A 72,089-nucleotide genomic window follows, 5' to 3' on the forward strand; every position below is an offset into this window, starting at 1 on the left:
AGGCTAAAGCAGGTGGATCATGAGGTCATGAGTTCGAGACCAGCCAGGCCAACATGGTGAAACCCTGTCTCTACTAAAAATACAAAAATTAGCCAGGTGTGGTGGCACATGCCTGTAATCCCAGCTACTCGGGAGGCTGAGGCAGGAAAATTGCTTGAACCCAGAAGGCAGAGGTTGCAGTGAGCCGAGATCACACCACTACACTCCAGCTGCGGTAACAGAGTCAGACTCCATCTCAAATAATAAAAAAAAAAAAATATGGGGAAGGGGGCTGTGGTTTCCAATGTGCCTTCAAATAAAGAACAGTGATGTGAAGAACCAAACACTTGACCAGTGGGACCTCCCAGCCCATTCTAAGAAATGGCATAGGAAAATCAATCTAAGGAATAATGTTCTGGGAAGTCTGGACATGCCACTGCATGTGCGAGAGCCCAGAGATCATGTGGGCACTTGGAAATGCTGACCTGGACAGTTAGCATCACAAGCATTTTTGTGGTCATTAAATACACATGGCATATTGAAGAGGACATATTGAAGAAAATTACTGTAATGAATGATGAGCTTGGAGTTTAAACAGCAGATCATCCCTGGATCTCCAGGGAATGAAGCTGGTGAGCTGAGGCCCTGTGGTTTTTAATAGCAGATCATCTCTGGATCATCTGTTTCCAGGGAATGAAGCTGGTGAGCTGAGGCCTTGTGTTTAAATAGCAGATCATCCCTGGATCTTCTGTTTCCAGGGAATGAAGCTGGTGAGCTGAGGCCCTGTGGTGGAACATAGACACTACACTCTGAACCCCAGAAGCAGGACCCTTTCTTTTGAGAACTGTTATTCAAAGCTACTTGAAAGTTAATCTCTAAAACCAAAAACCACAAAACTACTCTTTCCATGGAGCAACTCAGGTGAGAACTTAAAAACAAATATTTTAGGCACAGACATTTCCTTAAAGTTCATGTATTTCCTTAAGTCTATTCTATTCTACTTTGTCTTCCCAATCCATCATTTGTGTTTGTTTGTTTCCGTAGATTTAATTAAACAAACAACATATGGCTAAAAATTAATTTTGGCATGTCTCAACGTGGACACCTGGAATCAGCTAGCTGACTCATTACTAAAAGAAAAGATAACAATTTCAAAAAGCTAAAAATAATAATTGAAAGACCCACCTATCTCAAAGTGAATGCTAAGAAAATACATGTTTTAAGAAAGGAAGTGATGAATATACCTATAGCCAATATTATGGGTGAACCTGACAAATAGAATACTGAGTAAAAGAAAATATAAAAAGTACATCCTTTAGAGTTTTATTTCTATAAAGTTCAGAAACAAGTTAAAAGTATTTGTGGCATTAGAAGTTAGGCTCCTCTTGGTGGCAGCAATTACTAGAAATGAGCGTAAGTTAGGCTTCTAAAGTCCTCAAAACATTCTCTACTTTCTTTTTAAGGCAGTTGCTGAATAGCAGAAATATCTGCTCTTTTGAGGATCTATTAAGCTTTACACTTACAATTTGTCATTTTGTTTAGGATTATTAAAGTTTATAGGAGGCCATTGTTTTGGACCAGCCTCCTGCACTGGGCTCCAGCAGACCAGACCCAACCAGAATGAAGTCGTTTGTGCTAATGCCATGTAATCAAACTTAACTTTGAAATGAGCCAGTTTTCAAAAAACCAGGAGATTCCAGTCAACCCTAGTCAGCATAATAAGGATATTTCCTCTGTTTTAATCCTATAAGGAAAGTAACTTTGAAACCACCAATCTGCTTTTTGTTCTGTTTCTACTTTCTTCAGCCCTTTTCTGTCTATAAGGTCAACCTTCTCTGCTGAGCTCATTGGAACACTCGTTCTATTTTATAGAATGTGATATTGACAAATTCTAGAATTGTAAATAAAGGCCAATTATATTTTAAACTAAATTGTTGTAATTTTGTCTTTTAATAGGTTTCTCATGAAATGTTCAAAAACTGATGGTATCCAGCTTACCCTTAAGAGAAGCCTTATTCTTCCAACTGCATTGAACTCGTCTTGGTGTTTATTGAAAATACAGATTCCTGGGTCTAATTTGTTGAATCAGATTCTCCGGGTTGGAGTCTATCAACTCCAATAATTAAGCATTTCCTTGGGCAATTCGGGGACATATTCAAGTTTGAGAATTCAGTGGTGCCTATTTGGTCAAACTGTTCCTCAACACATGTTTGGTTACCTTCAGCAAATACTTAAAGCATGGCCCGTGTCATAGCTTCCTGGGCCACACAGTCCCTCATCTTGCCTGAATTCCTCCCCCTGCACCTTTTGAGAACTGCCACCTATGATGTTAGCAGTTGTCAGACACTACACTCTCATTCACTGCACCAGCCCCTTCACCCAGTGAGTCTGAGATGTTGACAAACCATCATTTACAAGTATTTTTAATAGCATTTATAAGGTAACTGCCTCCCTCCCTAATAAAAGTGGTAAATTAAATGAAAATTTGATCCCCATAATATCTTGCCTTATTCTTTTAAGTAGAAACTCAAAGGGGGATGGAGGGTAAACCACTGGCTTTAATGAGACAGTTGGGTGAAAAAGAAAAAAAAAAAATAAGTAGGAAATGGTACCCAGGGCTTCTGGTATTTTTATCTTAGCAGAAAGGGGAAGTTTTGATAAGAAGAGGCCATTTCTTTGTTGTACCAGGATCCAAGCATTGCATCACCATCTCCAGAAGCTGCTGCCTTGTCTGTGTCTGTGCCAGATGATAATTTGGGCATAGGCACACATCAATACCAGGAATGGGTGTGCTGGGAGCATGCACTGTAAGTACTGCGAGTATAAATAGAGCTGGAAGAATAACCTTTTTGTGAACTACTGTGTGGTAATCCTCGGGAAGCCAGGAAGCTGGTATGGCTTCAATGGGCCTTTTATAACATTACATGCTACCCCCCAACTGCCCTCCTACACACACAGGGACTGCTTACTAAAGTTACCATTTTTAATGCAAATCATCATAATGGCTTGATAATTATTTCAATTGGCATTTGTGGAGCCATTCAGTAAAAGAACAGCCAGGGCAAAACCCTCACTAATCTTCCCATCTTTCATATCCTCTGGGTTTGAGGTGGAATAACACAAGAAAGCCCCAAAGCCAGAGGGTTTTTGAAGTTTCTTCTTAATGGACCCAACTCTCCCTGCCCGTTACTCTATGAAGTGTATTCGGCCCAAGTTAAACAAAATAGCAAGAGCATAATATTTGTGGTGGCTTGAAAGGAGAGGAGGCAATGACAAGCGTCCCCTTCCTCCTCAGCTTAGCTTTCAGATTGGTTGGAAAGCATTTTAACACATTGTTGTTATTATTGAGGAAAATAATAATAAATGTTTATTGAATGCTGTCATATGGTGAGTAACTGTTCTAAAAATGTTTTGTCGGAGAGGAGCTTATTAAAAAATAACTATTTAGGTTTTTTACTTTTCCATAGAGGGTGACTTTTTAACTATTTCACTGGCTCTTAGGGGTGCACAGTGTATTCGTATTCTGCAAAATATAAAGTACTGGTCTCCTACAAGGCCTGTCCCTGACTCTTCCTCTTACCTGCAGTCTGTCATGATTAGAGTCTGGCAGCAACTCATAAATGAGAAATTTAAGACACTGTCACTTTGTGGAGGGTAAACAAAGCTGGAAAGAATGACTAACTAAAATTTCTGTTTGAAATTGCTTTTCTCCCAAATCAGGCAAAGAGAACTAATACATGTCAACATTACTACAAAATATTTTTACAAAGGAAAAGCTGGCTGAAGGTTGTCTTTTTTGTTTTTTGAGACAGAGTCTCACTCCGTCTTCCAAGCTAGAGTGCAATGGCACAATCTTGGCTCACTGCAACCTCCACCTCCCAGGCTCAAGGGATTCTCCTGCCTCAGCCTCCCCAGTAGCTGGGATTCCAGGCACGTGCGACCATGCCTGGCTAATTTTTTGTTATTTTTAGTAGACAGGGTTTTACCATGTTGCCCAAGCTGGTTTCGAAATCATGAGCTCAGGAGTTTGCCCACCTTGGCCTCCGAAAGTGCTAGGATTACAATACACGAAGCTTGCTTGCTAGACTGATGGAACTATGTGTTGTGTTTAGTTCTGTGTTCACTCCTTAAACCTACTAGTGAGCCCTATTTAGAAAGCTGGCTTCTAACTCCTTACATGAGAACAAGCCACTAGCCAGCCAGTTCAGTGGGTGGAAGATCCATCAGCTAATTTGGAAACAATAAGTTTAAGTAGTAGTTTTTTGTCTTCACCTAATAGAAGATGGGATGCTTGCTATTATTATTAAAAACCTATATTAATATATGTTTTAGTCTCTGAATGGCTCAGTAGATTGAGGTGTTTTCCAAACTCACTCCACACCAGTCTTCTCTTTCCACTAAAGTGACTTGGTTCAGCAGAAGTGTTTGATTTTTATGGCAGTAATCTAGTTTTGAATAGATCTTCCCTGAACCTAAGGTTCATAAACCTCCAAAGGGTCTGTGAATAGAATTCAAGGGTTCTATGCACTTGAATGGAAAAAAAAATCTTTATTTTTACCATACTCTACATGAAATTTAACATTTCCTTCAATTGTTAATATAGGCAGCAAACCACACATTAAAAAGACTCCTGATTTTGTCATCTCATAGAATGGTTGTTGTAAGTATCTCAGAATATCATTAAGTACATCCAGACTTTGAAATTGTGATAATTATTATAATACTTTAAAAATATTTATATTTAATATAGTAATGAATCAGCATATAACATATAAAATACATTTGAATATATCATGTTTTAATATCTTGATGACTATATTTCAATGTAATTGCTTGTTTGTAATCCTATGTACTTTATTTTATGCATTTAGAAACATGATTTTGAGATAGATCCATGGGCTTTACCTGACAACATGGGTCCATAGCACCACATATGTTTAAGAACTCTTGGTAGTCTTTAATGTGGCTACTGATACAGAAACTAAATTTATTTCATGGGGCAGCCATACAACTCTGGCCCACAGTAAAGTCAAAACAAAAAGACCCCAGGCCATGGAGAATCCTAACAAATAACCACAATGGTCAGGAGAAATCTGCATGGACCAATTTACGTAGTGGTTCTTTTGCTTCCTCAACTTGCATCGTGCAACTTCAGGACTGGCCTGAATGTCAAGATGACAGGAATACCCAGATACAATGAAAAGACGGAGCCAGATGATTCTGGAAAGCAAATAATAGCCAAATGTCTATTGTCACATTGATGCTTAATTGGGCAACATTTATTTCGGAACAGAAAACAATATTTGGTAATACTATTTACATGGTAAAACTAGCCTACTTCTCACATAAATTCATCTGCCTTTGGATCATTCATTAATTTCAAATGGAACTCCATGCTCAGATGACTTCAGTGGTATATTGGAAGAACCAAATCTTAGTAAAAAATAAATTGTAAAAAAGCAACAACAGTTTGGGCAACTATGCCTTTTCCTAATTAGGTCATCTAGATTGTTGGCCAGCACTGCAATAATTTACTTTGGTCTTAATGGAACCTTAAATAATTCTGTACTGGAACCATTTGTGGGTTCCCTGAGAGTATGATTTTGTCCATAACATAAGCCCATCATTATAATACATCATATATCACAATAGTCTGAATTATTGTTGACAACATCAAATGTCAGGAGAGATGTGGCAGAAAATAGAACTGAATATGAGCAGAGTAAGACTGTTAGTATAGAAGGATTAAAGCTATACTAAGATATATAGCTTGTTAGTAGTTCTAGATGAGAATGTGTGCCTCATCTAAAGAGCACAGCATTACCTGCACTCTCCATGGGGTTGCTATGTTAGGAATGCAAACCTGCTGTTGCTAAATCTGCCAGCATATCTGGAAAAGCTAAAAATGAGATGAGGTTTTAGTGTGAAGCCACCTAGTGTTTAGAGGAATTGACTAGTGCAATTATTTTCAAACATTCTTTGAGATGAGCAAGGGTTTCCAAAGATTGAATCTTACTCCTAGGTCATGAACTCTTCTATGCAGATACTACCCACTCATACAGTGAACCATCAATGAAAATGAGAAATGGGATTTGTTTTCAACACCTACTAATCTGTAGAGGTAGAGGGAAAGCGTCCTCACTGCTTACGGATGGTTCACTGAAAATGAGCTGATAAAAGGTGGATTAATAGGAGAAAAATGATTACAAAATTTATTAATATGCATGAGGAAAAAGTCACATGATTGTGATTACCCAATAACCCAATGAGGTGCTTATAAATCCTACTTAATAAGGGAAGAGGAGATGGAGGGTGAAATGATTTTAAGGGTAGATTAATGAGCCTAAAATAAATGGGCTGGAATGAAGTTCTTCAGTGCTCTGGGAGAGGTGATGGGAAGATGAAGGGCAGAACTTCATTGTGAACAAAAGTTGTCTTATTATACAGATAATGCCTCACAGCTAATCTCTGGAACTGTCCTCAGAAGAATAGATGAAAACTCTGTCTGGGTTTCAGATACCATGAAACTGAGTCAAAGGTTGAATTCATCTTTATAATCCCTGGATTTTTACTAGAGGATCTCTCTCTCTCTCTCTCTCTCTCTCTCTCTCTCTCCCCCCCCATCCCCCTTCTTAAATGAAATCTCTTGTCTTATTATATTCTCATGGAAATATAATTGGGCTGTATTAAAGAGAGATAGGAGAAAAGAGAGAATGCAGGCATTATAGAATTTTTACTTGCCCTCATCTTATCTTTGTCAAGTTAATTTACTCAGAACTCATTATTTTAAAAGCTAGCATGCCCCATTATGGTGAATAATAACTAAAATAAAACATGTATGTGTATTTATTATCAACAAGGTCTTAACTCCAGCTGTCATTCCATCATGATCATGTCAGCCTTCCATCTGCCTTTCCCAAGTCATACAACCAAACTCTTCCTCAATTCCTTGCCCCTCCTCATTCAACAGTTTTCTTTCTTTCATCTGTTTTTCTTGACTCATATCCTTATTTTCATCATAATCATACACCTGCTCAAATTCAGAAGGCTCTTCTCTTTCACAACCAGCTGTGTTCTCTGACTAATATATGAAAAAACCCTTGCGTAGGAAATGGTTCATACCTGACTCAATTTCATTTTTAATTATATTTTCAGATTGCCTTTCATGGAGATACATTTCTTTCCAATACAGATGTGTCCAAGTGGTTTATCTATATATGAAAGTGATTGACATGTAGGCTGCGTAATCTCTCTTTGTCCTCCCGGATTCACCCCTACCTTGTATACCCTACTCTGTGCCACAGGAGGCTGACCTGAATAGGCAGCATAAACCAGGCTCCTTTGCCCTGTGTCCTCAGTTGTAATCGAGCAATGGAAGCCACAGGTAAGAAACCCTCAATTGTTGGGGAGAGAGAACACAGGTTGATGGTGGTCATTTCCTTATCAAGGGCCTCAATTGTGTGCCTTCATGTCTAAGGTTCTGAAGGCTTCCCTGCTATTTCAGCCTGTGGGGTGTTTCATCTTCCCTGTGATTTCCCTTATCCACATTTTTATATCTTTGCATTGTTCATTTATTAAATCCCATTTACTTCGCCCTATTTGAGTTTCTGCCAGGACCCTGGTGACACAGTAAGGAAACATTCTTAGTGCATGGTAGATATATCATGTAAATAAGAGATCTAGACCTAGATTTAAGCCCTAATTCCATTTTTTTCTTGTTAAGCAAGATTTTTTGTTATTAAGTGGGGATAAAAATCCTGATCTCAAAGAATCATGAGAATTAGAGAGAGAAAACGATGATGGTGGTGGCAAGTACATTGTTTACTCTATAAAACTCTATGTTTGTTATTTTTCTTCAACCAGAATCTTAGTACTTCACAATTCTATGGATATTATTTACTCCAAAACCTGAGCCTAAAAGTGCTTAAATAATTTTTCTACTATAGCAAAATACATATTTTCTTAATTCTATAGTATGCTGTATACAAAAGTTTGTAATATAAAATAATAAAAAGTCTAACTAATGTTTGTGTGTGAATGTATACAAAATGATTCTTTGCCTTAAATGGGTTCATATAATGTGTAAATGGAAAAAAAGCTAAAAATACACAAATAGCATCAATATTTCCTTAATATTAGGTAAATGTAAGATTCTATTTATATATATGTGGGGGGAGTGTTTTCATATGAGCTCACTTTTTATAATTGTTTAAATAGATCATGTGATGTTCATAGTTTTAAAGAAATCTCTGTTAATCATAATCAGTATGTAGGGCTATGACTGATTGCTAGTTTCAAATTTTCATCAATCAGTGGGTAAAAAAGCATCTCCCCACCCTTAGTCAAAAATTAGTGATGCTGTTTCTTTACAGGAGTGGTTACTGGGAAAATTGAGAGTAGAGTGTAAATGTTTTTATTTCAACTATTACTCAAGAATTACTGCAACTATAAGTCAGAATAGGTAGGTGATGTTTAACTCTTCAAATTCTATTTATTATTCACACCAAGAATGCAACAACTCAATCAGTATTTGCCTTCCAGTGCTGCCCTCTTAGCACGTAGTTCCTATGTGAATCACAGCCTCATGGAAGAAACATGTGAAGAAATTATACCTCATCCTGTATATTTTGACCTGGAAGTGAGACATGGCAAGTGAGACAGATAACTGTGTCTGTGTGAATCACCACATTCTATTTTAAAACCAAATGTTATGTAACAACTTCAGCATATTAGAAGGTGTCTGAGAAACGATTCGGGGGCACACTATGCTTCTTTCTCAGTGCAGACATTTTTACCCTTCGCTAGCTGGGATCTCCATTTTATATCATTATTTCTTAATAGGATACCTCTTTAGACATGGCAATTTAAACCATGGCAAGGTTCCTTGGTGATTGCATTTGTTCTTATCATAGGATAACATACAGAATATAGGAATTTATTAATAATAAGGGAACTTGGAAAATCTTGCCCATTTTCTTAAATCAAGATAAGGCAAATTTAAATGATGTCAGATAGAAAAAATATTTCAATAGAGATTTTCAGAGAGGAGATTATATACTTTCCCATAGTAATTACCCTGAAAGTGAACAAGTTGAAGATCAGACAGTTTCTCAGAGCGCTTTATAAAGTTTTCCTTTGGTTTTGATCTCAGGATAAGTGAACCACAGTCGCTCTCTAATCTTGCCTAAGATATTTTTTCCTTTTGGTTTTATTTCGTTTATTCTTAGGTAGTATGCTTCTCGGTTGCCTTCAGTTTTTTCTTCTCCGTGATGAATAGTCCTGGTTCTTTGAATGTTTCCTTGTAGATTTAAATCACCAGGTCTTACTCATCTCTGTGACTATTTTCTCTAAACTTCCCAACTCTTCTGTTTTGCTATTTCATGGTATAACCTAGATGTTAGGATAATGCAGCAAGAATAAATGAGGTATTATTTTCCACTACAAGTACATTAAAGTGGCCATGCTTATAGCATCTTTTACAGATATTGCCACAGCACAATGTATAAAGGTCTGCAATATTCACTTGGGAAGTTAATTCTCTACAACTAGATTTTACATTGAATGTATTGCTATTTACTTTTTGGCTTGTTGTTGCTTTCCAGCCCTCTTGAGAGCTGTCAGCTGTCTGACCTTGAGAAAGTGTGTGGACTATTTCTGGCTGAGAGTGGAGAGAGAAATTGCATGGGAAAGGAAATCCTCATACGCGTGTCAGCTGAATTTGGGATGGTGATGAAATTCAGATGATTTAGATAAGCTCTGGATGAACAGATAACATTTTGGAGGATCATTTGAACTAATTATGAATTCCCAAGAGTGCATGGTTCATCTATCATTGGGTATCCAGGGGGCTAACTCATCTATCCACCGTAATTTCCTAAGGTTTCTTATTGCATCACACACAAACAGTTGCAGATTTGAATGTGGACTTCAAAGTCCTTTCAAGCAATACAGTATGGTTGGAGCAAAACACACTGTGGAAAGCTGCTCAGTGGATTGTATCTGATTTCAAAGTCATCTTTTCAACTGTTGTATTGCCTATATCAGAGTTTGTTATTTTTCTGGTCCCTAGCTGAGAGTTGAGCTCATTCTGTGGGAAGTATCTCTAAACCTCTAACTGACTTTGAAGCCAGTACAACTAAGGGAGATTAGAAACTTGGCATAGCCTTCTTCTCAAAGCATTTAGAGCATCTTCCTCAAGTTTGTTTGTTTGTTTGTTTTTGAGACAGTGTCTTGCTCTGTCACCCAGGCCAGGGTGCAGGGAGCGATCTCGGCTCACTGCAACCTCCACCTCCTGGGCTCAGGTGATTCTCCCACCTTAGCCTCCCGAGTAGCTGAAACTACAGGCACTCACCCAGCTAATTTCTTTATTTTTGTAGAGATGGGGTTTCTCCATGTTGTCCAGGCTGGTCTTGACCTCCTGGACTCAAGTGATCTGCCCGCCTCTGCCTTCCAAAGTGCTGGGCTTACAGGTGTGAGCCACTGTGCCAGGCCTGAGTTTTTTGATATGTATAATTTAGTATAATTAATAAGCAAAGATGGGATTTCAGAGATTTGTAACTAGGCAGAACTCATACCAGCTTGGCATCTGGAAGTGTCAGAGATGTTCAAGTGGACATATGAGAGAACACAGAAAAGAATCCAGGCCCTTGGCTTATCTGGTTTTATTTAAGTGACTTTAAACAAGGTTTTGCCTTCTTTTTCTGTTTCTCCATTTGTAAATGCGTTATAAGGATATCTTTCTTATTTCTATTACATCATATTTTGAGGCACACATGATATCAGAAGTTATTCCGTAGTTTTCTTTTAATGAATCCCATGGGCAGCCTGTACAGAGTCTATGAAATATTTCTCAGAGTAGGATTTTTTAAATATCAATACACATACACATATATATGCATACATAGATAGCTTTAAAAAAAAAGCTTTTACAAAGATAGTTATCTAAATGTAAAAAGATAAATTTGTAATAAATACATGTGTTACTATATCAGTGCATTGTATAATAAGGATCTAGTGATGCATCTACTATCATTTTATTTTTTAATTTTAATTTTAGATCGAGGGAGTACATATGCAGGTTTGTTACAGTTTGTTACAAGAGTGTACTGGGTCATACTAAGATTGGGCTTCTATTGATCATGTCACCTAGATAGTGAACATAGTACCCAATAGGAAGCTTTTCATCCTTTTATCACCTCCCTTCCTTCCCTCTCTTCTAGTTCCCAGTGTCTATTGTTCCCAATTTTATGCTCATGTTACCCAAGATTTAGCCACTACTTACAAGTGAGAACATGTGATATTTGGTTTTCTGTTTTATGTTAAATTCACTTAGGATAATGGCTTCTAGCTGCATGCATGTTGCTGCAAAGGACATGATTTTGTTATATTTTATGGCTGTATAGTATTCCATGGTATATGTATACCACATTTTCTTTATCCAGTCCAGTGAGTTGATGGGTACCTAGACTGATTCTATGTCTTTGCTATTGTAGTTAGTGCTGTGATAAACATACAGGCACAGATGTCTTTTTGGTGGAATAATTTATTTTCCTTTGGGTATATATCCAGTAATGGGGTTGATGGGACTGAATGATAGTTCTATTTTTAGTTCTTTGAGAAATTTTCATACTACTTTCTACAGTGGCTGAACCAATTTATATTCCCATGAACAGTGTATAAATGTTCCCTTTTCACCATAGTCTTCCCAACATATTATTTTTTGACATTTTAATAATCCATTCTGACTGGTGTGAGATGGTATCTCCTTGTGGTTTTGAATTACGTTTCTCTGATGATTAGTTATGTGGAACATGTTTAAACATGTTTCTTGGCTGTTTTATGTCTTCTTTTGAGGTGTGTGTGTTTATGACCTTTGACCATTTTTTAATTGTTTTCCTTGTTGATTTGTTTATGTTTCTTATAAGTTCTGAATATTAATACTTTGTCAGATGCATAGTTTGCAGATATTTTCTCCCATTCTGTACATTGTATGTTTACTCTGTTGATAGTTTCTTTTGCCGTGTAGAAGCTCGTTAGTTTAATTAGGTCCGATTTATCAATTTTTGTTTTGTTGCAATTGCTTTCAGAGACTTAGTTACAAATTCTTCACCTAGGTCACTGTCCAGAAGGGTATTTCCTAGGCTTTCTTCTAGGATTTTGATAGTTTGAGGTTTTACATTTAAGTATTTGATCCCTCTTGAGTTAAGTTTTTATACAGTGATAAGCAGGGGTCCAGTTTCATTCTTCTGTGTGTACTTAGCCAGGTTTTCTAGCACCAACTATTGAATAAGCAGTCCTTTCTCTATTGCTTATTTTTGTCAACTTTGTCAAAGATCAGTAGGTTGTAGGTGTCTGGCTTTATTTCTAGGTTCTCTATTCTGTTTATTAATCTATGTCTGTATTTTTTTAACCAGTACCATGCTGTTTTGGTTACTGTAGCTTTATAGTATAGTTTGAAGTCAATGTGGTGCCCGCCTTCAGCTTTGTTCTTTTTGCTTAGGATTGATTTAGCTATCTGTGCTCTTTTTGGTTCCCTATGTATTTTAGAATATCTTTTTTTTCTAATTCTGTCAAAAATGACATTGGTAATTTGATAAGAATAGTGTTTAATCTGTAGATTGCCTTGGGCAATGTGAACATTTTAACAATATTGATTTTTCCAATCCATGAGCATGGAATGTATTACCATTTGTTTATGTTGTCTATGATTTGTTCCAGAAGTATTTTGTAGTTCTCCTTGTAGAGATCTTTCACCTCCTTGGTTAGATATACTCCTATGTGTCTTATTTTTTTGTGTGGCTATTCTAAATGGGATTGCATTTTTATTGCTCTCAGCTTAAGTGTTATTGATGCATAGAAATGCTACTGATTTTTATAAGCTGATTTGGTATCTTGAAACTTTACTGAAGTCATTTATCAGGTCTGGGAGCCTTTTGGCAGAGTCTTTAGTGACTTCTACCTATAGAATTATATCATCAGAGAAGAGATATAATTTGACTTCGTCTTTTCCTATTTATATGCCTTTTATTTCTTTCTTTTGCCTGGTTGCTCTGGCTAGAACTTTGTTTTCTGTTTTTGTTTTGCTTTGTTTTGTTTTGTTTTGTTTTGTTTGAGACAGGGTCTGGCTCTGTTACTCAGGCTGAAGATCAAGATCTCAGCTCACTGCAACCTCTCCTTCCTGGGGTCAAGTGATCCTCCTGCCTCAACTGATTCCCCCCCACCCCAAGTAGCTGGAACTGTAGGTGTGTGCCACCATGCCTGGCTAATTGTTATGTATTTTTTGTAAAGAAATACATAAAACATAGTGGGGTTTCACCATGTTTCTCAAGCTGGTCTTGAACTCCTGGACTCAAGCTGTCTGCCTGCCTCAGCCTACCAGAGTGCTGGGATCACAGGCACAAGCCACCGCACCCAGCTGGACCTCTAGTACTATGTTGAATAGGAGTGGTGAGAGTGGGCATCCTTGCCTTGTTTTAGTTCTTAGGAGAACGCTTCCAGCTTTTTCATGTTCAGTATGATGTTGGCTGTGAGTCTGTCATAGATGGCTTTTATTATTTTGTGATATGTTCCTTTGATGCCTAGTTTGTTGAGGGGTTTTATCATGAAGGGATGTTGGGATTTATTGAAAACTTACTCTGCACCTATTGAGATGATCACATAATTTTTGTTTTTAATTCTTTTTATGTGGTGAAATACATTTATTGATCAGCAAGGTACTACAATAATTTTAAAACAGTGATGAGTACAAAGGAAATTAAGAGAATCTGCAATAATTATAATGTAATAGGAACCTATCTGTGATTTCTATTGGTAACTACAAAACAGTTTCTGCCTTTACTACTGTGGGCTATCACTTACTTTCATAATTGAAGGACATGTTATATTTCAATTAGAGTTGAGTAAAAAATAAGATTTGTTTTTTGACTTCAGACCACTTTCTGTGGACTCCCAATTAAAAATAAAAAAAATCTATTTACTATTGGAGACTTTAAATCATAAATTTGATCTCTTTCATTTTTTTTAGATGATGAAATAAAGACCCACAGTATGTCTGCAGAGCCACACAGCTAGGTAGAGACAGAAGTCCTGAGTAGGACCATTTTACCTGCATCTCATCACTGCATTGACATGGATAATTTTCTTTACCTCCTGCCTCCCCCGGGGTTCTTTCTGTGTTTGCTTGCCTAGCTGGATGCCTAATCTCTTCTTCATGCCCTTGGGCCTCTGCAGAGTTCTCTTTAAGTTTTTTTTTCCATGTATTTATTTCATTAACAAACTCTTCGTAACACAACTTTGTTGGCATATTAACATTTCTACTGAATAATTTAGAGCAGATTCTCCCATTTTGCCATCCACCAAAATTACCTAGTGGGCTTGTTAAAATACTGAAGGTCCAATTTTCACGTCTCTTAGGTTTTCTACTACTGCTATAAGAAATTGCCACAACATATTGTCTTAAAACAACACAAATGTATAATGTTACTGTTATAGAGGGAAGACGTCCAAGGTAGGTCAGCTGGGCCTCATTCCTTCTGGAGACTCCAGTGGAGAATCTGTTTCCTTGCCTTTTCTACCTTCCAGAAGTCACCTGCCTTTCCTGCATCACTCTGAGCTCTACTTCTATCACCATGTCTCCTTTCCCACTGTGGTCCTCCTGCTTTTCTCTTATTAGGACCCTTGCAATTACACTGGGTCAAATAACCCAGGATAATCTTTCCATCTCAAGATTCTTAACATACCTGCAAAGTCCCTTTGCCATGCAGAGTAACTATTCCCAGGTTCAGGGAATTAAGATGTGGATGTCTTTGCCAGGCTCTTACTCTGTCTAACCTAGCGTATTAATCTGTTTTCACACTGCTATGAAGAACTGCCTGGCCGGGCATGGTGGCTCACACCTGTAATCCCATCACTTTGGGAGGCCCAGGCAGGTGGATCACCTCAGATCAGGAGTTCAAGACCAGCCTGGCCAACATGGTGAAACCCCGTTTTGCCATGTTGTACTTGTACATGTTGTATTTGTACCAAAAATACAAAAATTAGCTGGGTGTGGTGGCACGCGTCTGTAATCCCAGCTATTCCAGAGACTGAGGCAGGAGAATTGCTTGAACCCGGGAGGCAGAGGTTGCAGTGAGCCGAGATCACACCACTGCACTCCAGCCTGGGCAACAGAGCAAGACTCTGTCAAAAAAAAAAAAAAAAAAAAAACTGCCTGAGACCAGGTAATTTATAAAGGAAAGAAGAGATTTAATTGACTCACAGTTCAGCATGGCTGGGAAGGCCTCGGGAAACTTACAGTCATGGTGGAAGGCGAAGGGGAATCAAGGCACCTTCTTCACAAGGCGACAGGAAAAAGAAGTGCAGAATGATGAGGGAAGAGCTCCTTCTATAATCATCAGATCTTGTGGGAACTTACGATTACAAGAACAGCATGGGGGAAACCGCCCCCATGATTCAATTAGCTCCACCTGGTCTTCCCCTTGACATGTGGGGATTATGGGGATTACAGTTAAAGACGAGATTTGGGTGGGGACACAAAGCCTAACCATATCACATAGGTCGGGACACAGCAAGCTTCTAGGTGATGCTGATGCTACTGATCTGGGTATCACACATTGAGAACTATTGGTTGAGTGGAATGAGCATTTAGGTAAGTAGACAGTCATGTTTTCTAAATCAGACCAACTGAAAACTGATGAAGCAACCTTGAAGATGTCAGGAAATCTCTCTGACTTAGTTTTCACATTTATAAAAAGAGTACTCAATTGTCTTAACTGCTCACTAGTTCATTACAATAAAGAATGTTTGGATTATTATGCTATTACAAGCAAATATCTATTACCAGTAATAGTAATAAAGACAGTCCCTTTATACTCTATGGGAGATGAGGAAGAAAATTGGCAGAGAATAGAATTGATCTGGCCTAAAATAAAAGGTAAATACTTGCTTCCTTTCCTGTTACCAGCAATTTCAAGTTAAAAAAAAAAAAAAGGATACAGTCAAGTCCCAAAGCTGAATTAATGACCTCAGTCTTAGTAAAAATCAACCTTTGACAGAACAATAAACTTACAAAGAAATTGTGCATGCATAACGATCTTTCTCCTACATTTAAGGAAATGTTAGTCCTAGGCAGTTGGCTGAGGCATTGGGCATCATTAGGTCTTACTTAGTTACTGTTAGGTCTAAATCCACGTGGACCATATGTCAAGGCATCAAAGAGACCTGTCTCTGTGCATAGCTACTAGAAGGTTATCACCAGACATTAAGACAATCAAGTCTCCTCTAAAAGTTAAGTATGTAAATTGTACTATCTTCCTCTTTTTTCCCTTACCATGTTTTCCTTTTATTTTCCTTAAACAAAATCCCCAAAACCTATTTTTAGAAAGTACACTGCAATAGGCCGGGCGCGGTGGCTCACGCCTGTAATCCCAGCACTTTGGGAGGCAGAGGCGGGCGGATCACGAGGTCAGGAGATGGAGACCATCCTGGCTAACATGGTGAAACCCCGTCTCTACTAAAAATACAAAAAATTAGCCGGGCGTGGTGGCGGGCGCCTGTAGTCCCAGCTACTCGGAGAGGCTGAGGCAGGAGAATGGCGTGAACCCGGGAGGCGGAGCTTGCAGTGAGCCGAGATCGCGCCGCTGCACCCCAGCCTGGGCAACAGGGCAAGACTCCGTCTCAAAAAAAAAAAAAAAAAAGAAAGTAAAGAAAGTACACTGCAATAATTAATTACAACATGTCATTCCCGTGAAGCACAAAAATACTGAATAGTTTCAGAGCACTTTATTTATTTTAACCAGAAAATCTTTCAATGACATTTAAATAATTGCTTGTTACACTTTGGAAAGAATGGGAAGTTATAAACTATATGCTATGTACTAAATCTTTTTATGGAAAATCATTCAATCCTGTGCTTGACAAATTTGGTAAAATGGTGGCTAACAGTTATCCATCAAAATTATTCAAATTATCCTTAATCTAAAGGTTAATTTTTTTTTTATCAATCACAGGTCATGATGTAATTCATTTGACAACATTGTGAAAAGTACAGAGAGATCAAGCTTTATTATCTCCATTTTCTAGAAGGAAAAATGAAGCTATAAAATATAAATGTCACAGATAGTGGTGGAGATGGAAATAGGTTCTGGTTTAATTCACATTTTACCATGTGACATATATAATATATATCGGCTGGATTTGATTTCTTTTATCTTTCTTGAGATGATTATTTTTTAGTGGCACCCAAATAAAAGCACTTAAAAATAAACAATTTTTTTATAAAAGATAGTCATTAAGCTCTTTGAATGTCAGTTTTCCTTCTGCAAAATGAGAATGATGTAGAATATAGTGACTAAGTTTGAATATATTTTAAAATCCATGAGGAATTAAGTCCTCTTGGTCAATTCTAGATTTTAAGCACCTAGAATATTTTTCTGGCATGTAGATTGTACACAATAATTATTTGTTTAATTAAACTGAACTGAAGTGAATGGTTCTTTCCAACTCCATGTTTCATTGTTCCTGATAATTTTAAAACAACGGCACTCTTTGACTGATGGTACATACATAATCAATCCCTGAAGCAACAGAAAAGAGAATAACCCCAAAGATGAAGCGATGCCTCCCTTTGACATGCAGTTGTGTAGCTAAAATGATGGAGAAATTTGTGAATCTGAGTCCCATGATAGTACCTGAGATTTACTGACTTTTCCAAAGAATAAAACCAGCTTAAACAATCTAGAATAGATGGGGTCAACTATATTATATGTCTCTCACTATTATAATTTTACAAAGGTAGTCTCATGACTTTCTCCAGGCCTCTCAGAAAGAAATTTAAAACAAAGAATGATGGTCAAAGTTCAGACCTTAGTTTCCCCTTATTTGAGGTCTATATGCCAATGGATCCATTTGGTACGGATCTGGGCTTTGGAGAAACAACTTAGACACTTACGTTTTTGTCTTTAGTTTCTATAGGGAACAAAATGTCTCATGAGTCCAACTTCATTGGCTATTATTTTAAGCTACTATTACATTCTGGCTTACCAAGTCTTTTATTTACTTCTCAAGGCTAGCTAGGTGCCTGAAATTTCCCTTGAAGGAACTCAAGATTTCTCTTTATTTCCATACTTGGTGGGGAGGTGCACCTGACTCTAAGCGGGGGGTCCCGGCTCTGTCTCACTGGTGAAACTCTAATAAATAGTCTAAACATCCATTTATGTTCAGCGTAAAATCAGAAATGTTAGTACCCATTAAAATGTCCAAAAAGATAATTAATATTATAATTTTAGAGAGCTATTAGATTTCATGATTACTGCTGAGTTTAACTACGGTGGCTTGTCATATATAAATATTACCACTGACTTAAGAGCAGCAGGATATGCATTTTCCAGGTTTTATTGTAATGTCTTTTATCCTTAGATAAGGAGCTTAGTGCCACAAATCCACTGATATTTACTTGTAGCCACATTCTCTGGCCTAATTTCTAGCACCTATGGTGAGCCTTTCTGATGTATGGATAAAGACTCATCTATGGAGATGTGGCATGTGTGCCATTTTGTCAAATATTCAGCTCAGATTTTTTATTTGGTCCTGATATGGTTTGTCTGTATCTCCACTCAAATCTCATCTTGAATTGTAACTCCCACATTCCCATGTGTTGCAGGAAGAACCCTGTGAAAGGTAATTGAGTAATGGGAGTGGGTCTTTCCCATGCTGTTTTAATGATAGTGAGTAAGTCTCATGAGATCTGATGGATTTAAAAATGAGAGTTTCTCTGCACAAGCTCTCTCTCTTTCTGCCTGCTGCCATCCACGTAAGATGTGCCTCCTGCCATGACTGTGAGGTCTCCCCAGCCACGTGGAACTGTAAGTCCATTAAAACCTTTTTTTCTTCCCAGTCTCAGGTATGTCTTTATCAGCAGTGTGAAAACAGACTAATACAGGTCCCCTTTATATTGTCTCTTAATTCTAAAATGCTATTTTTACAAGAATTGACAACTTTATAAAATGTACAACCCTAAGTATAGCATTTTTTTGTTATTGGTAAAGTGGGTCTATATCAGATGGATTTTCCCAAAAGATATTTTCCTCTACAAGCCAGATTAATAAGATAAAATCAGTGGGAGGCTGACATTCAAGTCATTTAAAAGCTAAAAAGGCAAATAGAAAGCAAATATATCTAGTTCTCAAATCATATCACCCACTAACAATAAAGGAAGGCTACTTGTGTAGTCCTAGAACTACGAAAAATGCTCTATGTGTCCTATGCTTTATGTGTCCTTGGTTTTGCTGTTTCCTATCCTTGGTTCAGAGCGGTGAGGGGACAGATTCCAAACTTGCACTGTTCTTTACTTTTTGAGCAGGACTCCTTCCCACCAAAGATTGTTCCAATATGCATATTCTACAAATACACTCATTAAGTTTAAAAACTTTTCAACTTAGACCAGCTGTCTTATTTTAAACTTTGTCTTAATTATACGTAAGTAGAAAAAGCTGTTTTAACAATTTGATATAAGTGGTCATCAAATCAAAGAGAAAATAATTTTCTTGTTACAGCTACTTCTTCATATAAATGATCTACTATTTGGATTATGATACAAATATTGGATGAGAGTGCTTCCAACATCTTCATGCTTAGCTTCGTCACCACAGTAAAGTTTGGTGATGGGAACAAGATGCATAAAGATGGCATGATGCAATACATCTTAATTTTAAATATTCTTAAAATAATTTGCTTCAACGATACATCCTTAAGGTGCCTTGTCTACCTACTATTATTACACAACACCTCATGTCCTTGTTCTCAGTTTCCTGTTAGGAACACACACATTTATTACCACAATAGCTGTCTATTATCTGATGGGAAAAGGTATAATAATGGGTCATGAGGAGAACATTTGCATGATGGCTGATATTAAGCCAAAGGTGTTTTATATTCTTTCAGAGGATATAGTCCAGATGCCATAACATTATTAGCAGAAGCTGGAAATGTGCTTTGAAGGATATATTCCTGACATTTCTGTGGAAACAACAAGACTGAATGGAAAGCCTTCAGGCATGAATGGGCTTAATAAGTCACGGATTCTGGGTCAGTGTTTGAAAGGCTGGATTTGTGTAGTTAAAGGTATACTAAAGGACATATAAGTCCCCATGGAAATTAAGTGGCAGATAAACTCACTATTATTTGTATTTCTAAATATGCCTCCTCATGACATGTTTTTTTTCTGGAATTGAGAGTGACTTTTGCTTGCAAGTCTTGTTACATTCAATGCTTTTTTCTTGTTCACTCATTGTGAGTCTGAAAGTTCCAGCTGATCTGTTCCACCTGTGACGCTCTGCTGAGTCTGGTCTGTATGCTGTACAATAATTGAGATTGTTTACTTGCACCTTTTACAAGTTGTGAACTCTAGTAAGTGCCTAGTAAATACCAAAACATCCTTATGAAGTAAGTACTATTGTTTGCATCCCTAGTTGAGGAATCTGAGGTAGAGGCATGAGTTGGTATATTAGTAAACATTTTTTTCTGACCATCAATATGCATTTTTATGGACTGAAAATGTAAGTAGACACATCTTTAACTTAACCAGATTTTGGAATACTGAAGCATGACAAATGTTTCTGATGACCTGAGAAGTACCCACATTTATATCCAGAGCGAAGAAAAGTGAATCACACACACACTGATCCACATGTGTTTTGAGGGTTACAAATGTTGAGGCAAATATGTGCTGCTTTTTATCTCAGTGTCACATTCTTAAACTTGATGTGCAGTTCAATTCATTGGACCTCAGTGAGGAAGGAGGGGAAAGAGGACCAGTGTGAACAACAGTAAGTATTTTGGGAGGCCCTTCTGTTTCCCAAACAGTTTTTAAGGGCTTTCTTTCATATTACCTGATATAGTATTTACAGCAATCCTGTCAAGGAGGTGTTATCAGTACATTTTATGAATGTAAAATTCATAGTCTTAGGGAGGCACAATAAAAATGTCTCAATATTACACAGCTAACAAGAAGCAAAACCAAAATTCCAAGCAATGCTTTGCCTCCAAGCTCAACCCCAGTGTCTTTTCAGGACCCTGCACAAGTCCTTCTCAGGCCCTCGTCATACTTCTCAAATTATTCTCTTCTCCGTGGCTTTCCATATTTTCCTTAAGAGCACTTGAAAACTTTGCTACTTTCTAGTCTTCAAAGCCAGATTTACACATGTTTCTGAGTAGTGGAATGAGTCCTTAGAAAAATTTCACGAGTACTCATTCTTTGAACTACAATTGATATATTTCTCCATACTATCAAGCTCCAGGTCTGTGTTCTTGAGATATCAATTGATTGCTGATAATCACTTTTAAAATCACCACTAAAACTAGTTTTTAAAGAATAATATTATATAAAATACCATCAAGAAAGTTACCTCTTGGGCAGAAATGGCTGAGTCTTGCAGAACATGACCATGTCAAATAATCCATATAGCCTGGGAAGAATTAATTATAATTAAAAGTTGTAGTGGAAACTATTACTTAAAATTTCCCCAGTGACTCTTTACCCTAAGGATTTTATATTTCTTTTTTGGTTTCAATAATGAGCACCAAAGGAAGAGCCAGTTAGAACGTTTCTCAACTCAGATAAGTAGTTCAAGTCATTGAGTGTGTGATACCAAAGACCTTAACAAAATTACCATGATTTCTTATCCCATGCATGAGCATGATTTTGCTCTGCATTTATTCTAGTTTTTGTTTATAATTGTCAGAGATGGCTTTTATTATTTTGTGGTATGTTCCTTTGATGACTAGTTTGTTGAGGATTTTTATCATAAAGGGATGTTGGGATTTATTGAAAACTTTCTCTGCACTTATTGAGATGATCGCATGATTTTTGTTTTTAATTCTGTTTATGTGGTGAAATGCATTTATTGACTAGCAATCTACTACCATAATTTTAAAACAGTGATGAGCAGAAAGGATAGTAAGAGACATTTGCAGTAAGTGTAATGTAATAGGAACATATCTGTGATTTATATTGGTAACTGCAAAACAGTTTCTGCCTTTACTACTATGAGCTATCACTTTTAATTGAAGGACATGTTAGATGTCAATTAGAGTTGAGAAAAAAATAATTTTTTTTTGTTCATGTCTTCAGACCATTTTCCATGGACTCTCAATTAAAAATTAAAAAAACCCAGTTATTTGACTATTGGAGACTTTAAGTTATGAATTTGGTCCCTTCCATTTTTCAGAGGATGAAATAAAGACTCACAGTAAGTCTGCAGAATCACACAGCTAAGTAGAGGCAGAAGTCTTCAGTCAGCCCATTTCGCCTGCGTCTTATTACTGCATTGACATGGATAGTTTTCTTTACCTCCTTTAATTTTTTAAAAAAGTTTAAAATATACCTTTGTTTGGATTTTAGGAATTCTTTTTCCAATATATTCCAGATACTCTGGGATACTGTTATTGTGAATGGGATGATGTTTTCTCATTATACTTTCTAGTTGGTTATTGATGGTGTAGAACCTGGTATTCAAAGAGCAGTCCATGTTGCAGCAGCGTTGGTATCACCTGGGAGATTGTTAGAAAGGTCCAATCTCTGGCATCACGTCAGACCTCGTGAATCAGAATGTCTTTCAGAGTAATACGTTCATATGATTCACATGGACATAAAAATTGTAAAAGAAATCAATATAGAGAAACTTGATTTAGAGAACCATTGTCTTAATTTTCTCTTGAAGAAAAACACTTTCAGTTGCAGTATGGGGACAGCGGTCCCATTGTCCCATAGCACTTTCTTTTCTGTTCCTAACCCTTACCCCTTCAGATCTATTCCTGCAACCCTTCCACAAGAGTTTTTGGGGAAACTCAGATTTTAAATCTCTATAGGGTTGCAGATTTGTTAGCTTGATGAGATTTTGCTCTTAATCTGATTGTAAAATGTTCTTAAGTTCTTAAATATTTCAGGGTTTCTATTTCCCATGTTTTTTTCAACTTAGGGGGTTTTATTTTCTATAATATTAAGGCATGGGGAAAAAAGAAATATTATGAATGGGAGCTCAGCAGCCATCTGGCATCTTCTAAATATGTGGGGTTTTTTTTAATTGTATTTTTGTTTTTTGTTTTTGTTTTTTTTTTTTGAGACAGAGTCTTGTTCTGTTGCCCAGACTGGAGTGCAGTGGCGTGATCTCAGCTCACTGCAAACTCCACCTCCCAGGTTAAAGGGATTCTCTTGCGTCAGCCTCCCAAGTAGCTGGGATTACAGGCGTGTGCCACTATGCTCGCCTAACGTTTGTATTTTTATTAAAGACAGTGTTTCACCATGTTGGCCAAGCTGCTCTCAAACTCCTGACCTCAAGTGATTTGCTTGCCTTGGCCTCCCAAAGTGCTGGGATTATAGGCATGAGCCACCACCCTTGGCCTAAATATGTACATTTTAAAGTCTAGTAATATGTTGATTCAATAGAATAGTGTTTCTTTTAGTTCCTAAAGCAAAATGTTCAGAATTACACATTTTACTCTGTTAACTCATATATAGATACATACATAAATTTGTAAAAGTATCTGCTGTATTGAATTTACACCGAAGCTCTCCTTTGAAAATAAAAACATATGCTAGCAAGAAAAATTTTTTATTAAAAGGCTTTTAAATTTTGACTGTATTTTCCAAATTATCTCAGTAAACTAAACATTTCTCTTTTTTCTAGAGCCAGCTAAGTTAGCCACGATATATTGTTGGACATTCCATCTAATAAAATAATGAAGATAATGATACCCATTTTTGTCATGATTTAGTTAATCTAGTCTACATGGGAATTTATACTTTTCTGTCTAGACACTTCTGTGATTTCCTTCTTTATTTTTTACTTTTGTAAGTTCTCATTCTGAGTTCCATTTATGAATCAGTGCTGTCCATCACTATTTTTTAACTCTTGTCTGGAATAAAAGAAAGCCCCAGACCTTTTGTAGGTTTAACTATAGTATTAATAATGATTGTGGGGCCGGGCATGGTGGCTCACGCCTGTAATCCCAGCATTTTGGGAGGCCAAGGAAGGCGGATCATGAGGTCAGGAGTTCAAGATCAGCCTGACCAACATGGTGAAACCTCGTCTCTACTAAAAATACAAAAATTAGCCAGGCGTGGTGGCGCATGCCTGTAATCCCAGTTACTTGGGAGGCTGAGCCAGGATAATCACTTGAACCTGGGAGGTGGAGGTTGTAGTGAGCCGAGATCACACCACTGCACTCCAGCCTGGGCAACACAGCCAGACTCCGTCTCAAAAAAAAAAAAAAAAATTGTTGGATATATTATGGTATACTTGTTACTAATATTAAAATGATTTTAGGGAATAATTATCACTTTAATAGTGTTATTAAATCCTTGGATGCAGAATATACTTTTTTCGCTATTTTAAGTGGGGTACAGTGGAAATTGTCTGTAACATTAGGTATGACCAGAGGCACATATTATAATACAATTGTAAATAGGAAGAGCAGGAAATGGCTACAAACTATGATTCTAGAATAGTGCTTCTTCTCAATCTTAAATGGGCATTCCAATCACCTGATGATCTTGCTAAAATGCAGATCCTGATTTTCCATGTCTAGGCTGGAGCCTGAGATCTTTTGTTTCTCACAAGCTCCTAGGTGACTGCCCGTGTTGCTGGTCCACAGATCATACTTAGGGTAGAAAGGCTGCAGAGCAGTGGTTCTGAAAGTGGAGTGCCCAGAAGCGATCTGCTAGTGAACTCTCAGATAATTCTGATGCACCTTGAGTTTGAGAACCTCTATTCTAAATCATAGAAATGTTTATATCTTTGGTACCATAATCCAAATGTTCACCATTAAAAGTGAAAGAAGGCGAAGACGTGACGTCTAATGACCACATCCTCCTGAAGAGTTGTTTAATGTATGTATCTTCCTGAAATAGTTGTTTTACAAGACAAGGGAGAAGTTAATTTTCCTAACTGACGAGACTCTCCTTGAAGTAACTGTCATTCCATCATAGAGGAGGGTGCTATTCTTACCTTATGATATGTATATGTAGAGAGAGAGACCCTTATTTTCGCATGACCTTTCCCACTGTGAAGATAGGACCCTTAATTTTAAAGGATGAATTGCTTTGGAGCACATGATTAAGATTCTACAAGGTACACACTACATGTTAGAGAGTGTATCGTAATGGAAGAAGGGCAAATGTACAGTATATATTTATAAATGTTATATATATAAGTACTGTATATTTATAAATGTATATATATAGCACTTATATATAAATGTGTATATATATAGCACTTATATATATAACATTTATAGATACATTATAAAATACAATATATAAAGTGCCTGGTGTATTAGTTTTGCTTTTTCATGAACAATTCACTGATGGTTTCATTTTCCTGAAAATCCTTGGTGGAAAATTGCAATATTGGCAAAAGCTTCGAAAAAATATTTTTGAGGCAGTTTACTTAGACTACAGTCCAAAAACAACAGAGAGATAGGTTCGTCCAGGGGCTGCATGCAGGTAGCTACCTCAATTAACCCATTGTCTCATCTCCTAGGCTACTGAAAGAGGAGAGGGAAACTCAGGAAAGGGGCCCAACTCACTAAGGCACATTCATTTTAATAAAGTTCACAGAAAGGTAAGGTACCTTAGAATCATTAGCAGAGTTTGGAAAGAGACAGAAAGATGCAAATAAGCCCAAAGCCTTTACCTAGGACCCCCAGGTTCAGAATCTTGAGACCTTTGGGGTTTTCAAGATAACTCTCCATACAGGAAATAGCCTTGTATTGAACCAGGGTCACCCAATGCAGTAGGCCACCTCTTATGGACAAGTTGTTCAATTTCTATGAAACATACAGGCTTATCAAATAATGCTACAGATTTGGGCACAAATTAACTCGATTCTAGTTTTAGAAACTGCTTTGCTCTTTAAATATTTTTTCTTCAACTGTTAGCAGCAGTCAGTCAAAGCAATTTTTAACCCAATTTCCACATCTTAAGTATGTTTTTCCACCTAGTCCAAGGTAAAGTGGATGGGTCACAGGTCCAGATAAATCATAAAGGTTTATCACGTTTGACCCACAGAAATGAGTCATTTCTCCTTTGCTTAAAAAAAAAGGCCTCTTGTCTTCTCCCATTAAGATACATTACTAACATCCAGCATGTACCTTATGGAATCTTAATTGTGTCCATCAAAGCAAGTTAAACTTGAGAAGTAAGGATTCTGTCTTCACAGTGAAACATGTCGTGCTACAGTAAGGCAGTCCCAACATTTTGTAATACAAGAAGTAAATCATCCAAATAGTGAAAACCAAGTGTGACTCAGAGAAGTGAGATGGTCCCTTGACAGGTTATCCTTTTCCAAAGATCACTGCAAAATAATCCCATCTCACGAACTCCTAGAGTGTGGATTTGACACTCCTCTCATCGAGAGGGGGGATTCTAATGTGGGTGGCTTATGACTTTGACCAAACTGAAGCCAATGCTAATTCCTAAAAGGTGATGCATCTTCTGTCTGATTCTTTTTGAGCACCTGTTTTTGGAACACAACCACCATGATGTGAGAAAGCCTAAGCAGACCCGTGAGCTTGCCTATGTAGGTGCTCAAGCAATAACCCCAGTAGAGAGCCAACCACCAGTATTAGCCTCAAGACACATGAATAAATGTCTTCAGATGATTCAAGCCCCCAGTCATCAAGTCAACTGCGGTATTTGAAGATTGCGGTTGAGACCTCAGACATCACAAAGCAGAAACACAAAATCATCATTGTGCTCTTTTGGAATTTTTGAGTTGCAGAATCCATGAACATAATAATATACTTATTGTTTTATTGAGTGATGAGTTATGCAGTAATACACATATACACACACGCAAACTATGTTTACCAGTAGATGGATGGCATTTATCATCTAGAAGGTTTCTTTTCTTCTCACAACATTTTATATTTGCAGAAAAGAGAACTACTTCAAAGATTGTACATTGCCTCATACCTCAGATCATTGCTAATTGTATGGCCTGATCAGATAATATTATAATTGCAATGTCAGTGGTCCCAAAAAGCTGCATAAGTACCACAAATTTTAGAATGTATCTCATCTCCAATATGGCTTAGTCCTTAATCAGACTGATAATAACCTACCCCATGCAGAAGTCATGAATATGTGTACAAATCAAGATACGCTTATTCTCTATATTCCTGATTCTTTGCAAGACCAAGCTTTCTCTTTGGATGCAAGTTGCATGGCATAAGCCCAGGTGGGTGGGCTAAGCTCTGACATAGTACAGCTCTCTCATGGCCTGTTTTTCCTCCCAGTCTTTATTCAGGACCATGACTGCCAGATAGGCCATCAGGGTTTATTCACTGCCTGATGTCCACATGTTAAATCCAGATCCAAGTTGTCATATGATTGGAAGGAGATGTTATAAAATGTAGATTTTGTGTTTACATTTTGTTCCAGATGGACCAGCGTGGATGTTTCCCTGGCATAACTTGTTCTTTTACATCTGTGGAGCAGCAGTGAGTTGATTGTGTCTTCTTGAAGATCAAGGCTGGTGAGGATGTTTGGATAATAATCAAAAGACTATGTTGGACATCATATTCTTGAAATTATTTAACAGCATCCTCTCTGTGCTAATATGAACTTTGAAGAAAAAGATGCAGTAGGATACAGAAAAGCTTCAAAATATGTTCATGGGAAACAATAGTGATGGTTATTGGAATGAATCACTGCTAAATACCCTCTTATTACAGGACATTTGGATGGTTCTAGCTAATGCCAGAGAGGGGTAGATTTTATAAGAAGATAAGAACAGATTAAGGAAAATCATGAATAAGGAGAAGAAGAAGACTGGAGCATTTATAAATAAGTTACAGAATCAGAGTATGTAAGGCACGAATGGAGTCTTGGAGTGTAATGGGGGGTGATTTGCTACATCTAGTTGCATCCAAATATGGGGCTGAGACTTTCTTTTCCACCTTAGTAGTGATATGTCTGTTTATGAAGGGCCCCATTTTTTGCTTTCAGGTATTTTCAACTAATTTAGATCCTTAAAAACAGTGGGTTCCCAAGAGATTACATGGGATTTAGCCAAATTTCAGAATATGGCCAAGTATTTTTACTAAAATAACCAAATGCTAGCAGTTGGCAACTTTGATGAGCCCTAATTCCCGGGGACCTAGAGAATATCTTCTATGCCAAAAGATATAAATTCTTATTTGATCAGCTGTGATATATTCTGTATGCATTGGCTGCATTTTTACATGGCTTTCCAGAGCAAGCCATAATAAAGTCTTCATCTGGAAGCTGATTTTTTAAATCCTTTTCTTGACTTTAGGCCATTCCTCCTTCTCCTAAATCACTAGTTCTCAAAGTGTCGTCTGTAGATTAACAGTATCAACATTGGCTGGAAACTAATTAGAAATGCAAATTATTGAGCCACACCCCAGATCTACTTCAGAAACTCGGAGGTTGACTAAGCCTTGCATCTTGTTAAGTCATCCAGGCAATTTTAACACATGCTAGTGTTTGAGCACCACCTTCCTAAGGTTGTGCATGAGCTCTGTCAGCCCGGGTAAGCCTCACGCATTGGGTTTTGTGGGAGAGCTAGAGCAGGTTTGTCAACCTCTCTCCTTTTTTCTCTATTTGCTCCATACTCAGTTCCACCAGGGCCTTCTCTTTGGATGCTCAGGAGCACGTATTAGAGGTCAAAACAACTGCCTTTCTCTTTGTTCTTTTGTTTTAACAAACCTAATTTTCCTTGAGGTGGTGTGGTTTCATCTGACTGAGAAGGGGAGAGGGTTGTTAAAAAAGGAAGTATAGAAAAGGGGAAAAAAAAAATCTTTTTAGATACACTCTTGCTACCTGGGAAGATAATGTCAGACAATTGTATGATCTACCTAATTTAACATCTTTTTTTTTTATTTTTAGCAGATATATCACATGGAGAAAATATAATTTTATGTAAATAAAAATCAGTGAAATAAATTTTGCTTTGCTTTGTGCTTAGTGTATGTGATATTAATAACCAATAAGTTATTAAAGGTTCTTCTTTATTTTAAATTATATTTTTAATCAATGTATTTTAAATCATCTGTCTTACTGCTTCCATACCTCTAGATTATATAAGAATATAAAATATGACTCTCAGAATGATCAGCCCGAGTAATGCAACATTTCAGATAATCAAAACAATTTAAGAGTTCGTCAGCATCCAGTATGGTAAGCTCCAATCACAAAGATAAAATAATCAGAATTTCCACTCATAGTTTAACTTAAGTTGCCATCTCCTATTAGATTTAGGTCAATGCCTCCTCAAAAGTTATACGCAGACACAGTGACTGACTCTTCATTCAAAAATATTTATTTTATATTTTTATCACATAGGGAAAAAAACAATGTGTGTGTGTGTGTGTGTGTGTGTGTGTGTGTGTGTGTGTATGTATGTGTGTCTTCAATCTCTGTTTCTCTGTCATCTTTTTCTTTTCTGCATTAGTCCATTCTCATGCTGCTCTGAGGAAATACCCAAGACTGGGTAATTTATAGAGAAAGAGGCTGCTCTGAGGAAATACCCAAGACTGGGTAATTTATAGAGAAAGAGGTTTAATTGGCTGACAGTTCCACATGGCTAGGGAGGCCTCAGGAAGCTTACAGTCATGGTGGAAGGCAACTCTTCACGGGGCAACAGGAGAGAGAATGAGTGCTGAGCAAAAGGGAAAGCCCCCTATAAAACCATCAGATCTCATGGGAACTCCCTATCACAAGAACAACATGGGGAAACCAGCCCCATGATTCAATTACCTCCACCTGGTCCTGCCCTTGACACGTGGGGATTATTATAATTCATGGTGAGATTTGGGTGAGGACACAGAGCCAAACCATATCATTTTCCTTCTTTTAACCATCTTTGTTGCCTCTACCCTATTAAAATAAAATAGCATAAAATACTTCTCTCATTAATCCTGGTCTAAAAAGTCTATTCTACCTCCGTATTTTCATTGAAAAGTATGAATGTGAGTTATTTTAAGTCTACAGGAAGCGTCCTGTATGGAAACAGCTTCTTAATAATTCAGTTATAAATGATATTCTATTCACTAAGGCTGCAAATTTAAAGGCACATTATTTTTAAAATGTCAAGTTCAACTTTCTAAGTTTGTTTAAAATAAAATTATTTTTATGAAAATTCAATAATTTGCACTTATCATAAGTATAAATTAATTTTATTTTATTATATTAAATATCTATAATGATTAGCTCCCATTTAATTAAGTGTTTTGTTTAGCCCCCATTTAATTAAATGTCTTAAACATTTTAAAAGGCAGTCAGTCCTCAGGTAAATTTATTTTCCTGAAGAAACTTTAATGCATGTCAGGACAAATTTGACAAAGGAAGACCAAAAAGGGTACAAAAATGGGCAGGTTACCACCATGGACAACTGAGGCTCAATCCTTCAGAGAATACTCTGAGAGATTCTAGAACACTCTCCCTGCAGAGTCTTGGGAATCTGTGAGAGCTGCCAATTGGCTGAGGGTGGTTTTTGGGAACGTTAACATCCTGGCACTTCTAATCTGCCGCTTGTTGGTTGAGCATGCTTCTGAAGTCAGAAGAAGCCTTCAGGCAGAGAGATGCAGAAGTTTAAAGAAGAAAAAAAAAAAAAAACCTGACGTGTGCCCCAGAATTATGCACACACTCCAGTAGCAAAGGTGACCAAGGAACACGGAAAAAGGAGCATCAATTTTCTTCTCTATCTAGTAGTAGTTTAAATAGCATAAAACAGCAAAGAAATCATCTTTTTTGTTTCTATTGGATATTTGTACTTGAAGAAATGCTTAGCAAATAGAGGATGAAATAATAGAAGGATGTGTGAACATTTAGAAGAGAACATCTATTATCATTCAGTGATTCAGAAGATAATGACAAGAGACTTTCAGGAGTTCTTCACAACAATTTGCTTCTATGGATGCTCTTTATTTTTATTTAAAAATACTCATTAAATATTAATTAACTTGATTAACTAGGACTTAAGAGATGTTTTAAATATACAGAAAAGAAATAGAATGGTCATGTCACTGTCACCCAGATTTAACATTCTATAACATTTATTTCCAAAAGAAACCTAGTAACAGCACATATAGAAATGTTTTATGTAAAGAATCTGAAATTCCTATGTATTGCAGGTAAGAGGATAAAGTTGAACAACATTTTAGAGGAAACTTTGGCAAGATCTACTGAAGTGGAAGATACATATGAAACTACTACCCACAACTGCATTTCTAAGTGTTTATCTTAGAGAAACTCTTGTGAATGCCTATAAGGAAAGATTTGTAAGCACTGTTTGTAACAATAAGATGCAAAATAAAATGGCCGTCTCTCCATTGGTTAATAGACAAGTAAGTTATTTTATTTATACAGTGGAAGCTAAATAGTACTTAAAATGTTTCCAGTATCCTGTATTATTACTATCAAATGTTTGCTGTCCTATGTCCCTTACCTAGTGGCTGATAGATGATTTAGCCCTATAATTTTGTGGTGTCCTTTCTAGTGGGGAAATTAAAGCTCCCCATCCCACTGGAGTTATTTGAGGTGACATGACTTATTCCAGCCAATAAAATGTTGGCGGTAGTGAGCATGCCTCTTCCAAGCAGAGGGGTGAGAAGCCATTGCATGAGTCTACTATTACTGAATGTTCCCTTGGCCTCAAGCTTAACAATATCCCAGAAAGAAGCTGATTATCCTATCTGCCTCAGAATAAACGAAAATGAAATAGACCCACAGCTTATATGGTCTATGAGTGAGAATTAAACTTGTTTATTGTAAGGCACTGAGATTTTGGGGATGTTTGTAGCATAACTCCAGAAATACTGGCTTCCCATCCAAATAACTAGATACTCAGGGTTATGTGCAGATAAAGTGAAAGGAAAAGCAATATAAATTTTATCAAAGGCAAAGGAAAATAATGTAGTTGTTTATAGTGAGACATAAAAGCTAATGGGTCAGGCTTTCTTCATTAGTACTGCAGTTCCATCAACCTCTTACGGTAATATTAGCTGTATTCACCTAATGGAAAATTAAATACCCTTGATTAATAAACATGGGAAAATATTATTTACTAGTGAGTAAATGTAGATTATCTGGTAGAAGGTGTTTTATAGAGTGTAGGCTTTGAAGTCAGATCTGGGTATAGACACTAGGCCTGCCACTCGCTGGCTCTATATCCTGGAGCTTCACCTGGTTGAAGTAGAGGACTCTCTCAATACCCTGCAGCTATTACCAAGTAGAAGATTTCAAAACATTAAGTCTTTCATTTAAGTGCTAAATAAGTGAGCCTGAGGTGGAGCATGATCACAGAACAGAAGGCTCCACTCATCATTCCCCTACCCTCTCAAAAGGACACCAATTTAACAACTATGTACACAAAAACGGCACCTTTACAAGAGCAAAAATCAGGTGGGCAGTCAGAGTACTTGGTTTTAACTTTGTATCACTGAAAGAGGAACAAAAAGACAGTCTTGAATCGCTTTTGCCACCCCTTCTTCTATTTTCCAGAATTAGCGGTTTGCTGTGAAGAGTGTTTCTGTGTGCTGGAGGAGGAAGAGCACAGCAATTGTGAAGCATTGAAATCAATGTTGTGCTATTATAGCAGAAGGAAAAACTGGACCAAACTCAGTTGCCACCAGCTCACAGAGAGAGCATTTAAACCAGCCCTAGTTAGAGAGGAATTGCTGATCCCAGCGGTCAGAACTTGAGTTCCCAGAGGCCTTGCCACTACAGACTAAGGTGCTGTGGGGCTCTAAATTAACTTGAAAGGCATTCTAGGCTGCAATTCCAGGTGACTTCTAGTGCTGAACTGGGCCTGTAGCCAGACCACTGAAGGGACATGCAATCTACTGAGACACCAGCCAGTGTGGGGCTAAGGGATTATTGCCATCACCTCTCTCCTAACCCCAGGCTACACAGCTCATGGCTTCTAAAAAGATCCCTCCCTACTGCTTGAGGAGAGGAGAGGGAAGAGTGTGGAGGACTTTGTCTTGCATCCTGGATACTAGCTCAGCCACAGCAGGACAAGGCACTAGTCAGAGTTGTGAGGTTGCCTTTCCAAGCCCTAGCCCCCAGATGACATTCCTAGACACAACCTGGGCCACGAGAGAACTTGCTGCCTTAATGGGAAGGACCTAGTCCTGGCAGCATTCATCATCTGCTAACAGAAGAGCATTTGGGCCCTGAATAACCAGCAGTGATACCTAGGTACTAGTTGAGGGCCTTGGGTGAAACTCTGAGACATACTGACTTCAGGTGAGACTCAGCACACTACCATCTATGGTGACTATGGGGCAAGACTCCTTCTGCTTGAGAAAAGAAGAAGGAAAAATAAAGGGGACTTTGTCTTTCACCTTATGTACCAACTCAGCCAAAATGAGATAGAGGACCAAGTGGGCTCTTGGGGCCCCTGATTCCAGCACTTGACTCTTCGATGGCATTTCTGGACCTGCCCTCAGCCAGAGGGGAGCCCAGTGCCCTGAAGGGTAAGTCCCAGGCCAGGCAGCATTTGCCACAAGCTGACTGAAGAGCTCTTGGGACTTAAGGAAACACAGGTGGCAGTCTGGCAGTACTCCTTGTGGCCTGTGGTGGCAGTGGCCACGGGGTGAGGCTCCTCAGCCTTTGGAAATGGGGGAGGGGTGGAGAGTGGGAAAGACTGTGTCTTGTGGCTTGAGTGCCAGCCCAGCCTCAGTACAATAGAACACCAAATAGACTTCTAAGATTTCAGACTCTAGTCTCTGGCTTCTGTGCATCACCTCTGTGCCCACCCAGGTCCTAGGGAACTCACCGCCTTGAAGTGAAGGACAGGCCTGGCTGAATTTACCACCTGATAATTGCAGAGCCTAAGGGCCCTGAGAAAGCCTAGGCAGTAGCCAAGGAGTGGTGTCAGCAGGTTTTGGGTGAGAACCAGCGCTGTACTGGCTTCAAGTCAGACCCAGAACAGAATGGTGGTAGCCAAAAGGGTACTCACGTCACTCCACCCACAGAATCAGGTGGCTCAGAACAGAGTGAGAAACCCCATTTGTTTGGGAGAAAGGGAAGAGAACAAGAATCTCTGCCTGTTAATCCAGATAATTCTTTCAGATCTTGTCTAAGATCATTAAGGCAGTGCCTGTATAAGTCTGTGAGAACCACAGTGTTACTAGACTCGGGGTGCTCCCTAAAGCAGATGTAACTTAGATCACAAAACCCAAGAAATTTTAAATATCTGGAAAGTCTTTCTAAGGACCACACGTACAAACAAGCCTAGACTGTGAAGGCCACAATACATACATAACTTCATTGCCCAGACACAGATGAACATCTACAAGTATCAAAACAATCCAGAAGGCTGGGCGTGGTGGCTCAAGCCTGTAATCCCAGCACTGTGGGAGGCAGAGGCGGGTGGATCACGAGGTCAGGAGATCGAGACCATCCTGGTTAACACAGTGAAACCCCGTCTCTACTAAAAATACAAAAAATTAGCCAGGTCTGGTGGCGGGCACCTGTAGTCCCAGCTACTCAGGAGGCTGAGGCAGGAGAATGGCGTGAACCCGGGAGGTGGAGCTTGCAGTGAGCCGAGATTGCGCCACTGCACTCCAGGCTGGGCGACAGAGTGAGACTCCATCTCAAAAGAAAAAAAAAAAAAAATCCAGAAAAACATGACCTCACTAAATGAACTAAATAAGGTATCAATGACCAATCCTGGAGAAACAGAGATATATGACCTTTCAGACAGAAAATTCAAAACAGCTGTTTTGAGGAAACTAAAAAAAAATTTAACATACACATAGAAGGTATTCAGAATTATATCAGATAAATTTCACAAAGAGATTGAAAAAGTTGAATAGAATCAAGCAGAAATTCTGGAGCTGACAAATGCAATTGGCATATTGAAGAATGCATCAGAGTATTTTAATGGCAGAATTGATCAAGTAGAAGAAAAAATTAGCTTGAAAACAGACTATTTGAAAATACACAGTGAGAGGAGACAAAAGAAAAAAAATTAAGATATAGAAAATAGCCTCAAAGGGGCAAATCTAAGAGTTATGGGCCTTAAAGAGGAGGTAGAGAAAGAGGTAGGGGTAGAAAATTTATTCAAAGGGATAATAACAGAGAACTTCCCAAGCCTAGAGAATGATATCAATAGCCAAGTACCAGAAGGTTATAAAACACAAAGCAGATTTAACCCAAACAAGGCTACCTCAAGGCATTTAATAGTCAAACATTCAAAGTTCAAGAAGGCATCCTAAGTGCAGTGAGAGAACAGAAACAAGTAACATAAAATGGAACTCCAATACATCTGGCAGCAGACTTTTCAACGAAAACCTTACAGGCTGGTTGAGAATAGTATGACATATTTGAAGTACTGAAGAAAAGAAAACTTTTACCCTAGAATAGTATATCTTGGAAAAACATTCTTCAAATATGAAGGAGAAATAAAGACTTTCTCAGACAAATGAAACCTGAGGGATTTCATCATTACCACTCCCATCCTACAAGAAATGCTACAGGGAGTAGAAAAAAAAAAAAGAGTATATTAATAAACAATGAGTACTCACCTGAAAGCACAAAACTCACTAATAATAGTGAGTACACAGAAAAATGCAGAATACTATAACACCGTCACTGTGGTATGTAAACTACTTCTATCCTAAATAGAAAGATTAAACGATGAACCTATCAAAAACCAAACAAAGCTAAGGAGTAGAATTCTTATTAGTTTTCTTTTTGCTTGATAGTTTGTTTATGCAAACACTGTTACGTTGTTATCTGCTTAAAATACTTGGTTATAGATAATATTTGCAAGCCTCATGGTAACCTCAAACCAAAAAGCATACAATGGATACACAAAAAAATAAAAAGCAAGAAACAAAATCACATTACCAGATAAAACCACTTCTACTAAAGGAAAGACACGAAGAAAGACAGAAGGAAAGGAAGACAAAACAAACAAACAAACAAAAAAACAGAAAACAAATAGCAAAATGACAGCGGTAAGTGCTTATTTATCAACAAAAACATTGAATGTAAATGGATTAAACACCCCAATCAAAAGACGTAGAGTGGCTGAATGGATTAAATATCCAAAAGCCAATGATCTATTATCTATTACAAATACACATCACCTGTAAAGAAACGCATAGACTGAAAATAAAGGGATGGAAAAAGGTATTCCTTTCTAACAGAAACCAATATGGAGCAAGAGTAGTTACACAAAATAAACTTCAAGACAAAAGCTATAAGAAGGAATAAAGAAGGTCACAATATAATGATAAAGGGGTCAATTCAGCAGCAGAATGTAAGAATTTTAAATATATATTCCCCCAACACTGGAGTAGCCAGATAAACAGAGCAGATATAGAGCTAAAGGAGAGATAGACTCCCATACAATGATAGCTGGAGAATTCAACACCCCACTCTCATCATTGGATAGATGTTCCAGACAAAACATCAACAAAGACACTTCAGACTTAATCTGCACTATAGACCAAGTGGAACTTCATCTAATGGCTGCAGAATACACAATTTTTCTCAGCACATAGATTGTTCTCAAGAATAGACCATATATTAGGTCACAAAATAAGTGTTAAAACATTCAAAAGAAAATGAAATAATATCAACCATCTCCTGTGACCACAATTGAATAAAACTATATACAATAAAATGAAACTATATGAATACATGGAAATTAAACAATATACCCCTGAATGACCAGTGGGTCAATGAAAAAAGAGGGAAATTGAAAAGTTTCTTGAAACAAATGATAATGGAAATGCAACATACCAAAACTTACAGGATATAGCAAAAGCAGTACCAAAATGGAAGTTTATAGCAAAAAGTGCCTAAATCAAAATAGAAGAAAAACTTAAACAACCTAATGATTCATCTTAAAGAACTTGCAAAGAAAGAGCAAACCAAATGCAAAATTAATAGAAGAAAAGAAATAATAAAGTTGAGAGCAGAAATGAAAGAAATTGAAATGAAGAAAACAATATAAAACATGAATGAAACAAAAAGTCGTTTTTTTAAAAAAAAGTTAAACAAAATTGACATTTAGTCGGACTAACTAAGGAAAAGGGAGAGAAGATTCAAATAAATAAAATCAGAAATGAAAACAGAAGACATTACAACTGATACAGCAGAAATTTAAAGAATCATTAGTGGCTACTATGAGCAACTGTATGCCAATGAATTGGAAAATCTAGAAGAGATGAACACATTCCTAGACACGTATAACCTGCCAAGGTTGAACCATGAAGAAATCCAAAACCTGTTCAGACATATAACACATATTGATATCAAAACAATAATAAAAACTCTCCAAGTAAAGAAAAGCCTGAGACGTGAGGCATTTATAACTGAATTCTACCAAATATTTAAAGAAGAACTAACACTAATCCTACTCAAACTATTCCAAAAAATAAAAGAAAAGGGAATACTTCCAAACTCATTCTATGAGGCCAGTATTACCCTTACACCAAAACCAAAGACACATCAAAAAAGAAAACTACAGGCTAATATATCTGACGAACATTGATGCAAAATTCCTCAATAAAATACTAGCAAACTATATGCAACAATACGCATTAAAAAGGTGATTCATCATGACCAAGAGGGATTTATCTCTGGGATGCAAGGATGGTTCAACATATGCAAATTAATCAATGTGATATATCATGTCAACAGAATGAAGGCCAAAAATCATATGATCATAACAATTGATGCTGAAAAAGCATTTGATAAAATTCAACATCCCTTCATAATAAAAACCCTAAAAAAACTAGGCATAAAAGGTACATACTTCAACATAATAAAAGCCATATACAACAGATGCATATCTAGTATCGTACTGAATTGGGAAAACTGAAAGACTTTCTTCTAAGATCTAGAACATGACAAGGATGCCCACTTTCACCCCTGTTATTAAACATGGTACAAAGTACTAGCTAGAGCAATCAAACAGAAGAAAAAATAAAGGACATCCGAACTGTAATGGAAGGAGTCAAATTATCTTTGTTTGCAAATGATACAATCTTATATTTGGAAAAACCTAAAGACTCCACCAAAAAACTAATAGAACTAATAAACAGATTCAGTAAAATTGTGGAACACAAATCAACATACAAAAAGTAATAGCATTTCTATATGTCAATAGTGAACAATCTGAAAAAGAAATTAAAAAGTAATTTCATTTATTATAGCCACAAACAAAATTAAATACCTAGGAATTAACCAAAGAAGTGAAAGATGTCTATGATGAAAACTATAAAACAAGAAACTAAAGAGGCCACAAAAAAATTGAAAGATATTCCATGTGCATGGATTGGAACAATCGATATTGTTATAATGTCCATACTACCCAAAGCAATCTAGAGCTTTAATGCAATTCCTATCAAAATCCCAATAACATTCTTCACAGAGATAGAAAAAACAATCTTAAAATTTACATGGAACCATAAAAGACCCAGAATAACCAAAGCTATCTTAAGCAAAAGAACAAAACTGGGGAATCTCATTACCTGACTTCAAATTATTCTAGAGAGCTCTAGTAACTAAAACAGCCTGGTACTGGCATAAAAGCAGACATTTAAATCAACAGAACATAACACAGAGCTCAAAAAACATCCATACACCTAAAGTGAACTCATTTTTGACATAGGTGCCAAGAATACATACTGGCAAAAAGATAGTCTTTTCAATAAAGGATGCTGGGAAAAACAGATATCCATATGCAGAAGAATAAAACTATACTCCTATTTCATGCCATATACATACACCATATATACAAATCAAATCTAAGATATCAAAATGCAAAACTACACAAAGAAAACATTGGAAAAAATCTTCAAGACATTGGTCTGGGAAAAAAATTTCTTAAATAATATTCCAAAAGCACAGGTAACAAAGCAAATATGGACAAATGGGATCATATCAAATCAAAAAGCTTCTGCGTGGCAAAGGCAACAATCAACAAAGTGAAGAGACAGTCCACAGAATGGGAGAAAATATTTGCAAACTACCCATTTGACAAGCGATTAATATCCAAAATATATAAGGAGCTTAAACCACTCCGTGGGGAAAAATCCAATCAAAAAATTGACCAAATATTTGAATAAACATTTCTGTAAAGAAGACATACAAATGGCAAACAGGTATTAGAAAAGGTGCTCAACATTATTGATCATCAGAGAAATGCAAATCAAAACTACAACAAGATATCATCTCACCCCAGTTAAAATGGCTTATGATAGGGTTTGGATTCTCATCCTTGTTTAGAAATAACTTGGTGCTGAAAAAAAATAATAGTTCTGCCTCTAAAGTCGCTGGGCTTAAATAGATAAGGAACATCTCTTTCAAACTCAGCCTTAAATGAACTCTCCTGATGATCACCCCTAAGCCACTCTGGATCCTGTTGAATTTGGGGAGATTCTTCTAAGGCTTAGTTAGTAAATGCTCTTCTCACCACCTCTAGAAATTTCTGCTTCCTATATTTCGGGTTTTATTATCCCTGTTTGTTTCCTTATTTTCATGCAATCCTCCATCTACTGGAAATTTCTGAAAAGTTTCTAACCTAATAAACATACCCCTTTTTTTCCTATGCCTCTTATTTATTTATTTTTTCCTTTTACATTTTTTTCTGTCACTTCAACAGAGTGGAGTGAATAAAAGGATACAATTCATTATCTTGATCCAAATAAATTCCCTGTTATTGGAAACTCTTTAATTCTTTTGAAGTTGAAAGCTTTTGACACACACATTATCTTCTTTCTCCAAGAACCTGCTATATGAATTTTGCCAAGGTATGGTTTACAGTTCTGCATGCTCAACTCTCTTTAGTGATTTTATGCACTCTAGTGGCTATTTGTGTGTGTGTGTGTGCGTGTGTATGAGATTATTATTTAAAACTATGCAATGTATACATGTAGATCTAAATGATGATAATTATGTTTAACACAGGTGCTCATTAGGTGCTGGGCATTTTGCTAATTATTTTATATGCTTAATTTTGTTTAACCCTCATGAGATATGAACCACCAAAACCTTCATTTTACAAATGAGAAGACCAAAGCTGGAAGAATTTGCATAAGTATCCCAGGTTCTGTAGGCTTGTGAGTGTTGGAGTCATGATTGCATCCAGCACTGGGATTCCAGAACCAGCATTTATAAAAACTCTGCTGTATTGCTGCTCATGTGTATTTATAATTATTTACCCAAGAAGTGAAGACCTCATGTTCTCTCAGGTATTGAAAAATGAGAAGAAACACAAGGACTCTTGAGGACTTCCACATTTAGTAGCCAAATATTAAGCAACAAGGCAAATTACTTGTGGGAAAAATTCTAGTAACTCAGAGTTAAGGATAAACTGCAAATTGCCACATGGAGATTTATTATAATGTCTAGTGACTGGGATGGTTTTCTGATAGTTTTCATGAGGAACAAACAGTGCTTTGTGGTTTTCTTTTTATCCGGGTCAGTTAATCGATATCATGTCTGGATCTAAGCAATGCTTTCTCTTTTAACATCAGAAACATACTTTGAAGTATATTTACCTCCTTAAACCCTACAAACATACATGGTAACTTACAAGGTCTTTGGTCAATCTGAAGCTCTGACCTAACTTTTCTAGGCCATTGACTTAGAAAGCCCATAATTCCTTATACACTTTCTTTTTAAAATTAAACTCATCTTTAAGCAATGCTCCCTGTGACAAAGTCCTTGCAGATGACTCTCTTAGTTTTCTCAGTTGAAACAAAATGAAAGCAATAAATAAAAGCCCAAAGAAATAGATTCAGAAGCAGGACTATGTCCAAATCTTTTATCTATCACTTATGTTTTCCTAAATCAGTGATTCATATCTGAGTTTTGTTTTCTGATTTTTTTAGAAAGGATACTTAATATATTTAGGATTTTATAAAATTTGATTAAAATATAATATTGTAGGCCTTACACTGGAAACATGTTTTAAGTCTAAATAGAACATCTTCCCTGCAAGGTCAATACAATATATGAAAGTACAGTGACCCCTGAACAATGCAGGAGTTAGAAGTGCTGACCTCGTGCAGTAGAAAATTTGTGTATAACTTTTGACTCCCCCAAAACTTAACTACTAATAGCCTACTGTTGACCTGAAGCCTTACTAGTAACATAAAATCAATTAATACAGATTTTGTATGTTATATGTATTATACACTATACCCTTACAATGAAAAAAGTTAGAGAAAATAAAATGTTGTTAAGAAAATCCTCAGAAGGAGAAAATGTATTACAGTTCATTAAATGAAAGTGGATCAGGCCAGGCACGGTGGTTAAAGCCTGTAATCCTAGCACTTTGGGAGGCTGAGGCGGGCGGATCACGAGATCAGGAGATCGAGAACCATCCTGGCTAACACGGTGAAACCCCGTCTCTACTAAAAAAACAAAAAATTAGCCGGGTATGGTGGCGGGCGCCTGTAGTCCCAGCTACTCGGGAGGCTGAGGCAGGAGAATGGCGTGAACCTCGGGGGGCGGAGCCTGCAGTGAGCCGAGATCGCGCCACTGCACTCCAGCCTGGGCGACAGAGCGAGACTCCGTCTCAAAAAAAAAAAAAAAAAAAAAAAAAAAAAGTGGATCATCATAAAGGTCTTCATCCTCATCATCTTCATGTTGAATAGACTGAGGACGTGACGGAAGAGGAGAGGAGGGGTCGGTCTTGCTGCCTCAGGGGTGGCAGAGGTGGAAGAAAATCCTCATATAAGTGGACTCTTTCAGTTCAAACACCTGTTATTCAAGGGTCAACTGTATTTTATAAAATGTGAGGCACATATACTACATATACTGAGACAGAGGAAAACAAACAGGCTCTGAAAACAAACACTCTGATCCCAAAAAGTTCACAAGAGCTGTGCAGCCCTGGGTAACTCTTTTAATTTTCTTAAAATGTTATTTATTTACCAATAAATTGGTGCAATTAAACTATTTCAAAATAAAGATGGAAAATAAAATTTGATGAAGTGAGAAGACATGAACTCGTATTTAATACTCATTAAATTCTGTACATTTCTCTTTATAAAACATTTTATATTACACCCATTCAACTAAAAAACCTTAAACTCATGTGTTTGTATGTCTATGTATACACACAAACACACACAGAAATAACATTCTTTCTGTATTTGTGTTACATATGCTGGGAAAACTAATATCAAGTGTTGGTGAGGCACGGAACAATAAAAACTTTCATATCTTATTCTTATGGGAATGTAAACACTAATAATCATTTGGAAAGCAATATGGCAATTTCTAATAAATAGATATTTCTAGTAGACAATGCATCAGTTTCACTTTGAGTTATGCGTTGGAGAAAAGTTTTTGAACATGCTCACTGAGGCATGTCTAAAGGTATGAATTATATAATTTAAAAGTTCCACAAATTGCTAACAACCTCAGTGCCACCAGTAAGTCAATGGAAGAATAAATTGTAGTCTGTTTATATAATAAAATGTCATAAAGTAATGATACATTGAGTGAATAAAACGAGTTGTACAAGAATACATAAGGATGCTCACATAGTCAAATGAAAAACACATGGAAAATATGATTGTTTACAGACACACACGTAGGTTGCAAAAGCATAAAACCTTGGATGAAAACGATATTCACAAGTTCCAGTTTAGAAGTAGCTTCTGAAAAGAAATTGAGAGAAACGGTGGCACCAACTAGATCTGTCACACTGTATTTATTTAAGAGAAGAAGATGATGAGAAAGCAAATATATTCAAATGTCAACATCATTTGTTAAGTCTGGGTAGTAGGTATGAAGTCTCTGCATTTGTATGTTTATTGGCAGGGTTATAAAAGTGTACGAATAAGCTCTTTTGGAAACTATAAAAATCCTTTAGTTGTCTTAAATTCTTTCTGGATAACAGTTATACAATCTATATAGGGGATCATATATTTGTATTTTGTATATGTGCAGCTTAGTTACTGAGAGGATGCAATATATGTGTGCATATATGGATATGCATACACTCCATTTCTTTGTCTCTGTGTGTATATAAATAACACTCTTATATGCATACCATATGTACAATGAATTGTGTCCCTGCTGTCTCTTCTCCCTGTAGATTACTTTAAATTTTCATAAAATACATTAATTTAGGGAAATGTTTTTTGGCTTACCCTTGACTCTCTTAACAGATTTTATTGACAGATGTTGCTTTAAATTTTCTTAGGTAGCACTACCGCTTTTTCTCCAACCGTTGGCCAAGACACATCCAGGATTTTGTTCCTCTCTGCTTTGTTTCATCATTTTCTGTGAAAACAGGCTGGACACACTTTAATAACATTTTTTATTAACATATTTTAACTTTAAATCTGTTAAATAAGATATAGTGTATTCAGAGTGTACTTGGGTCATAAAAAGACCGGAGATCTGCCTTTACATCTCATGGAAATGCCTTATGAAATGTCTAGTAATACACCCGCCTAATTGCAATTTCCTGTAACTTAGAGTGGCTTTTAATAAGCTTATTCTTTTTATGGTTTACTGTAGCCTGACTTCTGGATTGTGTGATCTGACATCAGAAATAACTTAGATGAGATTATTTCCTTGTATTTTTTACTCTTAGGATATGTGGAGTCACATTCTTTTCCATAATGAAAAAAAATTAATAAAATGCTCAAGAAACAAATGGACCACAATTCCACCCATTCAAAATAATTGCAAGGAGGGTTGGCCTGAATCTGGAAACAAAGAAAATGTTAAAAGAGGCACCATATGTTCACTTTCAGCTTGAGGGGAGTAATGAGGATCCACTTTCAACAACAGTCTACCTATGCAAGGGTCCTGCTGAGACCCTTACGATGAACAGAACACGCTTACTTTTAAAATTTTCCTTTTCTGTCTTCTCTGGTTTTACTTGAGCATTACTTATGAGTCCATTCTTTCACTTCACTTAGCAAATCAATTATGTATTTAAAAAAATTAGTGGTTATTCTAGAGTTATGAATATACATTTAAAATTAATATGTCTATTTGCAAATAACACAATATCACTCTAAAATAAAATTCACTGAGTCCAGTGGCTCACACTTGTAACCATAGCACTTTGATAGGCCAAAGTGAGCAGATCACTTAAGCCCAGAAGTTCAAGACGAGCCTTGGCTACATGGCAAAACCCTGTCTCTACAAAATAGTAAAAAAATTAGCCAGGAGTGGTGACATATCCCTATAGTTCCAGATACTGGGGAGGCTGAGGTGGGAGGATCACCTGAGCTCTGGGAGGACAAGGCTGCCGTCAGCCATGATGGTGCCACTGCACTCCAGCCAGAGTAACACAGTGAGTCTCTGTCTCAAAATAACATAACATCACATCATGTCACGTCGCGTCACATCATGTCACGTCATGTCACATCACATCACATCACATCACATCACATCACAACATCACATCACATCACAATGTCAGTGTAAGTTTAACCAGTTGGAAGATGCCAGCCAACCTATATAACTAGAGACTTTTCAATGGGATCAAACAAATAAGGCACCTGTATAACTAGCTAGCCAAACATTTTCTTTGATTTGCTTCCATTTTCACTCTATAAAAGCCTTCCCTCATGCTACTTTGATGCAGCCCCAAACCATTTTCGGCTTGTGCTGCCTAATTCATGAATTACTATTTGCTTAAATAAATGCTTTAACATTTTTATTGTGACTCATTTTATCTTTCAACACCACTTCATGGTTAATGCAGGCATCTTACAACAAGGAATTCTCAATTATTCCCACTATTTTTATAGCATTTCTGCCACAAATTTTCAAATACATTGTTGCTATTACTATACTTAACAAAGTTATCCATTAAATTAAGAATAAAAAACTAAAAGATTGTATCTTCCATTTTTCCTTCTTTAATAGTTTTCTTTATGGGTATCTATCTGAGTTGAATTTTATCATTTTTCTTTTCTCCGGTGAATATCTCTTAACATTTCTTGCAAGGCAGGTCTGTTGGCAATGAATTCTCACAGTTCTTTTTTGTCTGAGAAAGATCTTTATTTCACCTTAACTTTTGAAGAATGATTTATTTGAGGACAGAATTCTATATTAGTGTTTTATTTTCTTTTTTCCATTCAATACTTTTATTTCACCTTTTCCTTTCAAGACATTTTATTCCACTCTCTTCTTCTTTGCACTGATTGTGAAGATAAGTCCAATGTAATTCTTATTATTCCTTTTATCTAGGTAAGAATTTATTCCCCGTGGTTAATTCTTTGAATATTTTCTACTTGTCTTTGGTTTTCTGCAATTTAAATATGATATGCCCTGGTGTAGATATTTTGGTGTTTACCATATTCGATTATCTCTGCACTTCCTGGCATATAATTAATTTTGGAAAATTGGTGGTGTGTAATTAATTTTTGAAAATTCTCATCCAATATTACTTTAAATATTTCTTCTTTTTATTTTTTTCTCATTTGATATTCCCTTATACATCATAATTATTTGATTGTTCCACAATTATTTGATAGCCTGTTCTATTTCATTCTTTTTCTTTTTGTATTTTCATTCGTGTGGTTTCTATTCACATATCTTCAAGCTCGCTGGTTCTTTTCTTGGCTGTGTCTAGTCTACAAGTGAGACCATCAAAAATGTTCTTCATTTCCGTTAACACGTTTTAATTTGTAGCATTTACTTTTGATTCTTGCTTAGAGTTTCAACCTACGTGCTGACACTACCTAGTTGTTATTGCATGTTGTCCACTTTTTCCTTCATATCCCTTAGCACAGCCGTCAGTTATTTTTAGATCTTGTCTGATATCTGAGTGTGGTTTTGATGCTTGCTTTGTCTCATGAGATTGTGATGTCTTTCTTGTTATTTAGCATGACTTGTAATTTTCTCATTAAAATTCAGACATGATACTTTGGGAAAAAGAACTGAGGTAAACAGGATTTTGGTGTGGTTTTTATGTTTTACTGGCTAGGCGTTAAACTGTGTTTAATATTTGCTATAGCTGAAGGTTCAGAAACTCACATTTCTTCTGCGGTCCTTGTTTTTGTCTCTCCTGCTATCTTGGATTTCCCTAGAAATTACCTCTTAAATAGAGTCTGTGTCTTGCAACTCTTGCAATTTCAGTCCACTCTTATTATCCTGGAGCCCCAATTTGTTGGGAAGATATTGGGAGAGCCAGGGGTCTATAATCTTATGATTAAACCTCCACTTTTTGCCATGGACTGGGCTGTGACTTTCATCTTAGCCTTTTTTTTCCCCTTATGTGAGACAGGAAAGCTAGAGGAAATTGCCCTTCCCCAGATGAGATAAGACTTTAGTAAAGCAGTGCCCGCTGAGGATTGGTCTTCATGACAGAGAACAAAGAAAGGACAAAATACCATGGCTCTATGTCAAAATCATTACTTTCCCCTGAGCATATTTCAAATTATTATTTTTTCCCTTCCCCTGATGGAATTAAGAGGCGATTTTCTCAGATCCTCGTGGTAAGGACTTGCTGGGTCTCTTTCAGGTAAAACTCATAAAAGTGTGGGAAGCCCCCTTAAGACTGGGCATTCCCTAGGAATTGTGAACTCTCAACTTAGACCACACTGAGCCTCTAATAATTCAACAATTAAAGTTTAAGTGTTCCTGTTGGCACTGGCTCCAGCAGCATGTTTCTGCTCTTGAAATTCTGTTTCTAGTAAGCTGTGGTTCTCTGTAGCCACCTCTCTCTCTTCAGGTTTTGCAGCCATTTTCTGATAGACCTAGAAAAGTGGTTGTCTTTCCATTTGTTCAGCTTTTTTTCTTGCTGTGAGCATGGAGGGACAACTTCCAAGCCCTTTATAGGTCAAAGAAGAAACTAGAAATCCCAAGGATAGATGCTCAATAAATGATGCTGGAAGAATTGGAAACCACAGGCCAAGAGGAAAAAAAACAAGAAGAAGAAGCCTCAACCTAAATCTTATAAATTATCCAGAATTAACTCAAAATGGACCATAGATTTAATAGTAATGTGTGAAACTATGAGAAAAAAAAAAAAAACAGAAAATTTTTAGGACCCAAGACTGAGCAAAGAGTTCTTAGACCTATACCAAAAAATACAACCCATAAAAAGAAATACTAACTGAACTTCATCAAATTTAAAACTTCCCTTTTTTAAAATCTCCATTAAGACAATAAAAAGACAAACTTCAGACTGGGAGAAAATGTTTGCAAACCACATATACAACAAAAAAAATGTATCCAGAATAGAAATAGAACTCAATGCTCAAAGATTAAAAATAAACACAAAAACAAAAAATCTAATAAGCAAATGGGCAAAAGACATCAAAAATAAACATTCATCAAAGAGAATACCTGAATGGCAAATGAGTGCACAAAAAATGTCCAACATCATTAGGCACTTTAGTCATTAGGGAAATGTAAATTAATGCCACAATGCAATGTCACTGCATGCCTATTATAACAAATAAAATTTAAAAAGCAATCATAGAACTAAATGTTGGCAAGAATGATGAGAAACTGGATCACATATATATTGCTGGTAGAAATGCAAAATGATACAGCTAGTCTTGAAAAGAGTATGGCATGTTCTAGCAAAATTAAACATGCATTTACTATAAAACCCAGCAACTGTACTCTTAGGCTTTTATCCCAGATAAATGAAAACTTACATTTATATAAATACCTATGCACAAATGTTCATAGTAGCTTTATTCTTAATAGCCTCAAATTGAAAACAATCCAGATGCCCTGAAACAGATGAACGGTTAAACCAATTGTGATATATTCATGCCATGGATTACTACTTGAAAATTACAAAGGAACAAACAATACATGCAGCAAGTTAGATGGATCGCTAGTGAATTAGGCTGAGTGATAAAAGCTAATTTCAAATTGTTACATATTGTGTAATTCCACTGATATAGCAATCTTGAAATAACAAAATTATAGAGATGGAGAAGATGCGAATGGTTGTCAGGGGTTATTGAGAAGGGATGGTAGGAAAGTGGCTGAGGCTATAAAATTGTAGCATGTGGAATCCTTATGTTGGAACTGCAGTGCTGGTACACAGATTTACACAGGACAAAACTGCACTGAAATACATACACATATGTGTGCGCATACACACATATGCACGCACACAGAAATGAGCCCATCTAAACTGGTAAAATCTAAATAAAGTCAATAGGTTGTATCAATAATATATGCATGGTTATAATATTTACCAGAATAATGCAAGATGTTGTCTTCGGAGGAAATTAGGTGAATGTTATACAGGATCTCTTTGTATTATTTCTTAAAACTGCATGTAAATCTATAATTATCTCACACAAACACACACACACAAACACACACACCTATGTATATTATGGAGTATTATTCAGCCTTAAAAAAGAATGAAATTCTGATGCATGCAACACAGATGAACCTTGAAAACATGCTAAGTAAAATAAGCCAGATGCACAAAAATGCAAATATCATTTCATTCTCCTTATATTTAGTACCTAGAATAGTCAAATCAATAGAAATGAAAAATACAACAGAGGTTACCAGGGACTGGGAAAAAGAAATAATGGATATTTATAGCATAAGGGATGCAGAGCTTTAGTTTGGAATTGTAAAAATTCTAGGAATGAAGAGCAATTATGGTTGCACAACTATGTGGATGTACTTATGGCACGAATTGCACACTTAAAATGGTTAAAATGGTAAATTTCATGTTATGGATATTTGTCACAATAAAAACTACAATTCTCGCAAAATAAAAAGTTTAAAAAGAGGGGTGGGGAATGAGAACGTTAAAAATAACCCAGAGACAATTAGTCTAAAGTATTCAAATTTTATTCCTGTATAATTTTATGAGAGGAAGAACAGCACCTGTGGACAGCACCTCCTAGCCCCAAGGCAAGTGTGGGATTGAGAAAGAATAAAGTCACACAAATTCAAAGAAAAGGATGACTGGTTATTTAATGCTTGGGTTCAAGATTGGTTAGCATAGTGGAGCTCAACACTGTAATTTCTGAACCCCAAGTTATTGTGTTTTAGGGACAGTGTTGACCCAATAATTCCATTAGTCTGAGCCCAGATTACCTACTAGGATCACAGACCACAAATAGTTTTCCATCAATATGTTTTTATGCTGATCATGATCAGCTCTTTTTAAAGAAGTGGTTGCTCTTATTTTCTTCTGCAAGCTTGGAAGCTCATGCAGCCTCTAAGTCAGGCAGGAGCAGAGCCCCCAGGCTAAGGCTCAAGGCTCAGTGGAAAATTCCTTTATTACTGCCTTCAGTCACCAAAGTTGGTTTGGGGTAGCTTCCCCATAAGCAGTTTCCTTCAGTTTACAGTTTAGTTCAGAATCATCAGGAGAGCTTTAAAAAATACTGGTGACTGGGTCCCACCCCTAGAATTTCTGCTGTAATTGGTTTTGATATGGCCAAGGCCTTGGGATTTTTAAAAGCTCCCTAAATAATTCCATTTTGTCTTTATGCATCACTTGAGAATTACTGATGTATAAAGAGTGAAAGAAGCCGAAGTTCATTATACTGGAAAAGGAATACCTCTTTTTGCCTGACACTTCGGTAAAAAAGGGGGCATTTTCCTCACCTGGCAATATCTACCATGTCCTTCACCAAAATCCATTCCACAATCTAAAAAGCCTCATTGAAAACTAAATTTTCACTGTAATGAACCTGATGACCTCATGCTGCAGCAAAAGCATAGTCCCTCTTGTCCCCATGGGTGATACAGAACAGCTGCCAACCATCCTTCTTCCCATGAGCTGCTAGACACAAATAACAGCACAGCTCTACGTGTGTGTATTGTGCTGAATGAAAATATACAGAGGAAGCTGGTGAATTCTTTTCCTATTCAACAAATTTATTAATTTGTTTAAACTCCCAGAAGCCTGAACCTTTCACAGGAGCACAATAAGTTAATTGCCTTCTTATGTTTAAACAGCATCAATAGTGGGGCACAACCATGGATAGTGCCTTTTTAATATCCTGTGGTGTAGATGTGGCAGGAGGTAGTTAAATTGAGGGAATTCTTACTAAAGCAATCAAATGGAGGTTGTTTTTAATGCGGTGCCTTGGAGCTATACAAGCTTCTTTACAGCCAAGTTATGCCCAAAATGCTTCCTTGCTTAGATCTTACTAGTTTCAAGGTGAAGTGGATTATATTGGAGAGTTGTAGAAACTCCGACATCAAAGACACTTGCGCTGTCTTTCTCAGGCACATGGATGAGAACAGTGCTCTTGCACTCAGCTGAGTTACATCTGCCTACAAATTGAGACTTCTTCATTCTTTGTTTAGCTCAGGAAGGGAACTAACCATGGTCGTCCATTTACCTTTTCACGTAACAGATATTTACTAAGCCTCTGTTGTATGCTAGGTGCTATGCAAGATCTTGGAGTTAAAACGAGACTGGCAGGGTATAAATCCAGGGGAGAAAAAATCTATACATATTAGAACCTGATGTCTAGAGTCAGCCTCCCTGGTTCTGCAGCCAGGCTCTACAATAAGCGGTGCGTAATTTCTCAGAGACTCAGTCATTTCATCGTAACATTGGGTAAATAACGGATTCTTCATTACAGAGAGTAGAATTATTAGGAGGAGTAAATGGAATAATAGATGAGAACTACTTAGCAACATGCTAAGCACTTTGTTACCTATTATTTCTATTATTCTTACCTATTGTCACTGTTTATTATTTGCCTAAGTAAATAAGATTAGCTGTTTACAGACATTCATATGGGTGGTAATTATCAAAACCACTTTCATTTTTCAGTGTAGATGTGGATATTTTGATATTTAAGAGAAAGAAGCATGAATAACATGCTACCATCAAAATGAAAGTAACAGATCCAAAAATTGTATGTATAAGACTTCAGTGGAGTTTTGCACAAGTGTCCGTCTCGTGGAAAGCTCAGATTTAAATGATCTGACATGAAGGGAAAGATTCACCTGAACTTGACTGAATCCTAGATGAGGAAGTTAGCTTTGTACTTTTTTAGACTTTACTCTGTTTTATGGTCACAACCAGCTTTTATAACCACAGATATACACGTGGAAAATGACTTCTTACATTTTCAAAGAATATTGACATAATCTCAGCTCTTCAGAGATGTACTTCCTGAGATTTCAGTGTCTGTGAATATTGTGTTGAAATACGTGAGAACAACATAAGATAGCTCACTTCTTCTTGTCCACAGACTTGGTGGCATAAAGAGTTGGTGTCTAATATGTTGGGAATGAAGAAGTAGAAGGGTGGCTGTAAAGGACGCAATTAACCCTGGAGAAGTCTGGAAACCAATCCAGAGTTAGCTATACCACTAATAAACTGTGTGTAATGAGACGGGCAATGTATATTTGGACTTCACTGTCTTCATCTCTAAAAAAGAAGAGATTAGACTTCTAACAATCTGTGATTCATTTAGACCTGGTATTTTCATGTAATTTGATAGAACACTAGACAGTGGTTTAAGCGAGAGAATTGTATTCCAGGTATAAACACAAGACCTGGATGAAGATTTATGCATTAATACTTTGCAGCAGCTGTGAGTCTCCCAAGCACCTTCACTCAAGATTTTTCAGCAAGGTGTATATTAGGAAAGGCCAAATCAGGTGCAAGTGTTTCATAATTGTCAGATACATAAATATATACCTTGTGATGTAGCTTGCAATCTTTATAGAAAAAATAATGCTGTAAATAAATACACAATGTTAATGACTTATAAGTAATTTTGAAGTAAATAATTACCTTCAAGTTGGCCAAAGATCTTTGTTATCTACCCCAAATTATTAACCTATTCTGAATAAAGGGGTTATGTTTGCTTAGTGCAGGTTCCCAACATATACTATGGTTTTCGCAGAGCAATTTTCTTGTGTAGTTTACAATTATTTTATTTTGTCACAGCCCAACTTCAATAGCAATAAAAATCTCTGTAATAAGTGTGCATGACTTTCTATTGCAATCATCCTACAAAAATAGAATAGACCCCTACCAAATCTGAACCAAAATTTGGCTCAGACACCGGGATTAATGACACCACAAACATATACCAAGAGGGAAATAAGATTCCTCAGGGATCTAGAACTAGAAATACCATTTGACCCAGCCATCCCATTACTGGGTATATACCCAAAGGACTATAAATCATGCTGCTATAAAGACACATGCACACGTATGTTTATTGCGGCACTATTCACAATAGCAAAGACTTGGAACCAACCCAAATGTCCAACAACAATAGACTGGATTAAGAAAATGTGGCACATATACACCATGGAATACTATGCAGCCATAAAAAATGATGAGTTCGTGTCCTTTGTAGGGACATGGATGAAACTGGAAAACATCATTCTCAGTAAACTATCGCAAGGACAAAAAACCAAACACCGCATGTTCTCACTCATAGGTGGGAATTGAACAATGAGAACTCATGGACACAGGAAGGGGAACATCACATTCCGGGGACTGTTGTGGGGTGGGGCGTGGGGGGCGCGGGGACAGCATTAGGAGATACACCTAATGCTAAATGAGGAGCTAATGGGTGCAGGAAATCAACATGGCACATGGATACATATGTAACAAACCTGCACATTGTGCACATGTACCCTAAAACCTAAAGTATAATAAAAAAAATAAAAAAGGAAGAAAAAAAAAAAAGAGGGAAATAAAATGTTTATTACTTATGAGGTTCTATGATCGTTGCAGGGTGGGCTTCCCAAGTAGGTCCAAAAATAGCCTGAAAAACCAAGAGAGGAAGACACACGTGGAGTTTTTATGGTGCTTGGGGAATGGAGTTGAGACGAGGTTTCCACAAGCAGGCAGGGCCTTGTGTGGTTTGTATCTCCTCCTGGCTCCAAAAGAGGGAGTATCTGGGCTTTTCCAGCTCGCTCAGATGTGGGGCAGAAAGGTAAGAGAGAAGGGTGAGGCTTAAAAGTTGTTAGCCGTCAACTACACAAAGTAAACTCAGACTTATTATTCCACTTTCTACACAATAAATTTTTCATTAAAAAGTCCAGACAGAGAGTTCATCAGGTTCACTCAAATTATCAACAGACATACTAAAATATGTCTAATGTATGATTTGGGTTTGCATTATTTTATTGAAATTTTGCAGCCCTCAATTATATCAGTTGTGAGTGATTTAAAAAAATATATTTTGCAAAGATGCTATTTATTGGTCTTGACCTTCTCTAAACCTTTTCTTGCCCTGCCTCTTCCCCAAGCTGTGTAGGCCAATGAACTGGTCCCACTCACTGGGGCAAGATCACTGAGCACCCACAACACTGGATTAATATTCATATATTTTGTGTAGTCAAAATTACAGAAAGGTATGGAAATGAGGGGCTTTGCATAAGCTATAAACCACTTTCCCTGCAGTCCTATGCCAATACAAAGTTACTTTTGTTTGTTTCCTTTTAGCTCATTTTTGAGGTGATGCAAACTGCTGGACCATCTTTGGCAATGTATTAATCGTTTCAATAATTTGAAACGTTGCTTCCAATATCTTATAAACAAATCCTTTGCCATTTCTATTATTTTAATATTATACACATATATTGCTTGTTGTCCTGATGGATGAAGTAAAAGGGAAAGGTATGTCTATTTGAGACTGCATAGGTGTTTTCTATTTGAGACTGCATGGGTGTTTTCATGTTTTAGTTTTTTTTTTTTTTTTTTTTGGAGACGGAGTCTTGTTCTGTCTCCTGGGCAGGAGTGCAGTGGCGCAATCTTGGCTCACTGCAACCTCTGCCTCCCGGGTTCAAGCAATTCTTCTGACTCAGCCTCCAAAGTGGCTGGGATTTCAGGTGCACGCCCAGCTAATTTTTTGTGTTTTCAGTAGAGATGGGGTTTCACCATGTTGGCCAAGCTTGTCTTGAACTTCTGATCTCGTGATCCACCTGCCTCAGCCTCCCAAAGTGCTGGGACTACAGGCTTGAGCCATCTCGCCCCGCCTGAGTTTAAAGCTTTTTAGAGATAAGTAGTCCCATTGTTCTTCAACTCTTGCAGCTGATGTCCGTAAGTGATTACAGAAAGAGTTTCAACAAGATATTTAATGATAATAAGTGATAAAAAGGAAACAAGACAAAAGTAAAGACTACTTGTGGGGGTTCATTTAAATTATAGAAAAGCTACACACTTAATTTATGCCCATAATTTGGTTTGGTCTTATATAACATAGTCTATTAAGAATGTATAAAAATGTGATATATGACAGAGAAGAAAAATCAAATAAAAAACAGAAAGCAGATTGAAAATATCTTGTATCAATACTCGATCAGGGTGTACAACGTAATTCCACATTTACTTTGTACCATATTTCATAAACATAGAGTCAACGTTGTCCATATTCATTACTGTACTGTACTTTGTATACTCATTACTGCACCATACATTCATTCAGTACTGTACTTCATAAACGTGGAGTTCAGTGGGAAGCATCAAAGTAAACACACAGCCTTTATAGCAGACTTATTTTTCTGGCACCTTTACAAAAATGGAATATAACCCTTGTCACCCACAAACCAATACTCATAGAAGAGATCGTGAATTGTATCCCCACCACCCAGATTTTGGTCTCTAATTCAATTAACTTCTAAATGTAAACAGGAGAATAGTTGATTGAATGTAGTAGAACAGAGAAAACCAAGATAAACAGGAACAACTTGTTGCCACAGTGCAAAAATATTGTCATACAGGTCTAAAAGAACAAAGGAGCTAGAGGTTCCCCCTGACCAAGATGTGAAGATTTCTGATTTTGAAAGAAAATCACATTTTGTGAAAAGTCACAGTTCATAATGATACTCAAAAGAAAAATATAATATGAGGTATGCTAGAAAAAAAAGATATAAAAGTTTCCAGTTATTTTAACAGATAATTCTGTATTGATCCAACCCAGCTATATGCGGCATGGTATTTATGCTTTAGTACAACCTTTGTTTATACAAATTTAATAAAGTTTATACCATTGTGCTACTTTGTATATGTTTTAAGAGGTATAAAAAGCAGATGAAGATCTTACCAATTACATTTCTAAATTAGATTAAATACACGTACAAGACTTGCTTAAGGGTTTGGGCAGAATTTTTCCTTCTTTGATTGTAAGCTTGTCTTATTGGGTAATTTAAATATTTGAGAAAATCAGATATATTATATTTGTGACTATAGTATGAAATGCTCATAGAAATCTTATTTAGGTCACTATTACTAAATGTTTGCAGAGTATTTAATCAAATAAACTTATTAATTCATTAGACTAGTGAGAGTAATTGATTTCTTATGAATAAAACATATTTGTAAATTGAAGGCTTAAGGAAAACTAAAGTTTTTATTTTAATTTTAATGAAAGAATATTACTGAAATCACATTAACTGTAGATATATTTCCTACTCTCAAAATCTTCTTCAAAGACTCTAATCCAAAATTGATTGCTAATACCAGACCATTTCACTACTTACATGTAGTTTTATATGATGCCATATCCTTCATTATGCCAGATTACATCTTTCCCTGTAGATTGTCATCTCCTCGAGGACCTTTGCCACAAATCTTAGCACAGTGTCAGGAATATCACAGGTGCCCTCACAGCTCTGAAATTTCATTTGTCAAAGTCACCCAACAAGCCAGATAGGTGTTGCTAAATCCAATAATCAATTTCAGTCTCAACTTACTTGAATTCCCAGTAGTTACCCCAGGTGTTCATTTTATCCTTCTTTAAACACTATCAGGACACCAAAACCTCTTGGTTTTCTTCCCCCTCCCCAGCTTTATTGGGGTTTAACTGATAAATAAAGTTTTGTAAATTTAAGATAAGGTGTACAATATGATGACTGGATATATGCGTATCTTGTGAAATTATTACCACAATCAAGGTAGTTAACGCATTCATCACCTCACTTAGTTATAATTTGTTTGCTTTGTGGTAAGAACATTCAAGATAGACTCTCTTAGCTAATTTTCAGTTTACAATACAGTACTGTTAACTGTAGTCACCATGTTTCTCCTGGTTTTCTTCCTAACCCAATGACCAATGCTTCCCATTTCCCAAAGCTGGCTTTCTTCACCTCTCTAAACACTGGAGTTCTCTGGGGTTCACTCCTCTTCATGTCACTATGAAAATCTTGTCTAAATGGACTGGAATCATGGGTCTACAATCCTCTGAATTCTACTAGTACTAAGCACTGGATGAGTGATCAATCACATTATAAATAGGCAAGAAGTCTTGATCCTGTGTTACGTGTCCTCTCATATGGTCTGCGGTTGCCTCTCCAACCTCATCTCTGTTGCTTGTCACTCTTGGCATTTCTGTTCCAGGAACACTGACCCCTTACAATTCATCATTCAAAGCAAACTGCTTTCTGCCTCACCGCTTCACTTTGTTATTTCTTCCGTGGATGAAATAACAGGGATCCATCTTGCTAGATCCCTCTCCCTGTAAGTAGCAAATTTTATTAGTTTCTTTAATGTCATCTTAGTTTTTTATTTAGTGTCCGGATAGATAGAAATATTAACAGGTAATAGAAAATCTCGTCCTTTCTCACACATACAATTTCCTGACATTTATTACATTATTTATTGGCTGTGTTTCCTAATTGAAGTATAAGCTCCAAGAAACCAGGGAATTTTTAAGTTTTGTATTATTAGGAGCCTCAGTCTACTTGGCATTTAGTAATTGCTCAAGAAAATATTTGTTAAATAAGCTGAATGTGGTAGAAAAAGAATGGTAGGGATATTTGAAATTGGACAATTAACTTCTAATACAAATTAATGTTACTTTTTGATTAAATTCTTTTTGGGCTATTGCCTGTAATTTTTCTAGGGGAATAAACAATAACCAGCCATGGTGGCTCATGCCTGTAATTCCAGCACTTTTGGGGACTGAGGTGGGAGGATCCCATGAGGCTGGGTGTTCGAGCCCAGTCTGGGCAACATAGCAAAACCCCATTACTACAAAAAATTCAAAAATCAGCCAGACATGATGGTGTGTGTCCACAGTCCCAGCTACTCAGGAGGCTGAGATGGAAGGATGACTTGAGTCCAGGAGTGTAAGGCTGTAGTGAGCTATGATTGTACCACTATAATCTGGCCTGGGGGACACAGAGAGACCTTGTCTAAAAAAAAGTAATATAAATTGATATTTTTAAATTAATTAATAAATAATAAAATAAAAAGCTCATATTTCACCAAGATAAAAACTCTCAAAAAAGAAATAAACAATAAACAAACAAATAACAAAGAAACAAAGAGTATGCGATTTGGACATCAACTTAGAGTCCTAGAATTTCTTTTTAATTATTATGTAGCAAATATTCTAGCTATCTATTGATTGCATGGCATGTGCCAAATGCAGTTCTATATAAATTGTCCTTCTTTAATCCTCACAAAACCTATATGATGTAGATATTTTTATCCTCATTTTGTTGACGAGAAATAGAAACTTGAAATAGACCCCATAGCTACTGGGTGAAAAAGCCTGGTTTTGATCTTGAGCCTTCTTGCTACTGTGCCCCGGTTCTTTGAACTCTATAACCCAGTATTTCAGAGAAGTACTAGGTTTTCAAAAATTACTTTCATTTAGGGAGAGTCATGTAAAGTTCAAATTAAGCATTGTCTAATAGAAATAAAATATGAGCTATGTATGTAATTTTAAGTTTTCAAGCAGACATCAATAAAAATATTAATTTTAATAATGAATTTTATTTAATAAAATATACGCAAAATATTTCAGCAGGTAATCAATATAAAATTATTAATAACACATTTGCATTGCTTTTTTCATGTTAACTTTTTGAAATCTAGTTTGTATTGCATATTTACAGCATATCCCAATTTGATTAGCCACATTTCAATGCCTGTAAATGGCTAGTGGTTATGTGTGGGATAATGCAAATCTCTTCATGTAATTCAGTATATTCAATGTCCTGGTTTCATTTTTTTCTGTATTACCTGCAGTGCTCTGAATAGATCTGCTTTTAATATATTTATTGTTAGAATCTAGGCACCTCAGGATACAATATTAGCTAAAAAGAAAAATCAAAAGCTCACATTTCACGAGGTTAAAAACTCTAGCTCCTCCCAGTTTCCAGAGTGAAGATTTAGGACCAAATACCCTAATTTGCAAGATATTTGTCAGCTGTTTAATCTATTGCCTATGTGGTAGATGAGCTGTTACTTGTTAGACTGCAGCCTTTTTGTCCTTGCAGTGCCTATTGTAGGAATATAATACTCAGTTTTGAGTAATTTCTAATTTTCTACTTCACCTATCATAGTATGAATATGATTTATCATATTATATTCCCCTCTACCTATCATGGAAGAAGAATTGTGTTTCAGTTATCAGATCTGATTTACCAAGGTATGAAGGCTAGTCCACCCATGCAACCCAACTAGAAAAAGAGATGGTAGACAGAATGGTCATACTGGTTGTAAGCAAGATCCACCATGAAAGACAATCAGTGGGCAAAGGTTTGAGAAACAGGATATTGACACAATCCCAAAGTACCCACCCCCTGAAGATATTTACTCATTACAAAGGGAAAAATAATAATGTTAGAGTAAAATGATTAAGTAATTAGGACTCACATCATCGGTAATGAGACATCTCAGCCTCATGCATGAGCTCACCTAATCATAAGAACACATCAGACAAAAACTAATTGAGGATAATTCTACAAAACACCTGATAAGTGCTCTTGAAAAGTCCCAAGGTCATGAAAGACAAGGAAAAACCAAGCAATTGTCACAGATGGAAAAGACTAAGAAGACAGAGATGAAATGCAATGTGGGATCCTGGATTGGATCCCAAGCCAGGAAAACAACATTAGTGAAATAATTAGCAAAATTTTAACAAAATCTGTTATTTATTTATTAGTATTTCACCAATGTTCATTTCTTAATTAATTTCTTAGTTGTACTGTGATTAATGCAAAATGTTAAAATTAGAAGAAGCTGGGGGATCAAGGTATATGTAAACTCTCTGCACTATTTTATAACTTTTCTGTAAATATAAAACTATCTCAAAATTAAAAGGTTTTTCTCTTGCCAAAGGCAAAGATTTGAACAATTCTTTGCTAAGTGTTCTTTCCATTTGCCATTCTACTCTTTGTTAGTACCTATGTATCATTGGAATAACTTATTCAAAGGAGTTAAATAAGCATAGCTAATTATATGATATTGTGCAGGGAAAATAACCTCTTCACTTAATTTTTCACTTTTTAAATAGCTGTTTATGTTGTTTAACCTCAACCCAAAAGAGTCTTAAGAAGGTGATACGTCTTTCTATTCCCAAATATTTGTACACTCATAAAACTCCTACCCAGCTAAATTACCTTTGTTAGGCTCTTATTTATTACGATACATGGTATTTTTAAAAATATCTTGTCATGGTATTTTATTAACTTTTCCTGAGCTTTTTTGGAAGAATGACTCTTCTAAATAGGTAATAAAATGTTACACAAAGTAGTTTTGAAGAAAGAGTAACTCTCACAACTTATTTAAAAAGTGTGAATGCTATTCAATGAAGGAAGAATGAAAGTAAGCTCTGTTACCACTACAGGCAGTGCTTAGAAAGTTTACTCTATGCTTCTTTCTTACCTTATACATACAGGCAAAGGAGCCTCCAATTTAAAATACAAAAATGATGTTTTTCACACAAATGTGTTCTCTCTCTGGAGGCATTTCAGTGCCCTTAAATCAGGCTGATTTCATGTACTTCTTAACAATATTAATTTCATTCACTGAAAAAAATGGGTGTGAAACACTGAAGCCCACTTAAAGAAGTACGGGCAATGTGTGCTTATTCTCTACATCCAGGACATTTAAGGATGAAATTACATCCTACAGATGATTGCCTTTCTGAGGCACCAGCAATGCTTGCATCAGGCTGTATAGTGTGTGGAACGGGGAATATAAACGGGCCCCACCTTGGGGTTGCTTACCATCCAAAAGGGATTCCCAGAGCATCTTGGAAATCCTGTGTAATCTGACTGCAGGCTTAGTAGGCCCACCTCAATTTGCACTCCAACCACAAAGTACCTGGTCTAAAAGGGAGTATCAACAACTTGAACTTAGAGATTGAACTTGAGTGAAGACCAGGTTTAAATGATTCTTTGTTCTATTTATTTTTTCCCCACATAAATGTAAATGAGCTCTTTATAGAAGTCATAGTAAATGCACCATTTTAGGGTTTATAGAGAATGTTTATTTAAAGTACTTAAAACAACCCAGTCTGTGGGCTTGGCCTTACCTTGCAAAATAAACAACTGCCCATTTGATAACCATTAGTGCATATACAGACTTAAAGTGCAAGGACTTAACATAAAGCAGATTCAAGCATAGCTTTCTAATTATGGAGTCAGAATGATGCAGTGGGTGGGCAGCAGTGGCTAATTATTAAGACTGTCTTGCTTGGAAAGCATAATGTGATGTTTCTAAACCTTGATTATTTTTCCCCACTTAATTATTAGGATTGTACTGATGCTCCTTCCTTGTTGTTGCTTGGAAAACATAAATGTGATGTTTCTAAGCCATTCATTATTTTTTCCCCTTTTGGAGAAGTTAATTCTAAGGAGATAAGAGACAGAGAGTTTATTTGGCTTCATATTTCATGCTGAAAGCCACTGATGTTTCCCCTTGCTTTAAGTCTATAGCTAAATATGCAGACTGTAATGAAATATTGAGAAATTTGATGTTTCTCTGAATCCAGAGGCCTAATCAGGACTATGTGAGTTCAGTCTTCCTCTCCTCGAATATATTATTTATTTCTGGCATTATTTCTCACTCAACTATCTTTTCAAAGTAATTTTCTCAGCCTCTACTGTTTCTGTAGAGAACAGAGAAGTAGTAAAGTATTGTGAAAAGAGCATGGACATTGGAATTTGGTAGGTTCTTTATGTGACATATTAAAAATAAAAACTACTTGAAATCCTAGTATCTTCATCTGTCAAATAGGTGGGTAATAATACTGACAATATTGTTCTAAGAATTAAATAATAAAGCATGCACAATGCACTTAAGACAGTGGTAGGTATATATAAAGCATTCAAAAATGGTAGTCATAACTGTTACAGAAGTATTAAATTATGAAATATGCTGAGCTAGCACAAACTTATTCTGTGTGTGTGGATGTATACATGTTTACATTTGCTATGTGTAATCATACTATGTGTTAAAGACAGTTGATCATAGACTATTGATTGATAGGGTACTCTAGTAACTCCAATTTTCCTTCAGTTCTCAGTATTCTGGAAAAACACATGAAGATTGTAGGACATGTGGTAACAATTTTATATTCAAAACTATGGGAGATAAATTGTCTATCAGTTGTTAAAAATTAATGTAAAACTATGGTATTTTAAAAAGTATACTGTTACTGTAATAACAGAAAGGAAATCAATAGATTAGGAAGTAGAGATGCACACATAGGCAGATAAATAGATTTTATATATAATTATTGTGGCATTTTAAAACAGTGGGAGAAAACAGATTATTACACAATATTGGGACAACTGGTTAGTAGGTTGAATAAAAAACAAAACTAGATCTTTATTAATTTTACTAAAACAAATTAAATATAAAAAGTTTTTAAAATGTAATGAAAATATGAAAGGAAAAGATGACTGAATATTTGTCATCATTTTGTGGAAAAGAATAACCTTCTAACAATGTTGTTTAAACTGAAGGTCATAATGAAACATATTGATAAATTTGAGGCTTAAAAACTAGAAATCTCATGTAGCAATAAACAATCATAGACATCATAAACAAGTGAAAAGACAGATAACAAACTGAGAATCATAGTTGGTATTTATGCACCAGGCAATGAGTTAATATTTATCATATAAAGACTGTCTTTATATATCATGAATAAAAAGAGGGACACTCAGGAAAAAAATTAAGCAAAATATGTAAAACTTAAATTCATGAAAGAAGATAAATAAAAAGGCTAGTAAGCATTAAAATATGTAAATCTAATAGATAACTAAAAATACAAGTTATAAGCAACATTGAAATGTCAACTTGACTAGAATAACAGAGCAAGAAAAAGTGAATATTGGTGATGATGTCATAAAATGGTCTCCAATGATGGAGAAAATGTCAATCAATATAATTTCTGAGGACAAAGTTGTTAATCACTGTACACTTTAAAAGTGCAATATGGTCTTTAATTGGAAATCTTTGAAGAATTTACTCTAAGAGAAACATGTTGCAATTGTAAAAAGATTTTTGTATCAGAATTTGCACTATCTTTCTTTACAATATTGAGTAATTGATAATTACCTAAGTAGTAACCATTGGGAATTGAAGACATATGGCACCTAACTTTGGTTATTAAACGTAATGATATAGGTTTATATTGAATGACAAGAAAGTCAGGACAAGATTTCCACATGATAAAGCAGGTTTTTTGCAAAGTTCCACAGTGAGATCTTCCTTATGTAAAATTGCATAACCTATAAGGTAAGAAAAAAAAAAGCTAACGTTTTTAGATATTGATCTTGTAACAGATACTGTGCTAAGTACTTCTGATTCTTTATCTCATTTAATTCCATTGCAATTCTGTAAGGTAGGTGTTGCGGGAAGTCAGGAACCCCGAATGGAGGGACCGGCTGAAGCCATGGCAGAAGAACGTGGGTTGTGAAGATTTCATGGACATTTATCAGTTCCCTAAATTAATACTTTTATAATTTCTTATGCCTGTCTTTAATGCAATCTCTGAACATAAATTGTGAAGATTTCATGGACACTTATCACTTCCCCAATCAATACCCTTGTGATGTCCTATGCCTGTCTTCACTTTAATCTCTTAATCCTGTCATCTTTGTAAGCTGAGGAGGATGTATGTTGCCTCAGGACCCTGTGATGATTGTGTTAACTGCACAAATTGTAGAGCATGTGTGTTTGAACAATATGAAATCTGGGCACCTTGAAAAAAGAGCAGGATAACAGCAATGTTCAGGGAACAAGAGAGATAACCTTAAACTCTGACTGCCAGTGAGCCGCGTGGAACAGAGCCATATTTCTCTTCTTTCAAAAGCAAGTGGGAGAAATATTGCTGAATTCTTTTTCTCAGCAAGGAACATCCCTGAGAAAGAGAGTGTGTCCCTGAGGGTGGGCCTCTGAAATGGCCACTTCGGGGGGCGGCTGTCTTTTATAGTCGAAGCTGTAGGGATGAAATAAGCTCCAGTCTCCTGTAGCGCTCCCAGGCTTATTAGGAAGAGGAAATTCCTGCCTAATAAATTTTGGTCCAACTGGTTGTCTGCTCTCAAACCCTGTCTCCTGATAAGATGTTGTCAATGACAATGTGTGCCCTAAACTTCATTAGCAATTTTAATTTCACCCTGGTCCTGTGGTCCTGTGATCTCTCCCTGCTTCCATTTGCCTTGTGATATCTTATTACCTTGTGAAGCATGTGATCTCCGTGACCCACACCCTATTTGTACACTCCCTCCCCTTTTGAAAATCACTAATAAAAACTTTCTGGTTTTACGGCTCAGGGGGCATCACAGAACCTGCCGACATGTGATGTCTCCCCCGGACACCCAGCTTTACAATTTCTCTCTTTTGTACTCTGTCCCTTTATTTCCCAGACTCGCCGACACTTAAGCAAAATAGAAAAGAACCTACATGAAATATTGGGGGTGAATGTTGCCTGATATCAGGCTGAATTTCCCTCTATAGGTAGGTACTGTACTTTTTCTATTTTAAAGATAAGAAATCTGAGGCTTGGAGGGTTTGTTTATTTTCTTCTTTTATACTTCAGAGCCTATGGGGTGTGTGTGTGTGTGTGTGTGTGTGTGTGTGTTATCTGTCGGTCTGTTTAACTAAATATTTTCTAACAGTGGTTTAAGGTACTTGTTTTTCAAATAAAATTTCTTATTTGCTTTACTACATTTTAAAAAATAACTAGAAGTCCTAGCAAGATGAATCAGGCAAAAGAAAAAAATAGAAAGTATCCAAACAGGAGAAGGAGAAGTCAAATCATCTTTCTTCACAGATGATATGATCCTATACTTAAGGACTCCACAAAAAAAAAAAAAAAGAAAAAACAAAGACTCCACCAAAAGGCTCTGGAAACTGAGAAAGACTTCAATAAAGTTTCAGGATACAAAATCAACGTAAAAAAGTCAGTGGCATTTTAATGCATGAATAATGTTCAAGTTGAAAGCCAAATCAAGAACACAAACCCATTTACAATAGCCACACACACACACACACACACAAATCCTAGGAATACATCTAACCAAGGAGGTAAAAGATCTCTACAAGGAGAACTACAAAACACCACTTAATGAAATCAATAGATGATACAAACAAATGGAAAAACATTCCATGCTCAGGGTTTAGAAGAATAAAAATTATTAACGTGGCCATAAGGCCGAAAGCAATCTGCAATTTCAATGCTATTTGTATCAAACTATCAAAGTCATTTTTGACATAACCAGGAAAAAACTATTCTAAAATATGAGTCAAAAAAGAGCACGGATAGCCAAAGCAATCGTAAGCAAAAAGAGCAAAGCTGAAGGGATCACATTTAACCAACTTAAAACTCTACTATAATGCTACGGAAACCAAAATAGCATAGTACTGGTAAAAAACATACACACAGACCAATGGATCAGAACACAGAACTCAGAAATAAAGCTGCACACTGACAGTCATCTGATCTTTGACAAAGTGGACAAAAAAAAAAATGAGGAAAGGACTGCCTATTTAATAAGTGATACTGGAATAGCTGACTAGCCATATGCAGAAGAATAATATTGTACTCCTACTTTTCACCATATTCAAAAATTAACTCAAGGGATTAAAGATTCAAATGTAAATCCTCAAATAAAAGAATCCTAGAAGAAAACCTAGGAAACATAATTCTGGACATCAGCCTTGGGAAAGAATTTATGACTAAGTCCTCAAACTCAATTGCAACAAAAACAAATATTGACAGGTGGGTCCTAATTAAGCTAAAGAGTTTCTGAACAGCAGAAGAAACTATCAACAGAGAAAACAGACAACCTTCAGAATGGGAGAAAATATTTTAAAACTATGCATCTGACAAAGGTCTAATATCCAGAATCTATAAGGAACTAAAACAATTCAACGAGCAAAAAAAAATTACGCCATTAAAAAATGAGAAAAAGGCATGAACAGATAACTTTCAAAAGAATATATATAAGTAGACAGGAAACATATTTAAAAATGTTCCACATCGCTAAACATCAGAGAAACGCAAATGAAAACCATGATGAGATACTATCTCACACCAGTTAGATGGCTATTATTAGTCAAAAAAATAACAAATGCTGGTGAGGTTTCAGAGAAGGAGAACACTTATACACTGTTGGTGAGAATGTAAATTAGTTCAGCCACTGTGGAAAGCAGTTTGGAGATTCTTTAAAGAACGTGACCTATCATTCAACCCAGAAATTCCATTATTGGGCATATATCCACAAGAAAATAAATTGTTCAGCCAAAAAGACACATGCACTTATATATTCATTCACAATAGCAAAGACTTGAAATCAACCTAGATGCCCATCAAATGGTGGATTGGTTAATGAAAATGTGGTACATATACACCATGGAATACTAGACAGTCATAAAGAAAAATGAAATCATGTACTTTGCAGCAACATGGTTGCAGCTGGAGGTCATTATCCTAACTGAATTCATGCAGGAATAGAAAAGCAAATACTGCATGTTCTCACTTATAGGCAGGAATTAAACATTGGGTCCTCCTGGAAAAAAAAAGGTGGTAATGATAGATACTGGGGACAACTGGAGGGAAGAAAGACGAAGGGGAGAAAGAGTTAAAAAAGTAACTATTGGGTACTATGCTCACTATCTGTGTGACAAGATTGTTTGCACTCCAAACCTCAGCATCACACCATATACCCATGTAACAAACCTGCACATGGCACCCCCTAAATCTAAAATAAAAGGTAAAGTTATTTTAAAAATATAAATATAAATATAAAAAACACAAAAAATTACTATCCTTTTACCAAACAAAACTAGTTGTTTTTACGAAAATCAAAATAAAAAGAAGGATGTTTAGTGATTTTATTTTTTCTGAATGGGATGTAGACATAAAAATTCCATATGGAATTTTCCGAACTCTTTTTCAGGATATTATTAAAAGGTTATTGTGTTAGTCCATTCTCACCCTGCTATAAGGAACTACTTGAAACTGGGTAATTTATAAAGAAAAGAGGTGTAATTGACTTACAGTACCTCAGGCTGGATAGGAAGCCGGCTGGGGAGGCCTCAGGAAAGTTACAATTCAGGCAGAAAGCAAAGAGGAAGGAGGCACGTCTTCCTCCTGGACAGAGCAGGAGGGAGACAGTGAAGGGGTAGGTGCTACACACTTTTCAACAACCAGACCTCATGAGAACTCATGATCATGGGAGCAGCAAGGGAGAATTCCACCTCCATAGTCCAATCACCTCTCACTAGGCCCCTCCTCCAACATTGGGGATTACAATTCTACATGAGATTTGAGCAGGAATATAAATCCAAACCATATCAGTTATTTTAAGTTGATTCTCCAAGGATGGGCTCTATTTTTTTTTCGAGATACATAGGTCTCATTTATTTTATTTGGGTATTAAAAAGTGAAATTCCTAAAGGTATGTATGAGTTATCTGCTTCCTGCACTTTGAGCTTCTGTCACCTTAACAAGTGGGGTTGCAGATATATACAGCTATAATTCCAGATGCCATTTTCTTATTCTTCTCAACAAACTTCACTAAATAATAATAATAATATCAAGCTAAAATCCTGATGATATTCTAAGACACGAATGACATCCAAATTTTAAAAGAAGTCATTATTCTAATCATTTGATTAACATAGGATTAACTTACCATTTCTTGGGATCACTTGTTTATAGCCCTTTGATCACTACAAATAGGCTTCTTTGGGAAATTAATATTCTGCATTTTGTACACATGATCAGAAATCATCATATATGCTGAGGGACAAATTTGTTCTAGTTAATAGTCCTCTCATGGCAACAGCATGATTCAGGAGCAAAGCAATTCTACTGGATATTGAAAATGTTTAATGGAATCTCCAATTTCTCCATGCAGACAGAGAATTTTGTTTTCTAAATGCTTTAGCTCATCACTTTTCCCTAAGCATTCATCATCTGGGTACAATATCAATCAGAAGAGAAGCAGAGGAATCATTTGTACTGCATAACCACAAAAGCCAAGGACAGTATGTTCTCTCTACACACAGACTTACCTCAGTAAGGGTTGCTCAGGTAATGACTTTTCATAGCTCTTTAAAAATTGTATTTCAACATCATGGTTTCAGGCAAAATCACACTTACTCACTTGACACAATGGTCAGAGGACACCATATGGAGTAAGTGAGAATAGAATATGCCATGTTTGTCTGAGGGCTAAGGGATTTGCCTTGCATACTTACAACTGGAGGAAGCAGTGGAAAGGTATCATCTTCCACAGCTTTTCCGGCTGTTGTGTGGATGTCCTATTTACATGTGTTTGAGCCCTTTAATGTTTAGCAATTAATTTGACTGAAGATGTTCTTCTGCGCTTTAACTTCATTTTAAATCTCAGTTTGAATGTAAGAAAATTATGAGCCTCATAAAAGTTCAAATATTAGTGAAAAAATAGTGCAGAAGGAATAGACCTTCCAAAACAATAGGACTCCCTGAAACCTATCCTTCAACAACCACCACCTGCTTCATTGTACCATGTTAAGTACATTTGACTTCATTATATTTTATGTACACACTATTTGTGCACTTTCAAATTACTGTTTATTACCTATGTAAATTTGTTATTATTGGTTATTTGATACATTTTCATCTGTTATAAATTTATTCATATTTTGGGGTTGAAATAGATGCATAATTTTTCCATGAAAATAATAAAAATATATTGATTTCACTTAACATGTTTTACTTAGACTCAAGGTCTTCAGAAAAAGCTAAGTCATTAAGTATGTGATTAGTAAACCAAATACAAAAAAGGTAGTCAGGAAAGACTATATGAAATAGCCCATTTCCTTCAGGTGCACCCACATTTGCCTTAGGGCCTTAGCATTTCTCATTCTGTTGGTTGTAAAAGAAAAAACATAGTATGTTTGAGTTACGGCAAACCCAGTGTTTAATGTTTATGAAGTGCCTGCCTTCTGGAAGCACATTATTGGAGTCCCTGGCAAGCACAAGCATCTGATGTTAAACATAGCATAGAGGTGATGAAGATTAAATTTGTGCAGAAGCTGACAATTCTGTTGATAGGTTCCCAAGTCTCACAGCCGAGGTATAGGTCTAAAATTAAAGTTGTCGTAGGTGATATTATTACTAAGTTGTTCTGAAAGGCATCACTTACTCCATATAATTGAAACAGAGTGTCTCCCTACAAAAATTAACATGCCATAAATCATAAGGGTTTTGGAAAAAGACTGGCTTTCAACAGGGTTTTATTTAATGAAAATTAACACAATAAAATGTCTTCATTGCAAGAATCATGCTGCAATGGAACCCACTCAAAACACATGGCTTTCATTTTTTTCTTGAAAGACTAAAACATCTTGCCAAAATAAGATAGGCAAAAAGAAAAAAATGATTATTTAACATTCTATGATTTGTAATGGATGGAGCAATAGAGAATAACAGTGATGAATACCAGAATTGATCTCATGTCACCAACTTAGAACTTTACTTTTGGTAGCACATTACAGTGACGTGGTAAAAGTAGCCAAAGTTTTACAGCAAAAATGAAGAGTGGGAAAAAAATTCAATGTTGTTCCTTAAAAATTATGAATTGAGAAGGCTTTTAAAATGTTAGTTCAGCTGAGACTTTCTGATGAGTAGGAAGGTGTGAATAATTTGCTTTGAAAAGCAGTCATTTAAAATTGCTGGCCATTTGACAGCTAACCAGAGCAGGTAATATGTAGCATATTTTTTGAGAGAATCACTTAAGGCTCAAAGATCCTTCCAAAATAACACCTTGGCTCAATGAATCTCCCAACGGAGAATGACCACTTGTGTACATTTATATTAAGCACATTTAGTCTGAAACCAAGTTAAATGAGACATTTGCAAGATCTTCAGAAAATTAATTTATACTGAATTTGGCATGACAACAAGAGAGGGAATATTCTCGTAGATTTCTGGCCTGCTAACACATAAGACATGATGTTTGTGTAAATGTAAAAGTGCATAAGTATAGTTTATAAGAGTATAGTTGGGAGGAAAAAAATTAAATGCCTCTATTAAAAAAGGAAAACATCTAAGATAATGTTAGCTATTCAATGTGAGCATCTTAAACTTTGATATTTATTGGGTTTTTTTTTTTTTTTTTGGTCTAAGGGTGGTTGGAGTTTTGCCCTTGTCTCTCAGGCTGGAGTGCAATGGCGCGATCTCGGCTCACTGCAACTGCCACCTCCCCGGTTCAAGCGATTTTCCTGCCTCAGCCTCCAGAGTAGCTGGAATTACAGGCTCTGGCCACCACACCTGGCTAAATTTTTGTATATTTAGTAGAGATGGGGTTTCACCATGATGGCCAGGCTGGTCTCGAACACCTGACCTTAGGTGATCCATCTGCCTTGGCCTCCCAAAGTGCAAATTACAGGCATGAGCCACCACGCCTGGCCTATTTATTGTTATTGAGAGACAATTTTCTTTTATAATATGGGCAAAGGAGAGAAAAGTGTTCACCTAAAAATGCATATATTTCTTAACTGTGATTTTGCATATGACTAAAACCAAAATTAAAAAAATAGCTAACCAAACTGATCTGATATTTATAAATTACACATAATAAATGATAAGCAGGTGCCAGGTCACACACAACAGATTCACTTACCAATCTTCTCCAGTAACTTCTCACACTTGTCTTCTAGAATCCCACATGGATGTTGGCCACTTGTCCATGATAGTGCAGAGGTGGCAAACACCTTCTGCCACCCTCGCTCCCAATAACATTCTCATGTCTATTAACAGGGAAATCCAGGTGGGGAAAATTTTACTAGACTAGAGCAGCCTCCATGGGTCAAGAGAAGGGGGCAAGACTCCACCTTCTTTGAAATAGAGTTCAGTATGCCTAGGGTGCACAGTTTAATTGTTCTTGGATGAAAGAATATCTATTGTTGAGATGGGATTATTACTGAAAACTATTAGATCTGCCTATACCTATGCCTATTTCAAACTTATGATTTGGATTATTTTTGAGTTCTTGTAGCTGTGAGCACTAAATTCTTGGGGTAGAGTGTTTGACTGACAGTTTTGATCCCAGTATTGAAGTCTTCTTGTTTAGCATTAGAGTGGCAATGGGGAGGGTTGCACTTGAAGCTTTAAGGAGTGGGATAGCTGGGAGAGTCTCTCATACTCTGTTTTCTAAGTGTGCACTTCTGTGTCCTACAGCTTGCAGACTCAGCTCCAAAGGCAAAAGTGACTGTAAAATCTGTTGTCCAAAAGTAGTAATCAGATTCATAGCCATGCCTATAATTAAAATGTGGCCTCATTTTTCAAGTTGAATGATTGAGTCTTGTTTCTGAAATAATTTTTACCGTATTCTATATGTATGTGTTTGATATTGCAAAGTCAACGACCCCCCAAGACTTAGTGGCTTAAGCATTAAGCATTTTGATATCTCAAGAGTCTCTGTCATCTAGCTGGTTCCAGGTGAGCTGTGTCAGCTACAGTGTTGGTTTGTCTAGGCATTTCTCAGAGAGAATGGCTCATCTCTGCTCCATGACACACCTCAGTCCCCAATAGTTTACCTGGCCTTATTCCCAGTGTGACTTGGCTGGGTTCTGAGAGAGAATTGAGGACATGCAAGTCTTTATGCTACATTCTGTTGGTCAAATCAAGTCCTAACCTGATATACATTCAAGAGGTAAGGAAATAAATGTCACCTCTTGATAACAATGACTTTATAGTCATATTATAGGGAGAAATATATCAGGAAAAAAATAATAATTTTTGCAATTCATCTACCTAATCTCTGTTTTGGCAACTGGAACCCCATTTTATTTACTAGTAACTGATTTTTGCCTTGATAATTATTCCCAAAACCATAGGTTGAAAAAAATTAAGAAATATTATTATAAAATTTTGTAACTTGGAAGCAAAGATAAGATTTTAAAAGGAGAGAGAGAGAAGAGAGAAAGAGAAATTATTCATATTAAAGGTAAGGGAAGGAGTGGAGTAAGGTTGTTGTGTTCTTGGCTGAATTCTTGTGTCAGTTTGATCCTTGAAAGAGCCCTGGAGGATGAACTGAACCACACCACTGGTCTCATCTTGAAGGAAAGGGGCTAACCTTGTTGACCCATCTCCCATCCTCTACACAAACCTTTGCCAGTCAATTATTAATGTGTGCTGACTTGTGGGAGGCATCCTGTCAGTGAAAGGGCTTCCATTTAACCCAGGACAATTCTTCAGACAGCAGGGGACCTAGAACCAGGAGGAGCCAACATGCACGGCAGATGGAGTGTAGGTGCACCAGAAGTGAAAAAGATCTGGCCAGGGCATAAAACAGTGTCGATACACACATGAAACAATGGTATATTATTTATGGCTTTACATGTGTAGTAAAATTGTCATTTGTATGAAAATAGAAAACCACTCATTTCAAAATAAGTTTCCTCCACATAGGGAGACAAGAAGGAAAGAAAAGTGATTCAAATGCTCTATTTGTATTATTCAATTTCTTTTAAAAATGATCTGAAGTAATAAAGCAACATGTTAACATTACATGGGTATAGGTACATGTATATTTGAAACCTTTAAAGCTTAAAATCATGTATAAAGACAAAAATGAGTAGTAAAGTGTGTAGATTTTGAAATAAAAATGATATTTCTAATAATATTTTGACTTAATTTTGGAGGAATCATTTAGAAACTACCTGTAAAAATATCAATGGTGAAAAATTTATCTTTTCTAAATTAAAGATAAAATAGGAAAGTATTGTTCTATTTGGTTTTTTATTCTACTAATTCCAATCATCAAGAACTATACTTTCAATTATACAAAGTAGTTATATAATTCCATTCGTATAATGTCTTTATCTCTAGATATTTTTATCTATCCTCATTAACATTTCGTGTGAAGATATGTGTGAGGGAGAAGGAAAAGGAGGAAAAGAGGATGAGTGAGAGGTTGAGAT

This window comes from Hylobates moloch, unplaced genomic scaffold (genome assembly GCF_009828535.3).
Source record: "Hylobates moloch isolate HMO894 unplaced genomic scaffold, HMol_V3 SCAFFOLD_21, whole genome shotgun sequence".
NCBI lineage: Eukaryota > Metazoa > Chordata > Mammalia > Primates > Hylobatidae > Hylobates > Hylobates moloch.